Consider the following 72,089-nt stretch of genomic DNA (forward strand, 5'->3'; position numbering starts at 1 on the left):
ATAATAGAGACTGTGGTAGCAGGAAATAATTAGAATGTGTAGTAATGGACAACTAATTAATAGTGAATGGTAGTAAGTGGTGAGATGGAAGGAGATGGGAAAGTGAAAACTGAAAATGATGCCTAGATTTTTCTGACAGTGTTATATTATCAAAATTCTCTTATAAAACAGTTTTATATTCAATGTCACTACAGAAGAAAAAGAAAATGGTTGCTGACCACGCAACTGTTCTCAGACAGCAAGAATGTGCAAGTTGATTAAATTTGCAAGAAGGCAGAATAGCCCAAAGTTCAGGATTAGAGCATGAAACCACCAGACCAGAAACTGAGATCCTGAACCCCTTAGGCAAAATAGCACGAGTTATACTTTCCTGCACCCCAAACAATGGGCTGATTTTCAAAGCATAATCAGGGAAATGTAGTAAAGAAATCCTATTCTACAAGGCTTCAAATATAAACAATGCCTTAGACAAATTGTATAAGTACAATGTCAACTATAAGTTTCCCCTTTCTAGTGATTAGGCCTACAAAAGCTAGTGTAATCCATTACATTGTTGAATACCAAAATGATCACAGCCTGGATATTACTGGTATATAGAAATGCTACTGATTTTTGTATATTGATTTTGTATACTGAAACTTTACTGAAGTCATTAATCAGTTCTATGAGCCTTTGGCAGAGTCTTTTGGGTTTTCATATCATCAGTGAAGAGAGATTGTTTGATTTTTTATTTTCTCATTTGGATGTCTTTTATTTCTTTCTCTTGCCTGATTGCTCTGGCTAGGACTTCCACTACTATGTTGAAAAAGAGTGGTGAGAGTGGGCATTCATATGTTTTTCCAGTTCTTACGGAAAATGCTTCCAGCTTTTGCTTGTTCAGTATGATGTTGGCTGTGGGTTTGTCACAGATGGCTCTTATTATTTTGAGGTATGTTCCTTCAATGCCTGGTTTGTTGAGGGTTTTTAACATGAAGAAATACTGAATTTTATCAAAAGCTTTTTCTGTCTATTGAGATAATAATATGGGTTTTGTTTTTAATTCTGTTTATGTGGTGAATTACATTTATTGATTTGCATATGTTGAAATAACCTTGCAACCAGGAATAAAGCCTACTTGATTGTGGTGAATTAACTTTTTGATGTGCTGCTGGATACAGTTTGCTACTATTTTGTTGAGGATTTTTGCATCTACATACATAAGAGATATTGGCCTGAAGCTTTCTTTTGTGTGTGTGTGTGTGTGTGTGTGTGTGTGTGTGTGTGTCTGTCAGATTTTGACATCAAGCTGATGCTGGCTTCATAGAATGAGTTAGGAAGGAGCCATTTCTCCTCGATTTTTTTTGAAATATTTTCAGTAGGATTGGTACCAGTTCTTCTTTGTACGACTGGTAGAATTCAGCTGTGAATCCATCTGGTCCAGGGCTTTTTTATGGTTGATAAGTTCTTTATTACTGATTCAATTTCAGAACTCAATATTGGTCTATTCAGTGTTTCAATCTTTTCCTGATTCAAAGGATACACCCTACAAAAGACTAATATCCAGAATCTATAAGGAACTTAAACAAATCAACAAACAAAAAACAAATAGCCACATTGAAAAATGGGCAAAGGACATAAGCAGACACTTCTCAAAAGATGACATACATGCAGCCAACAAACATATGAAAGAATGCTCAGCATCACTAATTCTCAAATAAATGCAAAGCAAAACCAAAATGACATACCATCTCACATCAGTCAGAATGGCTATTACTAAAAAGTCAAAAAATAACAATGACTGGCAAGACTGTGGAGAAAAGGGACTGCTTATACACTGCTGGTGGACATGTAGCCCAGCCACTATAGAAAGCAGTTCGAAGATTTCTTAAAGAACTTAAAACAGAGCTACCATTTGACCCAACAATACCATTACTGGATATATATTCAAAGAAAAATAAATCATTGTACCCAAAAGACACATGCACTCACATGTTCATTGCCATACTATTCCCAATAGCAAAGATGTGGAATCAACTTAGGTGCCTGTGAACAATGGATTGCATAAAGAAAATGTGTTACATATATACCATGGGATACTATGCAGCCATAAAACAGAACAAAATCACTTCCTTTGCAGCAACATGGATGCAGCTGGAGGACATAATCCTAAGCAATTTAATACAGAAACAGAAAATCAAATACTGCATGTTCTCATTATAAGTGGGAGCTAAAATACTGAATACACATGGACATAAACATGGGAATAATAGGTACTATGAACTCCTAGAGAGGAGAAGGAAGAAGGTATGGGTTGAAAAACTACCTACTGGGTACTATGCTCACTACTTTGGTGACAGGATTCTTACCCCAAACCTTAGCATTACACAATATACCCATGTAACACACTTGCACTATACCCTCTGAATGTAAAATAAAAATTGAAATTTAAAAAATTATATTTCAAATTTGGTCATAAATGTATGTAATTGTCAACATTCAGATCTCAGTGTTGACCTTATAACTCCAAAGGTCTATGAAAATAATGCATAAAAAATGTGGAAATATGAGGTTATTCAAAACAAGCAAGTTCACACCAAAGAGGCAAAGACTTCAGAGATAAAGAGAAAGACAGTAAGAAGGAAATACAACTCATTTCCTCCAAACTGAGTGTGGATAGAGACAACTATTTATTTTAGTTATAATCCTCATGAACCAAATCACCTCATCCTAGGAGTAAAATAAAATAATCACAAAGAAACACAGTGTTTCCAAACATACCCTTCTGAATACTCCTGCCTTATCACCACCACCACCACCAGCATTAATATGCCTCCCAAATAGATCTTGGAATTCCCACAGGATAGCTCTTCTATGTTTCTATGTTGGACTAGTCTTAACAAGCCCAAGGCATTTTATGTTTTTCTCCCATTCTGCTCTGACACACTGTGGTGATGTCCTTGTCACATTCAAAACCATATGAATCTTTATTTCTATTGCTTGGTGGCACCTCTACTTCGCTGTAAATGCCCCATATCTAGCGAACTGATCGTTCTAAATCTAGTCACATCCAAAGTAGTGCTTATCACTTAGGAAAACATTACAGCAGTCTTATATAGCTGCATAGTCCTGAAACACCAATGCTTTCTTTAGCCTAGGGTCACCTTTATAATATCCCAAATCCTTAGGGAATGAACTGAAGTACAAGCTAAGTGACAGATTCTATACTTAACTTGGAATCACCCTGGCCTTCATTTATAGCCTTTAATATATAAATTAATACTTAATAACTTTTGCATTTTTACTAGGCACTTAATAACTTTTGGAATTTTTCAAAATTATTATACTTTAAGTTCTAGGGTAAATGTGCACAATGTGCAGGTTTGCTACATAGGTATACATGTGCCATGTTGGTTTGCTGCACCCATCAACTCGTCATCTACATTAGGTATTTCTCCTAATCCTACCCCTCACCCAGCCCCCTATCCCCCGACAGGTCCTGGTGTGTGATGTTCCCCACCCTGTGTCCATGTGTTCTCATTGTTCAGTTCCCACCTATGAGTGAGAACATGCAGTGTTTGGTTTTCTGTCCTTGTGATAGTTTGCTGAGAATGATGGTTTCCAGCTTCATCCATGTCCCTGCAAAGGACATGAACTCATCCTTTTTTATGGCTGCATAGTATTCCATGGTTTATTTGTGCCACATTTTCTTAATCCAGTCTATCATTGATGGACATTTGGGTTGGTTCCAAGTCTTTGCTATTGTGAATAGTGCCACAATAAACATACATGTGCATGTGTCTTTATAGTAGCATGATTTACAATCCTTTGGGTATATACCCAGTAATGGGATTTTAGTTCTAGATCCTTGAGGAATCACCACACTGTCTTCCACGATGGTTGAACTAATTTACACTCCCACCAACAGTGTAAAAGCATTCCTATTTCTCCACATCCTCTCCAGCATCTGTTGTTTCCTGACTTTTTAATGATCAGCATTCTAACTGGCATCAGATAGTATCTCACTGTGGTTTTGTTTTGCATTTCTCTGATGACCAGTGATGATGAGCATTTTTTCACGTGTCTGTTGGCTGCATAAACTTTTGGATTTTTTACACAGGCACTGTTGTAACAGACTTTCAATAGATTATTTTATTTAGTCTTCCTGACAATATTATGAGCTCGATATTATTATCCCCATCTTAGAAATAGATAAACTGAGGTCTTTAGACTTGATATTTCTTGCCCAAGTTAATACAGGTGTTAACCAATGGCTTTATCTAAACTACCAAACTACTTCTCATTCTTTAGGATAAACTGATCTGTCCCTGAAATGTGATGGCTCTTTGGGCAAAGGACACACCAGCCTAGAACAGGTCCTACTTGACTCCATGGGAGCATATGTAGAAAAGTGTGCCTCTGCTGATCACTTGCATGATTGTAGGAAAACAGCCTGCTGCATGGCATGAGTGATTCCATCTTGATGCAAAACCACCATGTTTACTGATGTTTGACCTCCACATACCAAGGTGTTCAGCAGAAAAGTCTATAAACAATGTCTGTAGCATAGATAACCCATGTAAAAACACTTACCTAACCTCCCCCGTGATCACGAACATTAGCAAGAAGGTCTGAAGACATGGTCAGCTGCCTATGTTTTACCCTAAAAACTTGCTATACACAGAACACTTTCTGGAAGGTGAGTGTGGGGATCTACCATGTCACAACTGCCTGAGTTATTATTGCTTCTGTTTTTCTCTAGTAAATGTTTCATTCCCAGAAGCTGGATGTGTTAGCCTCTTTCTTTGGACTCTCAGCTCCTGCAGTCTTTGGGGTTAGATTTGTATATGCCTGCTCACTGTGGAACAGTGGTCTTTGGAAAACTTTTCCTGAGAGTATCTAGTTTCCAAAAGTATGACCAAAATGGCAGGCTCCTCTCTCCCTTGGATGGTAAGAAATCAGATTTGCCTTGTTTTCTTTGCCTTGCAAAGAATTAATGCATCCCAGCATGTTCCTGAGATGGGAGACAAATTTCTGTGATCTCTCCTTTGACCCTTTTACTTCCCACTGGACAAATAGTGTGTCTGATCATAGCATTTCTACAATTCCAGCAATCCTTTGACAGAATGTCTTTCCTTCAGTCATATGGGCTAGTCTCTGGGTACAATGTAGAAAGTGAAGTGTCAGTGAGCCTGGGATATGTTAGGCTTCTAGCTTCTAGAGAAGCTCTCTCCCTGTTAGTTGAACTACTGAATATGCAATGAAAGGTGATGTCAAATTTCTCAAAATAGATGTACCACTTTGCCTTATAGAAACTGAGTTGTTATGTGTGCCTGAACAGGAGTAGTCTGAAAGAAAAAGACCAAAGTAAATGTAAGGGAAAAAAAATCATTGAAAAGTAGAGAATACAGAGGAAGAAGAAGAAGGAGGAGGAGGACGAGGAGGAGGAAGGGAGAGAGGAGGGGGGAGGAGGAGGAGGAGGAAGGGAAGGGGGAGGAAAGAATAATCAAACCAAACCTAATATTCTCAGAAGATAATAGAAATCCATTTATTTAAAGAAAGAACTAGATGTCCTGATTAAGAAGCAAAGTGTAAGAAAAAACTTCTATTAAAGAAATATATACAAGCACTCGTGTGTATATTTGTGATTTTTAATCAAAATAATAGATTAAGAATCACATTAATATTTCCAAAATAGTAGAGCAAAAAACAAAGTGAAGGAGAAGTAGAAGAGAAAAAAATAGAAAATTGAAGAATCAATAGTGATTCAACATCTAATAAGCAGAGCAAAGAAAGGGAAAATGGAGAAAAAATTAAGAGGATAAATTATTGAAATGATAACTTATAAATTTCCCCAAATCTGAAGGAGTAGAGCCTCCTAATTGAAAAGATTCACATAATTTTCTACAGAGAGAAAAATAATAATAATCAAGGACAAAATGCATCATCCTAACATCTCCGAACGTGATAGATTTTAAAAATTCCAAAAATGCTTTAAAAATTAAAATAGGTGACCAAAAGAATTTACAAATCAGTTTTTAAATAGATTTAATAACAACACAGCAAAGACATTATAGCAGTGCTTTCAAAATTCTAGGGGAAAATAATTTTTAGTCCTGAAGTCCAAATGCATCTAAATGCACCAAGGGTAAAACAACAAATTTCTTTCACATTGTTTTTTCTTAGAAACCCACTAGGAAATATGCCTCTCAGGAAGGAGAGATACTAACATAGAAAAAAGATGAAAAGAATTCCCATAATATGGGAAACGGAGTCCCAAAATGGCATTTGTGCATTGGGTCTGGAAATTTACCCATCCAGATAGGAGCAGGACTGAGTTCTCTGGGTTGATGGCCACCATGGAAACAGCAAACTGATAATTACTTTATATGTTGACATTTTGGGAAACACTTTTAACATGCTTATATGGCTTCAGTGAAGCATAGGGAAAAATATAAATACATAGAAAATTAGGCAAATAGACATTATCCTAAGTGAATTAACACAGGAACAGAAAACCAAATACTGCATGTTCTCACTTATAAGGGAGCTAAACATTCGGTACACATGGACATAAAAATGGCAACAATAGAATTTGAGTACTACTAGAGGCAGGAGGAGGGGGACAAGGGTTGAAAAAACTATTGAGTACTATGCTCACTACCTGGATGATGGGATTAATCATACTCCAAATCTCAGTATAACACAGCATACCCATATAACAAACCTGTAGATGTACCCCCAAATCTAAAATAAAAGTTGAAATTATTTTTTACAAAGAAAAGAAAAAAACCCCACAAACTAAATAATATTGAGTCTAAGAGAAAAGATGTAAGACTGTTCTAATAACTAAAAGTGATAAAGAGTTATGGAATTCAACTGTGGTATCATGAAAAGAACTCATTTTCAAGTGGGGGAATAGTTGAATATAATGCAAATAATGGGGAAAATTGGAGAAATAAAAATAACAAAAAAATTGGCACATACAAAAATTATTAATTCTAAGAAATCAAAAGTTGCACTTCTTGACCCTGCAGTGAAAATACTTACTTAGTCCTTAAATATAAACAGTAATGAATGGCATAACCTAAACTGTAAGGTAACCTTATTAAAAAGGAGGGAAAGGAAATAAATGTGTCAAGAAAGATGACGCAACAGAGTCTCTCCTCAACTATACAACTGGAGATCTTTGATAAACATGTGAAATTAAGAGTGGTATGAGAATATTTAGAGGAACCAAACAGGTAAATACCAAAGAAAATTTAAAAAAAACATGGGAAAGTGTTGTAAGCAGCTCTCTCTGAGCAGCAGGACCAAGGGTTGGTGCAGGAGACAGTTTTTCCCTATAAACCTCTGAGAACTGCTTGATGAGACTATGTTTCTACTTTACTATAGAAAAAAATGTAAATTCTAAATTGCTATGAAGTTTAATAATTTTACTGTTTATATCAGACAAGTCCAGTTGTTTTTACTCACTTAAAAAATAGAAGTTTTTAAAGGTACTTATGAGTGTTATAATATTGTTTTAGCTTTTTTTTTTTACTTCTAACATTATTTTTGATTCTCCAGAAATTTAAAATAGTTAATAAATGTACCAAAACTGATAATAAGAGTATCAGGAAAAAGAAAGCATCAATCAAAAGATGAGTAACTGGGGCAGGGAGAGTAGGAGGCTGGAAAATGAGTACAACTACATGATATTCCAATGTAGGCACTACCATAATGTATTTTTCTTACTATCACTGGTGTTACTATTTTTAATATTTATTGAGTACTTGCCATCTACCAGACATCATACTAATTATTTTTATACATTCTTTCCATAATATCTCTAGATCAATACTATTAAAACTCTCACACTAATGACTTTCTACCACATTGCCTTCTTTTATTTCCTCCTTAGCAACTATAACTCTCTGAATTGATGCTGTCTTTTTGTCGGAGTTTTTTTTATGTGTTTATTGTTTGTCTACAATGTTAAGTTTCATGAGAGTAGAGACCTAGTCTGTGTTATTTACTACCTGGAGCACAGTAGGCACTCAGTAAATTTTGCACAAACAATGGATGAAGTTGACAAAATCAAGCTGGAAAGAGGTTCAATTTGTTACTCAAGATGAGTACTTAAAACAAATATATGCTCAGATGCTTAAAGAAGTTTAAAATATATAAAAATAATTATTGTTAAATTATGTATAATATTGTCCAATGTGTATGTATGTGTGAATGTGTATTTGTATATGAAATACGAAAGTTTGAAAATATGTAAGATAATAAAATTGAATATCACAGAATAAAGGGTCAAATTTTTTCTCTTCTCTTTTATTCTAATTACCTACAATTAACATAACTTGTATAATAAACATAATAAAATTTTGTAGAATATTTTTGAAAAAACCACATGCTACAAAGTTTCCTAGTCCACTTGAGGACCAAATGTAACACCATGGCCTCATTATCATAGCATGATTAATTAAGCAGCTGAAATAACCAATACTCAACCAAGTCAAAGGATCGAGCTCTCTTTAAAAATCTTCTTAAAACATACTCAGGATCCAGTGCCGAAGTTGACTCTTTTACATAATCAAAATCACCTACTGAAGTTATGTATACATAAGTACAATTATGTATTGCTTTGGCTTAGGGGTCCATCAACGATTGACAGATATTCCTCACTATCAGTTCTTGAAGAAACCGAAGGTATCCTGTGTTGCATTTTCTCATTCAAGTCAAAATCCATTTGCTCTAAGTTTATTTTTTGCTTTCATTCTTAGTTTTGCCTTTTTTTTTTTTAATATAGTTTAGTTTCTTTTCCTTGCTGCCCTTTGTTCTTTCTGCATCGTTTCTCATGAAACTGCCATCTTTCAAGACCTAAATGAACTGGTTAGTGTGGTCATGAAAATTCCCTTATAACCTTTCTTTATGAATCAATCTGTTCTTCTCTAAAGCTAGTGTTGACGGCCCAGATTCAGTTCACCATGCACTAATACAGAGATTGTTTACTTAATGGACTGAAACATAATAAAAATTTTTCTCCTCACCTCATTTGACCTACAAGTAAGCTTTCATTTTCAGCTTTCACTTTTTTTATTGCCTTTTTTGTCTCGCTTGTAATAATATAAATCTGATTAGACTAGCTGGTGTGTCAATTCCTGTTAATAAAATAAACCATTTCTTCTCATAACATATGTTTTCAGATAATTAAACCAGTAGGGAACATTTTCCCAATGTTATTTATTATTGCTCAGTTTATAAAATTAAATGTTTGAATGATTATATATATATATATATATAATATACACATACACAAACACCAGGGTAGGCGTGGGGAATACTACTATAAACTATGTTCAATTAAGAACTAACCATCATGTAAAAATGTAAGGAGATATTTTCACAATTCGCTGAAGCACATTTTTTATAGATACACACAACAGCATATAAAATGTGTAATAATCCTGCAAAGGCTGAATGAGATGGTAGAGAATGGAGCAGGCTCTTTTGTTACCCATGTAGAACAGCTGTGTGATCAACTCCCCAGCTGCCTTTTGGGAATGAAGCCAACTCTGAGACCAGGCACACCAGGTGATAATCTAACAGATGCAGCGGGAGCTCCACCTACTCGCTGCACTGAAACACAGACATTACCACCTAAAAACAAACAAAATAGCAGCCTGTGTGAGGAGAATAGTATTAAACAAGCAAAACAGAAATGGACATCAGGTCCCTTTTAGGAAGCCAGGATTTTGATGGCCTATCAAGTAAAGAGAAATAGCAAATAATTTCTTCATTTTGAAAGAATCTGCCTTGTCTCTTTTATTATACTATTCATAATCAAATAATATAGATTAGATAGCCTATAAAATGATTCCACATGCAGATGAAGTTGCTTTCCTATGTTAAATATTATTTGGAAGGAAATTAAGTGATTTGAGCAGAGGAGAATTAAGTGAATACAGATAACTTGTGTAATGGAGGAAATAAATCACATTAGATCCCCTAAGTAGAAAAAATAAGTGACTTTATTTTATTCTTAGGAGCCAGAATGCCAAAGTTATATTTTTTCCTGTTCAGACGTCGATTTTCAGAATTGCCTACAGCATGTAATAACCTTTCTACTTTAGTGTCCTTATGCAGAAAACTGGGATTACGTGTTTTATTAGTTTGAGTTTATAACTAGACTGGTGAAGGGATGAATTATTTTATTTATCCGTATTGATACATTTTGTAAAAGTCATTTTGAAATTCTGCCAAGAATCAGCCATCCCATCTTTGATAATCAGTTGTTCTTTTTTAAATGGTTGTTGAAGTGTATTATAATTTATTTTATTTTTTCCATTGGTAAACAAAACTTGTGAAGGAAAACCTTGAATGCAACCTAATTAAATCAATGTTAATTTTTGCAAGCAACATATTTACTTAAATGTTTATTTTTATTTTTATTACAATATCACACAAATTTTAGCAAGACAAATCAAACATTCTGGAAATTAGGTCTGATAGATTCAGCCTTTACAGGTTTGATGTGTTGTCAGCATTTTTCTTGCAGAGAGCTAATTTTTTCCCCAGTATCTCACACAGCTAAAGCTAAAATGAACGTGCAACTTTCTGAGGCTTTCCCAATGGAACAATGTGTATCACATAGCAACAGCTGCCGAGGAGAAAACTACACAGCGAGCTTAAGTTTTTCCCTCTTGTAAAGATGATTACATCCAATTGCAGGAAATGTATGCAACATCAATACTGCCTTAAATATGTTCTACTTGTATGTCTATGTTACTGCATTTAATAACTATTATCACGTTACATTTTGCATTTCCAAAGAATTTTTACATCTGTGAAATAGCCCTATGAGAGCAGGTATGATTACTCCTGTTTTACATCTGGGAAAGCTGATATTCATAGGATGTGGGTGTCTCGATAAAGATCAGAAGGCTGGACTTACACAGAACCAGAACTAGAGTTATTACTCAGTTCTCTTTTTACCATACTTTGCTATGTAGTTCACATGTATACTGACCTACATGGTTTATTGATGGTTTATTTTCTTAACAGGATTTGACACACCAGCTAGTCTAACCAGATTTATATTATTACAGGCAAGACAAAAAAGGCAATAAAAAGAAGTGAAAGCTGAAAATGAAAGCTTATTTGTAGGCCGCTATGTATATAGTTCATGTGTATGTTAACAAAAAATAAAAAATAATAGGAGTACAACGTTACATACTAACATGCTATTTTATAATCCACTGGGTCATATGTATTATGGAGAGAAACACTATGTCTATTGATTGTCCTAATTTCTATGTAATCATAGTGCAGTTTGGTTTTTGTCTTGTAAATGATGGTGGTTTCAAACTGCTGCTAATTGCTAATGCTCCTGGATACATTTGACAGTAGTCTCAGGCAAGCAAACCCACAACAAGCAAATTAAATCGTTAACAGTAGTTTTCTCTAAGAGCTTACAAGATGAATGACAAAGGGATAGTGGACGCCAAGCAATTTAAATAAAAATATAAGTGATTATAGTTTATGTAAAGAAACATAAACAGCTTAGAGCTTATACTACAATGGACAACAATAAAGACACTCAACCTCGGCCGGGCGCGGTGGCGTGAGGAGGCCGAGGCGGGCGGATCACGAGGTCAGGAGATCCAGACCACGGTGAAACCCCGTCTCTACTAAAATTACAAAAAAAAAAAAATTAGCCGGGTGTAGTGGCGGGCGCCTGTAGTCCCAGCTACTCGGAGGGGCTGAGGCAGGAGAATGGAGTGAACCCGGGAGGCGGAGCTTGCAGTGAGCCGAGATCACGCCACTGCACTCCAGCCTGGGTGACAGACCGAGACTCCATCTCAAAAAAAAAAAAAAAAGAAAAAAGAAACTCAACCTCTTGCTACAGTTGAAATATCATGAGCTTTGAGGCAAAAAAAAAAAAAAAAAAAAAAAAAAAAAAAAAAAAAAAAAAAATCCCTGAATTTGAAAGACTTGCTATTTGATATGAAGGCAAACACTTCATAATCAGGCCAGGAGGGCATTCCAGGCATAGTGTGTGAGATAATCATAGGCAGATTGGGATGAATGGATCAAGGAATTTAGTTTACTCAAAAGCAGCACCCATCTCATTTAGAATAACATAAATAATGACCAGGAAAATGGGAGATACCAGAACTTTCTCATCTACAGCTCTGGAGCAGTTTGCTACTTTGTATTTCACTTCCCCCTTACTCATTTTGTTTTATGCCATACTTATTCTCTACATGGTGTCAACTTTACTTACATATTTGGCAATTTTTGCCTCATAAGCTATTGGTGATGAGCCACAAACAAGGTAGACAGCTGAAGAAATGGTACAAAAGAAGTACATAACCACACAAACACACACACACACACACACACATACGCACACACCAGACTCCTGTTTGTTCAGTTCACAGACACCTTTCAATGTCATCAAGTGCCAATGCCTCTATCTTATCACATTCACCACACCACATCCCACCCCATACCTGTATCCACTTTTGCCTGCTTAAACATTGTTCAAGTAAGTCTTCCCTAACCCTCACAGACTAGACAACAAAACCCTGCTAAATGCTTTGATTATTTCATGATTGTCTTCCACAGCTGATAGTCATTATATAATTTTGCAGTTGGAAATAGTAATTGTATACCAATGTAATTTAAAAAAAAAATCTTCCAATCGTTCAATAAAATTCCTGAGTTTTTTTTAGACTGTAAGCTTTATGAGAAACAATGAAAGGTGTGTTTTGATTGACACTACTTCAGCATCTTGCAGAGTGGATGAATACATACTTGTTGAATAACTGAGCTTGTTCCAAGGATAATTCTCAAGTTGAGAGAGAAGTGGAGGTATGGAAGAGAGATAAGAGCAAATAAGATAAAGAATAAAACCAGATTCACTGACTCGTTTGTATTTGTATAATTGTCAGTTCAATGGCTAATATATGGTAAAAATAGTAAAGGGGTTTACTATTAAACTTTACTATTAAACCCCTTTATGATTTTTACCATATATCAGAGTCCCTTTTTAAATGAGCTTTATTTTACAGGGCTTAGAGCATAATTTTCTTATTTGCATGATTACAGAAATTTACAGTTGCATATATTATTGAGTTTACAGGTTATAAGTGTTTTTTTGCCCTTGGTCAAGAAGGAAACCCACAATTATGACACTGCTTCTCTAAAAAAATTATCTGTGATCTACATAACTGTAATCTGTATGAAAACATGGTCCCCCATATATTCTCTGGGAAGAATAGAAAGAACTTGCCTATGGGTAAGAATGCAGATTGTCAAACATAAATTAGTGCAAAGCCCTTCAAAGCCTAAACAAAGGTATTGAGGCAGTAAAATAGGGTCTGGAGGCAGGGAACATAAGGCTGGTTCACACTTAAGCTATGACAGGAAATATTCTCTCCATACGGCGTAGGCCAAGTAAATGACTGTAACTTCACTTCATCCTCTTCATTTACATAGGCTGTACCCCAAGTAGAGGTTATTTAAACTCCCAAAAATTCTGTAACAGGGCCCTTGAGCCCCTATGCTCGGGCCAGCTCCCACACTGTGAAGTGTACTTTCATTTTCAATAAATCCCTTCATTCCTTCCTTGCTTTGTTTGTGCTTTTTGTCCAATTCTTTGTTCAAGATGCCAAGAACCTGGACACCCTCCACCAGTGACAGTATGACTAGGGAAAGGAAGAGTAGAGAACATGATTTTGGAAATTCAGAAACAGATATGAAACTTGGGAAACATAGCTTGAAAATGTGGGTTGAGAAAGCAGTACAAATGAGTTCTATCTTGCAAATTTTAGAATAATAAAGATACAAGTAAGAGTTAGCCCAAAACAAAGTATTATTTTATATGCATGCTCAACTGGAATCTTCTTAACCTAAAATGTCATTGAAAATTTAATACATGTAGGGTTTTCCTCCCATCTTTAGCTTTTTGCCTAGAGAAATGGGCACCTTGTAAGTTGCCATCAAGTAGGAGATTATTTAAATTGCAAACAATGCTGCTTGAAAAGCACTAGGAAGAAGAATGTGTCATTCAATGCATCATTTATTTATTGAAAACGTATTTATTAGGCATCTATTATATGCCTAATGCAGAGATGTAAATGTTTGACTCAGATAGACACAGTTATTGTCTTCATAGATCTTATAGCAAAGAGTGGCAGACATGAAACAAAGAATTACTCAATTAGTCATTTCATAACTATAGTGTTAATGCTGGCTGAGTGGTGCATGCCTGTAATCCCAACACTTTGGGAGGCTGAGGCAGGAGAATCACTTAAGAATCACTTTGAGACCAGCCTGGGCAACATAACGAGGCCCCATCTCAATTAAAAAATAAAATAAAATAGGGCTGGGTGCTATGGCTCATGCCTGCAATCCCAGCACTTTGGGAGGCCGAGGTGGGCGGATCACAAAATCAGGAGTTTGAGACCACACTGACCAACATGGTGGAACCCCGTCTCTACTAAAAATACAAAAATTAACCAGGCATGGTGGCAGGCACCTGTAATCCCAGGTACTTGGGAGGCTGAGGCAGGAGAATCACTTGAACCTGGGAGGCAGAGGTTGCGGCGAGCTGAGATCGCGGCGAGCTGAGATCGAACCACTGCACTCCAGCCTGGGCAACAGAGCAAGACTCTGTCTCAAAAAAATAAAAAAGAAAAAAATAACAAGGCGTGCGTGCACACCTGTAGTCCTGGCTACTCAGGAGGGTGAGGCTCTTGAGATCAGGAGTTTGAAGTTACAGTGAGCTATGATAGTAACACTGCACCCCAGCCTGGGCAACAGAGCAAAACTCTTGTCTCTGAAACAATCTTTTTTCAAAATAGCGTTAATCCTATGGAAGATAAGTAGAGAGCATTGTGAAAGTCTATTACAAAGACACCGGACCTGGACTCAGAGGAGGTGATTCATCCAGGCATCTTGAGAGAGTTGTATTCAGTTGAGGTCTGAGGAATTAGTAAAAATTAATTAGTAATGTTATCTGGCCAGACAGCATCTAAACCTCTGTTATTTATTTGATAAATTTGCCACTTAATGAGTTTTGAAGGTGGCCAACCCCACCACAGCCAACAGAAACTAAAAATGTCAGATACTCATTTTCCCAACATTTTTTATGGTTAAAGCATGGCTACATTTATACAGCCTCTGCCATCAAGACATAACCATAAAAGACTGAATGGGGAGCAAGTGCCACAAAATGAATAGGGACTAGAGGGAATGTTGTGTGGATATCAGCTAATTCAGCAATAGCGAATTCCTTGGGCAACAGGCTTGGCAGGGTAAATAGCGCATAGGGGGCTCGGTGTTGAGGACAACGTTGTCTACTCTGCAGAGAGTCTAGAGTGATTGGAAATGTGGTTCCTTGCTGCATGGCCACAAGCTTTATCCTCTAAAGATCTCTCAATAATTCTTTGAGCCTCCTAACATCTTTTAATAATTTTTTTCTTCTTAATTTAGAGTTGGATTTTATTATTTACAATTAGGCAAAGAAGTGGGAGAGAGTGAACAAGAGATTCCCGGTAGAGGCCAGAGTGAATGTGTGCTGCAGCCCAAGCATCCTGGGTAGTGTGAGGGAGAGTGTGACAGATGACGCCAGTGCAATGGGCAGGGACCAGGGAAGGCAGAGCCTTGAGGCCATGAAAAGGATTAACAATGAGAAGTCACTAAAGAATTTTAAGCATGCGCAAAGCATGATAACATTTACATTTTAAAAAGTGATTCAAAGATGGGAAACTGTATGTTTGAAATTACTATGGCTAGACAAAGGAAATGACTGTGGAAGTGCAGATCGATAGCTAGATTTCAAACATGCTGTGAAATAAAATAGTCTTTGGCAAGAGGTCAGATGTGTAAGAGTAGAGCATTTTACTTACACAACAACTTGCTACTTGTTCAACAAAAGTGGATGACAGATGGAGTAATTTCAATATAAATGTATTCGTGGCTGATTTGATTTGCATATATTCTACTCAGCCAAATGTAGTCAGGGGAAGCACATAGTATACAAGCTGATATTTCTACTGTCCTCTTAGCCCAAAATTAATAGATTAAATTTCTCCTTGTTTTATGCTGTCATTCTTTGGTACATTATAACATCGTGTCATCTCTTCAACATCAATTTAATCCTTTTAATCTTGCAATGGGGAAAGAGCTGAAGGCATTAATTGGTTCTAGAAAGGTACCAAAAGACATTCACAGGTTATATAAATAAAAGGGTTGAGAATCAGCTTGGTTGACACTTACTGTGTCTCAGCAATGAAATCCAATTATCAGTAATAGAAGAAGAATAGGAATTACTTATTCCTACTATTAAGTAAAAATAAGTAAAATGTTCTAACAGTTGAAAGTTCTTCCATTGTCTTCTATTTATAATGCCGAAGAACTCAACATCTACAGGTTCATTGCATATTTACAACCATCAGTGGAGTCCAATGTCTAATCATACTTTCTCACTGAGACCTATTTTATCTAACTGTATGCCCTTATCTGTAGTCCTACATCACCATAAGGACATCTCTCACACACACGGGCATAGGGCATGACGGTGTTGGTTTATCTAAGTCTTCTTTGAGTGCAGAAACCATAGATCCTGTAAGATGAGATGCAGCATCTCTGGCACACATGAGTTCAATAGCCTTTATCGTTGACCTGAATGGCTCATACTTACATACTCTGGCCCCACATTTTTAGTTCTCCAGTTTCCATCCTTTTGTAAAATTGATACTCTGCCTTTGTATTCTGACTTCTGATCTACCACCTCTAAGTCTGACATATGGGCTACGTATGTTCTTGCTTAATATCATGTATCTGGCTCCTTACCTTTTCTAGCACCAGTCTTGATCTGTTACATAATTCTCTGGTACTTGTTTGTGAAGTTTCCATTCATTATGGTAAGAAGCCTTAGGAAAAATAATTATGATCTTAATTAGATTATGTATGCCCATCCTGCACTGTTACAATAGGCCAAAAAGATGTATGATAAAAAACAACTTTCCATTTGGGGGCAAGGAGGTAGATAGGAACAGGTAGAACACAGGGAATATTTAGAGTAGTATAACTATTCTGTATGATACTGTAATAGGAGATCGTGTCATTATACATTTATTAAAACCCATAGAATGCACTACCAAGAGTGGGCCATAATGTACATAATGGACTACAATTAATAATAATTTATCTATATTGGCTCATCAGTTGTAACAAATGTACCACAGTAATGCAAGATGTTAATAATAGGGGAAGCTGCTGGGTGCAGTGAATGGCATATGGGAATCTTGTATACTTTCCAAACAATTTTTCTGTAAACTGAAACTACTTTAAAAAATAAAGTTTATTCTCCTTGAAGTCTGGGTATTTTTTTAATTAAAAAATTTTAAAATAAAGTTTATTAATTTTTAAAATACTAAAACTTTCTCTCCCATTTTGTGTTCCAGCCGCCTAGTTTGTTTCCCTATAAGCAATGTGTTCACAGAATGCTTTATATTCTATCAATACATTAAAATTCATAATGACAATTAGCCAGCAACTGTAAGTGCCACTTTTAAAACTGAAAGCATGGTTTACTACAAGAAAACAAAAATGCTCCTTGCCACTGTTCTTCCTTTAGTTCTATCATAGCTCCAAGTTCCTTTCCACCCCAGAGGCTTTGCTTAAGTTTTGCTTCTACTTGAATAAGTTTCTCCAGGCTAGATGAGAATCCATTATTCACTTTCACTTTTCACAATGATTTTCTTGGTAGTACATATCATAATTAATTACATCTTAATTCACATAATTATTTTCTGTAATGTCTGTCCATCCTCTTGGACAAATCTGGCAAACTGGTCTTCTATGGAAACATTTGCTTAAATTCAACATTTTAAAAGTCATAAATTAGGCAGATGTAAATGTTGTTTTTAAATAATAATACAAACAGCTTAATATACCTATTGCACAACAACAAATCTGCTTTCTCATATATATTACTGTCAGGTGGTTTCTGCTAGACATTATATCTGTGACCCCCAGATTCTAATGTGAGTTCTATGCAGACCTGGGATGACATCTGTAGAATTCTAGGTTGTTTCTTTCCTTAGTTCTTTATACATTAACATCATTAGGCAGGGTGATTGCATGGTATAACCTCAGGGGGTTCCATTTACATAGTAACCTAGAGCACCGCTCACACTAACTTACAAAGCAGTCCTAAGAATAGGCCTTCAGTAAATATCTATTAAATGAAATTAAAACAACATAATCATTATACAAAAGGGCAGAAATTATTAAATTGGCCTTTTTCTAAATGGAATAATGTAAAGTTTATTTGATTTAGTGTGTGTTCGAGTCAACATTATTTCTATTAAATGTGGTATATCGGGTCATTGTTCCCAATTCTTCAGTATTTCCCCGTAATGGTAATACCCTGCAATAGAACATCCATACTGTGTGGTTTTTCAGTACCTTCCTCTGATGCGGTGCATATGTTTCCACCCCGCTAAAGTTTGGCTCAGCTAATTGACCTGCCAGGGCAGGTAGGACAGAAGTGGAGAAACGTACATTGAATGCTATGAAAAACTGAAAAGGTGATTATGTCATTTGCCTTAGCCTTCTGGAATTTTTACCCTCTGCCATGAGAAAAATATGCCCATGTGTCTATTTTCTGTTCAGCCTGAATGCGGAAGTGCAGCATGTGAGGAAGACCTAAATCCAACCAAAGCTGGGAATCCAGCCTAGGGACATCCAAGCACAGAGGAGCTCAGCCAAGATAAACCCAGCAGCAGTTGATCTGGAGACTCATGAGTGAGAAAAATTAATGTTTATTGTTAGAAGCCATTAAAATTATTGGGTTGCTTATTACCAGCATTATCTCAGTTAAGAAAAAAATGAGAAATGACAAAGTGTACTTCAAAAGTACTAAAAATAGTACTAAAAATAGGCAGGGCTCCCTGCTGATGCACTCAGCAATGTTAAATAGTTCAGTACTAATTTTTAATTTTGGTGAGAGAATTTTTTTTGGAATTTGTACACTCATTTTTAAAAGCAGGTATTTCTTTATAGCCCTTTATTTATTCTGCCTTTAATAAAATAAAATTCACTTACATCTATCCAATCATTCCAAACTAAGCCATTCTGAAGGATAAAAAAATATATTTTGCATTATTATAGAATGCTTATGTTTAAAACTACTTGGTTTTATAAGCACCGGTGAGTAAACAAACATCACATGATAAAAACAGCAAAGTCACATTAAAGGTGTTTGTTCAATAGATACAAAACAAAAGAATAAAATCAAAATACAGAAATTGTTTATCATTTAAATCAATTGTCAAGCCTGTTGTAGGTATAGGATTGAAGCCAAAGTAACAGTGATTTCCATTTACTGTGACAAGCAGCATCATAAGGCATTTGTGTACATGATTTCTAGTGTTCTCAATAGCTCTGCAGAGGAGACATTATTATTTCCACTTTAGAGCTGAAGATACTGAAGCTTGAGGAGGTGTGAAGTGATCTGCATGAGAACACGTATCCACTAAACCAGGGCTTCAGTTAAAACGATTTGTCTGACATCACGACCACAGCACAACTCAAACACTGCCCTAAGATCATTTCTCTTTTAATACTTCCAAATACCCACATATTCATAAAAATGTTTGCTAAGTCAAATCGAAAGTGGACAGGTACACAATTCACCAGGAGATAAGTTAGCAAAAGCAGCCACTTTCCTCTTTAACTATGTTTCTCCTACAGTAAGAATAAAATTGTACCCTCAAAGTCCATCAAGGCGATCAATATTGTTTTTATTTAGTGTAGACTTTCTCTGTTTGCTTTTTATGAAAAACAGGACATTTACCAGGTCCTCAGCATCCATACCTTGATACCTCTTGCACCAGCCAACTTCTTAATCCAAACGTTCTGCCTAATATAAACAGTTCTGCGGTCTAGCATGGAATAATGATTTTTCAGGAGCAATTCCTTTAGACAATTAGAAGCTTCTTCATGATTTTTTTCTCATATTATATGCTGCCATATGGTAACAAGAATCTACCCAGCATAGCATATGGAAAACTTGCCATGCATGGGAAAACATTAAAGAAAAAATATAGAAACAAGTGATGTTGCCATTGCTCATACCACTGCATAAGAAAATTGCTTGCCACTGGTGCCAAAGCATAAGTAGTTTAACATATCTCTTATGTGTGATTTCTATTTTATGTTTAAGTCTGGGTTACTAAGTAATACTCTGCCAGTATTGATCCCTATTTGGAAGCTAGTTGAACAAAAATGTTTTTATACCTAATTAGTGGCCTAGCATGGCCAATCCAGAATGCTTTCTCTTTCCTCCTTGGGAAGCCTCTTCTATTCTTAATTTTCATTTACATCACCAATGAATTAGTTTCTCAGAGTTAGTATTTTCAAACCATTCTCATTTCAAATTATTCTCAATTACTTCTTCTCCTTCACCTCACATGTCCAACCAGACAAAAAAAAATCCCATCAGTTTTATTTAAGAAATACCTTTGAATGTAGCTTCTGTTTTCTATTCTATTGCCCTTACATTATAGCACTTATTCTTACCTCAAAAACTGTAATTACTGTTTTCTCCTACCTAGACCTAGTCTTTCCTCTCATCAATCCAAAGTCAAGCAGCAGCTAGAGTTATATTCCAGAGAACAATTCAGATCAAGTCACTTGCGTCTTTCAGAATTTCTGTTTGACAGATAGTAAGGACTTAGACCTAAACTTTTTAGCATAACAGCTCAGGGCTTCATCATCCAATACAAATGAATCACATTTTCATGAGCACTACACTCCCAGAAAACCATTTTTCTCACCTTTTCCTCAGACACATCAGATGATCTTATATCTGTGTATCTCCTGTAAACTAATCCTCCTGTGCCCTAGAAGGTCCTTGATCCACCATCTTACCTTGCAAATTCCAGCTCATATGTGAAGTGTCTTCCCTAAGGATGATTAATTCCTTCTTCCATGCCTTCATAGCTCATACAGGGTACTGTCAGTTATCTGTTTATAAGTCTGAGTAAACCTTTCTGAGAAGTCCAGGGCAGAGATAAACCTTATGTCTGACAGCTTAAAAGGCACTTAGTGGATAATTGCTGAATAAATAAAAGAGCAAATCAAACAATTAGTGCTTAACTATATCTGTTTTATAGAGTTCTAATTTCAGCACATACTGAGTTATTTAAAGTTGACTTTGAAAACTGTAAGATAAATTAGTTTGGGAGACCTGGGGATTGATCCAACCTGCCCATCATCACCAACACCTACACATGTTATCTGGGAACCGGAGGACAGGCCTATCCTGCCCACAGCTGCCACCACTGGAGCCTGAGGACCAGCTGAGGAAAGCCTCCACCATTGGTGTCTCTATCTTCACCAAAGCCTCACCACAGCCTCCAATAAAAACTGCAGTTACAGAGATGACTGACATTAATGACTGCTGAAGAAATCATAATGAGACTATACTACACTGCCAACCCAGAATCAAAGTTAAAGTACTCCCACCCAACCAACACTATAGATACGTCTAAAAAAAAGTCCCTATGGAAGTCAGTTCATAAAATTAGAAGATGCATAGATATCAGTGTAGGGAAACAAGAATTATGAAAATGCAAGAAAACATGACACTTTCAAAGGAATACAATAATTGTCCCAAATAAAAGAAAATCTGTGAAATGTCTAAAAAAAATTTAAAATAATATTTTTTTAACTCAGATACAAGAGAACATAGTAAAACAATATAAAGAAATCAGGAAAACAATTTATGGTTCAAATGAGAAATTTAATGAAGACATAAATAACATTTTAAAAAACAAAAATTCTAAAACTGAAGAATTCAATGAGTGAAATAAGAAATACAATTGAGAGGTTTGACAATAGACTAGATCAAGCCAGAAGAAAGAATTTCTGAGCTCAGAGATAGTTTTTTTTTCTTTTTTTTTTTTTTAAATAAACCAGTCAGAAGAAGAAATAGGAAAAAAGAACAAAAATGAAGAAAGCCTATGTTACATATTGGACACAATAAAATGACCAAATTTTTAAAATTCTGAATGTTTCAGAAGGACAAGAAATAAGTAAAGACAAAAAAAAAAAACCCTATTTAAAAAAAATAGTAGCTGAAAATTTCCCGTCTTTTGAGAGACATAGACATCCAGATACACAAAGCTCAAAGATCCCTAAATATATTGAACCTAAAAAGGTTTCCTCCAAGGCAAATTATATTCAAAATGTCAAAAGAAAAAAAAGAGAATTCTAAAAACAACAAGAGAAAAGTGTCAAGTCACATGTAAGAAAATTGTCATCAGACTAACAGATTTTTGAGCAGAAACCTCACAAGACAGGAAAGAATGGAATTATTTATTCAAAGTGCTGAAAGAAAAAACTGCAAGCCAAGAATATGCAACCCAAAAAAGCCTTTCTTCAAAAATGAAGGTGAAGTCTTTTCCAGACAAAGAAAAACTGAGGGAATTCATAACCATTAGATCATCCCTATAAGAAATAATTAAGGACATTTAAGGATACTTATTTCCTACATTTGGAAATAAATGGACAATAACTACATCACAAAAACACACCAAAATATAAAACTCACTGGTAGACCAGATACACAAATTAGAAAGACAAAAAGCCAAACACTACCACTATAGAAAACTACCAAACTACAATGATAAGAGAAGAAGAAAGAAAAAATGTACAAAACAACCTGAAAACAATTAACACAATGAGTGGAATAAGTTTTCACTTATCAATAATAACCTTAAATGGAAATGGATCAAATTCCCCACTTAAAAGATATTCACTGGCTGAACAAATGAAAAAACAAAACCCAACTATATGCTGCCTACTAGAAACTCACTTCACACATAAAAAAGTGAAGGGATGGAATAAGATATACCACATGAATGGAAACCAGAACTAAGCCTAACATATGGAGTAGCTATACTTATATCAGATAAAACAAACTTTAAGTCAAAAACTGTAAAATGAGGCAAAAAAGTCATCATATTATAATAAAGGGATCAATCCAAGAGGATATAATAATTCTAAATATATATGTGTGATCAACACTAAAGAACTCAGAAATATAAAGCAAATATTAGACTTAAAGGGAGAGCTACACTCCAAGTAATAGTTGAAGACTTTAACACCTCACTCTAAGAATTGGGCAGGCCATCTCTTCAGAAATAAAAAAGAAATGTTGGATTTATGCTGTCCTTTAGACCAAATGGGTCTAAGAGACATTTATAGAACATTTCATCAAACAGCTGCAGAATTCACTTTCTTCTCATCAGCACATGGAACATTCTCCAGGATAGAACATATACTAGGCCACAAAAAAGTTCTTAACAAATTTTTTAAAATTTAAATTATATCAAGTATCTTCTTAGGCAACAATGGAATAAAATTATAAATCAATACCAAGAAGAATTTTGGAGATTGTACAAATACATAAGAATTAAACAACATGCTTCTTCATGACCAGTGAGTCAATAAAGGGATTAAGAAGGAAACTTAAAATTCTTTGAAACAAATAAAAATTCAAACACAACACACCAAAGCCTATGGATAAATCAAAAGCAGTGCTAAGAGAGAAGTTTATTACAATAAATGCTATATCAAAGACGTAGAAAGATTTCAGATAAACAACCTATAATGCACACCAAGGAACTAGAAAAGCAAAAACAAACCAAATCCAAAATTAGTAAAAGAAAATAAATATTACAGATCAGAATAGAACTAAATAGAGATTAAAAAATACAAAGGACCAACAAAACAAAAAGTTAGTTTCTGAAAAGATAAGCAAAATTGATAAACTGCTAGCTAGAATAACCAAAAAGAGAAAAGCAAAGGCCTAAATAAATAAAATAATAAAAGACACTCTACCACAGAAATTCTAAGAATTATTAGAGGCTATTATAAGTAACTGTACATTAAGAAATTGGAAAACCTAGAGGAAATGGATAAACCACCACACATATACAAGCTAGCAAGATTAAACCAAGAAGAAATAGAAAACCTCAACAGACCAATAATGAGTAATGAGATCGAATTAGTAATAAAAAGTTTCCCAACAAAGAAAAGCTCAGCACTGGATGACTTTACAGCCTAATTCTACTAAACTTATAAATAAGGACTAACCCAAATTCTTCTCAAAGTAGTCCAATAATATTGATGAGGTAAAACATCTAGTCATTCTACCACGCCAGTATTACCTGATAACAATACTAGACAAGAACACAGCAACAAAAAATAGGCTACTATCCCTGATAAACATAGATGCAAAAATCCTCAACAAAATGCCATCAAAGCAAATCCAACAACACATCAAAAAGATAACACAGCATGATCAAGTGAGATTTAATCCAGGAATGCAAAAATGATTCAACACATGCAAACTAACAAATGTGATAATGCACATCAGCAAAGCGAAGGACAGAAACATATGATGATCTAATTTGACATAGAAAAAGCAACTGGTAAAATTCAACATCCTTTTATCATAAAAATTCTTAACAAATTAGGAATGGAAGAAACACACCTCAACATAATAATGACCAAATATTACAAACCCACAGCTAACATCATATTGAATGTAGAAAAGCTAAAAGCTTTTTTTCTAAGAAGTGGAACAAGACAAGATGCCAACTGTCATGTTTTACTTAAGATAGTACTGAAAGTCTTAGAATAATTAGGTAAGAGAAAGATATAAAAGTCATGCAAATTGGAAAAGAGAAAGTCCAATTATCTCTCTTTGCAGAAGGCATTATTTTATATACAAAAAACCTACAGATTTCACCAAGAAATTATTACAAATTACAAACAAATCTATTAAAACTCAAGATACAAAATCAACATACAAAAATGATTAACAATTTAGTATACCAATAACAAACTAGCTGAAAGAAATCAAGAAAGCATTCCCATGTACAATAGCTACTGTGATAGTTAATATTAAGTGTCAACTTGATTGAACTGAGGAATGTAAAGTATTGTTTCTGGTTGTGTCTGTGAGGGTGTTGCCAGAGGAGATTAACATTTGAGTCAGTAGACTGGGAGAGGCAGACCCACCCTCAATCTGGATGGGCACCATCCAATGGGCTACCAGCACAGCTAGAAAAAGTAGGGGGAAAAAGGTGGATTAAGCAGACTTGCTGTGTCTTCCGGCCTTAATCTTTCTCCAATACTGGATGCTTCCTGCCCTTGAGCATCAGACTCCAAGTTCTTTGGCTTTTGGACTCTTGGACTTACACCAGTGGTTTGCCAGGGGCTCCTGGGCCTTTGTATACATACTGAAGTCTACACTTTTGGCTTCCCTACTTTTGAGGCTTTGGGACTCGGAGGGATTCAGTACTGGCTTCCTTGTTCCTCAGCTTGCAGACGGCCTACTGTGGGACAACACCTTGTGATCTTGTGAGTTAATTCTCCTTAGTAAACTCCCTTTTATATATACATCTATCCTATTAGTTCTGTCCCTCTAGAGAATCCTGACTAATACAGATTTTGATAAGAGGAGTGGTCCTTGAGGAACAAAATTTTAAGGATGGATTTCTTTAGTTCATTTTGGGGTTTCTGTGGTTGGCTGCTTAATCTAAGAAGACCCAAAAATGGTAAAGACTGTACTTCAAGTTGTATGCAGAACACCGATAGTCCTTGGCATGAACTGTTTAGAGAGCTATGCAAAATAAATGCATTCGATGTTCCCAATTCACCACTCCTGAGAGGTGATATGGTTTGGCTGTGTTCCCACCCAAATCTCATCTTGAATTGTAGTTCCTGTAATTCCCACCTGTTGTGGGAGGAACCCAGCTGCAGATAATTGAATCATGGGGGCAGTTTCCCCCATACTGTTCTCGCGGTAGTGAGTAAGTCTCATGAGATCAGATGGTTTTATAAAGGTTTCCACTCTCCCTTGGCTCTCAAGCTTTCTTGTCTGCTGCCATGTAAGACATGCCTTCCACCATGATTGTGCCTCCCCAGCCATGTGGAACTGAGTCCATTAAACGTCTTTTTCTCTATAAATTACCCAGTCTCAGGTGTGTCTTTATCAGCAGCATGAGAGCTGACTAATACAAGAGGCAAGGAATTTAGTGACTCCATACATAATACTTTTGAACATATGTGGAGAACCAAGGAATATAATGAAGTTGGTTGACTGTTCCTAAATTCACTGGACAAAGTGATGAAAGAAAAGACCAACCTCAAAAATTCTAACTCTCAGCTCCAGAAGCAAATACTAAGCTTCAAATCTTCTAAGATTGTCCTGAGTGAGAGTCTTATCTCCTGTAGACAAAGGGCTGAAATTGTGGAAAATTAGACACAAGCTCTTGTCATGTGAATGGCTGACCTGCAATGAAAAGTGCATGCACAGCCTCACCAGGTGTCTACTGCTAAAGTAGACAGTGAAGTGTCTAAAATGAAGGCAGTTATCGGAAAAGAATGGGACCCTGCAACTTGGAATGGGATGTGTGGGAAGACCCTGATGAAGCTTGGAGCACTGAGCTTATAAACTCTGATAAGACTTTTTTTTGCCAGAGGAAACAGTCTCCCCAACTTCAGTGGTGGCAACCTCCCCTTCCTCACCCGAGCTGCTATCAGCCTTTCCGTCTTTATCTGAGGAGACTGGCCCTGCACTGTCTGAGACAACAGTGATGGCCTCAACTGAGAAGTTGCCAGACAAGAAAATGCTGATTCTCCTCAGGGCACACCCCCTCCACCCTTTTTGCTTCTAGACCTATAACTAGACTCAAGTCCTAGCAGGCCCTTAGAAGTGATGTTGAAAGTATGACCCATGAGGAGGTGCACTACACTCCAAAAGAACTGCTCGAGTTTTCTAATTTATATAAACAGAAACCTAAAGAACAGGCATGGAATGGATATTAAGGGTGTGGGATAATGATGGAAGGAACATAAAGTTGAACACTAAGAAGAGATTTTGCATTTAATGTTGCAGCTCAGGGAGTTTTTAAAAAGTTCCTAATAGTTTATTTCCTTGGTTAGCTGAAACGTGGATCAAAAGATGGATCACTATGAGTGAACTGGAAATGCCTGATCTCCCTTGGTTTAATATAGAGAAAGGGACCCAAAGGCTTAGGGAGATTGGAATGTTACAGTGGATTAGTCACTTTAGACCTACTCATTCCAGCTGGGAGGGTCCAGAAGACATACCTTTCACAAATACCTTGTAAAATAGATTTTTCAGAGGAGCACCTTCATCCTTGAAGTGCTCTGTGATTTTTCACCTCTGTATGCCAGATCTTACAGTAGGAACCACAGTCACTCAATTGGAAAACTTCAATGCAATGGGAATAATTGGATTCTGAGCTGACAGGCGCCAAGTGGTGGCACCAAAGGCAAGGTCAACGTAGTTACCATAATGGACAGCAAAGGCAAAGCAGCAATTAGAATAGTCAGACTTGTGTAGAGACTTGGCATTGGCTAATTAGTCATGGTGTTCCTGGAAGTGAAATTGGTAGAAAGACCACTACATTCTTACCTAATTTGGATAAGCAGAAAACTTTCAGGTCTAGTAGACAAAAGACTAAATTTGAATTATAAAAACAGAAAATCACAACCCTAAATGAATTTCCAGGCTTTACCCATATACAGACCCAGAACCCCTAGAATGAAGGGGAGGCCAGGTCCCCTTGAGGAAGGACTCCACTACACTAATGAAAATTTATACTGTTAATCTTTCTTCCATCCTTCCCCAAGGAGACCCATGGCCTTTTACTGGGGTAACTGTGCATTGGGGAAAGGGGAATGATCATACCTTTTGGGATCTACTGGACACTGGCTCCGAGCTGACATTGATTCTAGGACACCCAAAACATCATCGTGGTCCTCCAGTTAGAGTAGGGGCTTATGGAGGTCAAATAGTTAACGGAATTTTAGCTCAGTTCCAACTTACAGTGGGTCTAGTGGGTCTCTGAACTCATCCTGTGGTCATTTTTCCCAGTGCCTAAGGCATAATTGAAATAGACATACTTAGCAGCTGGCAGAATCCCCACACTGGCTCCCTGACCAGTAGGATTAGGACTATTATGTTGGGAAAGGCCAAATGGAAGCCATTAGAGCTGCCTCTACCTAGAAAATAGTAAATCAAAAACAATATTGCATCCCTGCAGGGATTGCAGAGATTAATGCCACCATCAAAAACTTGAAAGACATAGGGGTGGTAAAATACAAAAGACCATTGAAGGCTATTATGAACTAATTCATGCACATAAATTAGGAACCTAGAGGAGATGAAAAAATTTCTAGAAATATACAACCCTCCTATATTAAACTAGGAAAAAATAGAAACTCTGAGCAGACTAATAACAAGAAGCAAGATTGAAATGGTAATTAAAAAGTTATCAACAAAAAAAATTCCAGGACCAGATGGATTCACAGCTGAATTCTGTCAGACATTCAAAGAATTAGTATCATTCCTATTGACACTATCCCAGAAGACAGAGAAAGAGGGAATCCTCCCTAAATCATTTTATGAAGCCAGTATCACCCTAATACCAAAACCAGGAAAAAAACATAACAAAAAAAGAAAACTACAGACCAGTATCTCTGATGAACACAGATGCAAAAATCCTCAACAAAATACTAGCCAACCAAATCCAACAGCATATCAAAAAGATAATCCACCATAATCAAGAGAGTTTTATACAAGGGATGCAGGGATGGTTTAACATACATAAGTCAATAAATGTGACACACCACATAAACAGATTTTAAAACAAAAATCACATCATCATCTCAATAGACACAGAAAAAGCATTTGACAAAATCTAGCATCATTTTATGATTAAAACCCTCAGTAAAATCAGAATAAAGGAACAGAGCTTAAGGTGATAAAAGCCATCTTTGACAAACCCACAGCCAACATTATACTGAACGAGAAAAAGTTGAAAGCATTCCCCCTGAGAACTGGAACAAGACAAGGATGCCCATTTTCACCACTTCTATTCAACATACTACTGGAAGTCATAGCCAGAGCAACAGGATAAGAGAAAGAAATAAAGGGCAATCAAATTGATAATGAGGAAGTCAGACTGTCATTGCTTGCTGATAACATGATCATATGCCCAGAAAATCCTAATGACTCATCCAAAAAGCACCTAGAACTGGTAAATGAATTCAGCAAAGCTTCAAGATACAAAATTAATGTACACAAATCAGTAGCTCTGCTATACCTCAACAGCAACCACACTGAGAATCAAATCAAGACAATTCCTGTTACAATAGCTGCAAAAATAAAATATTTAGGAATATACTTACCCAAGGAGGTGAAAGTCCACTACAAGAAAAACTACAAAGCACTGCTGAAAGAAATTATAGATGACACAAACAAGTGGAAACACATCCCATGCTCATGGAAGGGTAGAATCAATGTTGTGAAAATGACCATACTGACAAAAAGCAATCTACAAATTTAATGCAATTCTTATCAAAATTATTCTTCACAGAACTAGAAGAAACAATACTAAAATTTATATGGAACCAAAAAGAGCCTGCATAGCCAAAGCAAGACTAAGCAAAAAGAACAAATCTGGAGGCATCACATTACCCAACTTCAAACTATACCATAAGGCCATAGTTACCAAAACAGCATGGTACTGGTATAAAAATAGGCATATAGACCAATGGAACAGAACAGAGAACCCAGAAATAAAGCCAAATACTTACAGTCAACTGATATTTGAAAAAGCAAACAAAAATATGAAGCAGAGAAAGGACACCCTATTTAACAAATGTTGCTGTAGAATAATAATAATAAAAGAATAATAATGTAGAAGAATAAAAATGGTTCCTCATCTCTCACCCTAAACAAAAGTCAACTCTAGTCGGATCAAAGACTTTAATCTAAGATCTGAAACCCCTAAAAATTCTAGAAGATAACATTGTAAAAACTTTTCTAGATATTGGCTTTGACAAAGACATCACAACCAAGAACCCAAGAGCAAATGCAACAAAAAGAAAGATAACTAGATAAGACTTAATTAAACTAAAAAGCTTCTGCACGGCAAAAGAAATAATCAGCAGAGTTAACAGACAACCCACAGAGTGGGATAAAATCTTCTAAATCTATACATCTGACAAAGAACTTTTATCCAAAATCTACAAGGAACTCAAACAAATCAGCAAGAAAAAAAAATAACCCCATCAAAAAGTGAGCTAAGGACATAAATAGACAGTTCTCAAAAGAAGATATACAAATTGCCAACAAACATATGAAAAAGATGCTCAACTTCACTAATGATCAGGGAAATACAGAGCAAAACCACAATGTGATACCACCTCACACCTGCAAGAATGGCCATAATAAAAAATAAAAAATAATAGATGTTGGCATGGATGTGGTGAAAAGGGAACACTTTTACACTGTTAGTGGGAATGTAAAGTAGCACAATCACTATGGAAAACAGTGTGGAAATTCCTTAATGAACTAAAAGTAGTACTATCATTTGATCCAGCAATCCCACTCCTGGGTATCTAACCAAAGGAAAAGAAGTCATTATACAAAAAAAGTACCCGCACACACGTTTATAGAAGCACAATTTACAATTGCAAAAATATGGAACCAGCCCAAATGCCCACCATGGAATACTATGCAGCCATAAAACAATGGGATCATGTATTTTGCATGAACATGGATGCAGCTGGAGGCTATTATCCTCAGCAAACTAACGCAGGAACAGAAAACCAAATACTGCAGATTCTCCCTTATAAGTGGGAGCTAAATTATGAGAACTTACGAACACAAAGAAGGAAACGACAGACACTGGGGTCAACTTTAGGGTGGAGGATGGGAGGAAAAAGAAAAGCAGAAAAAATAACTATCAGGTACCGGGCTTAATTCCTGGGTGAATAATAATATGTATAACAAACCCTCATGACATGAGTTTACCTATATAACAAACCTTCACATATACCCCTGAACTTAAAATAAAAGATAAAATAAAGAAGAAACAATCCACCATTTCATATGGCACCATAAAAAAATTCCAAATAGCCAAAGCAATGCAGGGAAAAAAAAAAAGCTGGAAGCATCACACTACATGACTTTGAAATATACTGCTAAACTATGATAGCCAAAACAACGTGGTATTGGTATAAAACAGACATATAGACCAAGTGAACAGAATAGAGAACCCAGAAATAAATCTTCATATTTACAGCCAACTGGATTTTGACAAAGATCCCATGAACATACGTTGAGGAAAGGACACCTTCTTTAATAAGTAGTGCTGGAAAAAATGGATATTCATATGCTGAAGAATGAAACTGGACCCCTGCCCATCACCATACACAAAAACTGAACCAAAATGGATTAAATATTTAAATGTAAGACTTGAAGGTATAAAATTACTAGAATAAAACATTGGGGAATTTTTTTAGGACATTAGTTTGGGCAAAGATTTCTTGAGTAAGACCTTGAAAGCACAGGTAACTAAAATGAAAACTGATAAATGGGATTACATCAAGCCAGAAAGCTTTTGCACAGCAAAGTAAACAATCAACAAAATGAAGAAATGGAGGAAACTATTTGTAAACTTTAATCCAACAAGGGATTAATATCAATAATATACAAATAATTAAACTCAATAACAAAAAATCCCATTAAAAAGCAGGCAAGGATATGATCAGCCATTTCTCAAAAAAGACATACAACAGGCTGATAAGTATATGAAAAAATGCTCAATATCACTAATCATTAGGTAAATGCAAATAAAGCCCACAATGAGACATTATCTCATCTCAGAATGGCTATTATCAAAAAGAGAAAAAATAGGCCGGGCACAGTGGCTCACACCTGTAATCCCAGCACTTTGGGAGGCCGAGGTGGGCAGATCACCTAAGGTCAGGAGTTTGAGACCAGCCTGGCCAACATGGCGAAACCCTGTCTCTACTAAAAATTTTTAAAATTAGCCGGGTGCGGTGGCACATGCCTGTGTTCCCAGCTACTTGGGAGGCTGAGTCAGTAGAATCGCTTGAATCTGGGAGGCAGAGGTTGCTGGCAGCCAAGATTACATCACTGCACCCCAGCCTGGGCGACAGAGCAAGATTCTGTCTCAAAAAAGGGAAAAAATAAGAAATGTTGGCAAGGTTGCACAGAAAGGGAGCACAAATGCTGTTGGTGCAAATATAAATTAGTACAGATATGAAAAACAGTATGGGGATTTGTCAAAAAACTAAAAATAGAACTACCTTTTGATCCAATAAGCTGCTACTGAGTATTTATCCAAAAGAAAATAAATTAGTGTATCAAAGGAAGACTTTCACTCCTATGTTTGTTGTAACGTTATTCATAATAGCCAAGATATGGAATCAACCTGATTGTCCAACAACAAATGAGTGAATAAAGAAAATGTGCATATATACCCAATGGAATGCTGTTTAGTCATAAAAAGAATAAATGTCCTTTTATTTGCAGCAACAGGGATGGAACTAGAGATTAATATGTTAAGCAAAATAAGCCAGGCATGGAAAGACAAAGATTGCATGTCCTCACTCATATGTAGGAGCTAAAAAGTTTATCTCAAGGATGTAGAGAGTAGAATGATGATTACCAGAGGCTGGGAAGAGTGGAGAAGGGGAGGATGAAGAGAGGCTGGTAAATGGGTACAAACATATATTTAGACAGAAGGAATAAGTTCTAGTGTTTGATAGCATAATAATGTAACTATAGTTAACAACAGTTTATTGTATATTTCAAAATCTCTAGAAGAGTTGAAATGTTCCCAACAAATGTTTTAGGTGATGGATATCCTAAATACCCTGATTTGATCATGACACGTTGTATGCATGCATCAAAATATCACATGTACCCCATAAATATGTACAATTATTATGGATCAATAAAAATGCAGTCTTTATTACCAAGTAATACTTTTTAAAGGAAAAAACAATAGAAAAAATATTTATGTGTGCAATATCACAACTTTTCACAAATGAACTCAATTTATTAAAAGGATACCACAAATACAGTTTAATATCAACATTATCATAATATCTAGGTCTTCTAGGTAGTCATAACTGGAAGCTAGAATGTCTATTCCCCACACTGTTTTTTTTTGTCCTTTTATTTAATACAACAGTAGTCCTTGCAAGTTAGCTGCTACAAATTGCTAGAATCCCTCTAAATTTCAGATTCAGTTACAAATATTATTTGCTAAATACACTGTACTTGCAATATTTACTTACACCTTTACCTTTAAGAGGCTAATTTTTCAATACTGGTCCCTATTAATAATTTTTGTTGTTGTTGTTTTTCTTTTTCTTTTTTTCCACCCTTCCAGCTCTTTTGATTGCTACTCTTGCTGCTGCTGCTGTGTTGCTATTGCAACACTGCCTTGTTTTCCGGATTGCACACTCATGTGTGACATGACCTTATGTTGGCTATAGGTTCTCTCAAGCTCCCATGTCCCTGTTTTGTTTCCACAAACGTCTTCAAGGCTAAATCCTTTCCCTCTGAGCCGCCTGCCCTTTAACATTAGCCTTAATCCTCTTGGTCCTCTAGAACACCATGCTTAGCCATATCCCCACATGGTTCATGATGATATTGGTCATTTCATTCTTTCTGGTCTTGCTAATAAGTCTGGCTACTCTAGCTCAAATATTAATTTGCCATCCACTAATAGACCACCTGACACTATCCCTAATCCTGTCCCTCACTGTATTCCTACAGTATCTCCATCTCAAACATCAAAGGCTTACTTAAATTACAGATAAGCCTCAAAGCCCTGTTTAAGTACTTTAACTTCCTCCTAATTAATACTAATCTTCCTCAATACCCCCAATACAAAAATTGTAATGTGTATCTACCAAGTTCCTAATTTTCTTAGTCCATTATCAAATAATCAACATTGATTATAAGCTTTCAATAATTGATGAAATAATTGTTCTAAAGGAAGAAATTATAAACACATTCTCTATATATTATACATTTTTTATAGTTTTGTGTGAGCCTCAAGTAAAAGAAACATATTGAGTTACACATAAAGGAAATTTTAAGTGCTACATCAAGCTTGAAGCTGCTAAAACAATTATCACAACAAATAAATGTCATTGTTTTCTTTGACTATTGAATACAAGTCTCTTGCGGGGCTAAAAAAGATCCTCATGGTTTATATTTAGATATTTCATTGTTGTTCAAGGTTCAGTTTTTATTGTAAGCAAAATAGCATACAAGTAACTTTACCAAAGCAAAATGTTTCTTGAAAAATATATGCAGCCCACCATTTATGTCTTTTCTAAAAGTTTGTTTGTACCATGATTATTGAGAACTTCATTTTTTTCAAAATTTTAAAATTTATTTTTAGTTTTTAAGAATAGATAATATCTGTGAATATTTATGAGGTACATGTAATATTTTGACACATGCATTCAATGTGAAATCAAATCTGGCTAATTGGAATACCCATCACCTTAAAAATTTATTATTTCTTTGTGTCAGGAATATTCTAAATTTTCTCCTCTAGCTATTTTGAAATAAACAATAAATTATTGTTAACTATAGTCACCATATTGTGCTTTTGAACATTAGATGCTATTCTATCTACAAACCTCTCTTCATCCTATCCCACTACCCTTCCCAGCCTCTAGTAACTATCATTCTACTACCTCCATGAGAACGCATTTTTCAGCCCCAAGATGTGAGTGAGAACATGAAATGTTTCTCTTTTTGTGACTGGCTTAATGTGGAAGACATGATGTCTTCCACATCCACCTATGCTGTTGCAAATGACAGGATTATATTCTCTTTTAAGGCTGGATAATGCTCCATTATGTATATATACCACATTTTTTATCCATCTATTTGTTGATGTTCACTTAGGTTAACTGTATATTTTTACTATTGTGAATAGTGTTCCAATGAACATGGGAATGCAGTCTATTCAATATACTGATTTCCTTTCTTTTGGATAGATACCCAGTAGTGGAATTGCTGAATCACATGGTAGCTCTATTTTTAGGGTTTTGAGAAATCTCCATACTACTTTCCATAGTGGCTCTACTAATTACATTCTCACCAACAGTATATGAGTGTTCCCTTTTCTCTGCAAACTTGCCAGAATATCTTATTTGTTTTTTCCTTTTTGGTAACAGCCATTGTAAGATGAGATATATCTCATTGTGCATTTGATTTGCATTTTCCTAATGATTAGTGATGTTGAGTATTTTTTTCATATACAAGTTGACCCTTTGTATATCTTCTTTTGAGAGATGTCTATTCAGATCTTTTGCCCATTTTAAAATCAGATTATGTTTTGGTATTCAGTTGTTTGTGCTCCTTAAACATTCTGGTTCTCAATCCCTTGTCAGATAAATAGTGTGCTAATATTTTCACCCATTCTCTAGGTTTTCTCTTCCTTTTGCTCTGCAAAAGCTTTTTAGCTGAATGTAATCCCATTGATCAATTTTTGCTTTAGTTACCTGTGCTTTTGAGGCCTTACTCAAGAAATCTTTGCCTAGTCCAATGTCCTGGAGTATTTTCCCAATGTTTTCTTCCAGTAATTTTATAGTTTCGGTATTACATTTAAGTTTTTAATCCATTTGCTTTGTTTTTTTTTTTTAATATGGTGAGAGACAACAGTCTAGTTTCATTCTTCTGCACATGGATATCCAGTTTTCCCAGCACCATTCATTGAAGAAGGTATCCTTTCCATAGTGTATGTTCTTGGCACCTTCATCAAAAATGAGTTGGCTGCAAATGCATGGTTGTATTAGTCAGAGTTCTCTAGAGGGACAGATCTAATAAGATACGTGTATATATGAAGCGGAGTTTATTAAGAATATTGACTCACACGATCACAAAGTGAAGTCCCAAAATAGACTGTCCTCAAGCTGAGGAGCAAGGAAGCCAGTCCAAGTCCCAAAACCTCAAAAGTAGGGAAGCCAACACTGCAGCCTTCAGTCTGTGGCCAAAGACCTGAGAACCCCTGGCAAATCACTGGTCTAAGTCCAAGAGTCCAAAAGCTGAAGAACTTGCAGTCTGACATTCAAGGGCAGAAAGCATCCAGCATGGAAGAAAGATGGAGACTGAAAGACTCAGCAAGTCTGCTCTTTTCACCTCCTTCTGCCTGCTTTATTCTAGCCACACCTGGAGCTAATTAGATGGTACCAATGCAGATAGAGGGTGGGTCTGCCTCTCCCCGTCCACTGACTCAAATGTTAACCTCCTTTGGCAACACCCTACCAGACACACCCAGGAACAATACCTTGCATTCTTCAATCCAGTCAAGTTGACACTCAATATAAACCATCACAAGCCCACTCCTTGTCAACATGAACACAAACACATGTCCTGAAATCATGTATCATCTTCAAATAAAGACAATGATAAGATCATAATTACACTGAACATAATACAGCTATTCTTCATACGACCAGAAGCGCATTAACCTTTAACCTAAATGCTATTCATAAAGTTAACAACACTTAAATGCTGATATGAAATCAATAAATCTTATATAATAAAGGAAAAAGAAAGGGAAAGGAAATAAATGAAGATATTTTCTTAGTACTAGTGTATACATGCACAGAAATATTCTTAACAAAATAAAGAAGAAATATTTATGACAACTACACTCCTCCTTTCTGCAACTGGTCATGTGCTCATAGCTGGTATTGCTGACTACCTTCTTCTACTACCTATTTCATATTCCCTTTACCTTCTGCAAGCACCTCAGTGGGTTGTAGTATTTTACCTGGTGGCGTGACCCAAGCCTTCATTCCTGAAGGGTCTGGGCCACTTGTAGTCCTGCCTGGACTGGGTTGTTGTAGTTTCCCATTGACTTTAATCACAGGGCATGGTAATACTAAGAGATGCCCTGTGGGATCTCCTGTATTCCATATATACTCTTCCTTACCTCCATTGTGGAGTAGTAGACTAAAATCATGTGGATAGTCCAGGTCAATCACCCCAGCAAACACTGTAACTTCCTTCTTATCCTGTTGCCTTAGAAGTAGGAGGAGTCCAAAGTGGCCAGGTGAGAATCTAAACTCCCAGTTTAATGGAATCATTGTTGTGTTTCCTGGTGGCAGCATTTCTCCATCTGGAACTAAGACCTCTAGGCCAGCAGAATGTAATGTTGTGGGAACATGAAGCAAAAATTTTCCTACTGGGTCATCAAGGGTGATGGTGAGAGGTACCACTTCCACTTCCACCCCTTGATTCCTTGACCCATGAATCCTGGCTATGGGAGAGACAGTACCATATATAATAAACCTGCCACCAAGTAGCAGGGTGATCACCCCAAGGAATGGTGCCATATCAAGGGCTCAGTTGGTCTCTGCTGTAGCAAATTGCACATTCATGGTCACTGTAGCCAGGTCATCCTTGGTGAGTGGAAGTCCATGTGGCTGAGCCCATGCATAACCTCCATGCCTGCCACCATGGCCACTTTGTTCATGGGCCTAATGTGTGATGACAAGGGTGGCTGGAGAAAGAGGTTCAGTAATGAACGAGACATCCTATCTACTTGATTATTGGAGCCCTTCTCTGCTGAGGTCACCCTTTGGTGAGCATTTACATGAAATACAAATACCTTCAGTTTTTGACTACTCAGAGAGGTCCATCTACATATCTCTTCCCCCAATTTTTTTGTCACAAATTTTCCAATCATGCTTCTTCCAAGATCCTGAACATGCAGCCAAACCATTGGGTTCAGCCCACAAATCAGTATATAATTGCAGATCTGACCATTTCTCCTTACAAGCAAAGTGCACAACCAGGTACACTGCTTGAAGTTCTGCCCACTGGGAAGGTTTTCCTTTGAGACTGTCCTTAGGGGATGTTCTAGAAGGGGATTGTAGTGCTGCAGCTGTCCACTTTTGGGTGGTGCCTGCATATCATGCAGAACCATCTGTAAACCAGGCCCTAGTCTTCTCTTCCTCTGTCAGCTGATCATAGGGAACTCCCCAGGAGGCCATTGTTGCAGGCCAGGAGAGAGAAGGCAGGGGGACAGGAGTGGAGACCATGGGCATTTGAGCCACTTTTTCATATAATTTACTTGTGCCTTCAGGGCCTGCTTGAGCCTAATCATGTATCTACCACTTCCATTTAATGATGAAATGCTGCTGTGCATGCTCTTCTTTATGGGTAGATGGCTTAGAAAGCACTGAGTTCATGATAGGCAGTTCAGTGTGATATCTTGTGGAAGGGAAAAGTGATAAATATCTTTGCAAACAAGATTATGACACAAAACCAGAGAGTCGATATACCCCTGAGGTAGAACAGTGAAGGTATATTGCTGGCCTTGCCAACTGATGGCAAATTGCTTCTGGTGGGGCTTACGGATAGGAATGGAGAAAAGCTATTTGCCAAATCAATGCTGCATACCAGGTACCAGGAGATATGTTAATTTGTTCAAGCAATGAAACCACATCTGGTACAGCAGCTGCAATTGGAGTCACCACTTAGTGAAGTTTACAACATTCCATTGTCATTCTCCAAGATCGATCTGTCTTCTGCACAGAGCAAATAAGAGAGTTGAATGGGGATGTGATGGGAATCACCACCCCTATATCTTTCAAGCTTTTGGTGATGGTACTAATCTCTGCAATCCCTGCAGGGATGCAGTATTGGTTTTGATTTATGATTTTCTAGTTAGAGGCTGCTCTTATGGCTTCCATTTGGCCTTTCCCAACATAATAGTCCTAACCCTACTGGTAAGGGACCCAATGTGGGTATTCTGCCAGCTGCTAACTATGTCTATTTCAATTATGCATTCTGGCACTGGGGAAATGACCACAGGATGAGTCCAGGAGCCCACTAGACCCACTGTAAGTTGGATCTGAGCTAAATCTTCATTAATTACCTGAGCTAAATCTTCATTAATTACCTGACTTCATTAATTACCTGAAGCCCCTACTCTAATTGGAGGACCACAGTGACATTTTTGGTGCCCTAGAATGAATGTCAGCTCAGAGCCAGTGTCCAGTAGTCCCCAAAGGTATGGTCATTCCCCCTTTCCCAATGCACAGTTTCCCTGGTAAATGGCCACGGGATGGGAGAAAGATCAACAGTATAATTGTCAGTAGTGTAGTGGGGTCCTTTCTCAAGGGAACACAGTCTTCCCTTCATTCAAGGGGTTCTGGGTATGTAAACAGGTTCAAGTCTGGGAATTGATTGAGAGCCCATGACTCTCTATTTTTGTAATTCAAATTAGTCTTTTGTCCACTTCACCTGGAAGTTTTCTGCTTATACAAATAAAGTAAGAATGCAGTAGGCTTTCTATCAATTTTACCTCTAGGAACACCATGATTAGTTAGCCAATGTCAGAGCTCTACATGAGTCAGACTCCTCTGATTGCTGCTTTGCCTTTGCCATTCATCATGATAATTATGCCCATCTTGCCTTTGATGGTTGAGTGCCACCACTTGGCCCCTGCCACCCCAGGATCCAATGATTCCCACTGGGTTTAAGTTTTCCAGTTGACTGACTGTGGTTCCCACTGTAAGATCTGGCATACAGAGAAGAGCAATCCAGAGATCTACAAGGATGAAGGTGATGCCCTTACAAATCTATTTCACAAGGTATTGGTGAAGGATATGTCTCTTGACCCTCCCAGTTGGATGAGTAGGTCTAAAGTGACTAATCCACTCTGGCATTCCAATCTCCCTAAGCCTTTGGATCCTTTGCTCTACATTAAACCAAGGGAGATCAGGCATTTACAATTCACTCACAGCGGGCAATCTTTTGATCCATGTTTTAGCTAACCAAGCAAATAAATTATTAGAAGCTTTTAAACTCCCTGAGCTGCAACATTACATACAGAATCCCCAGTTAGTGTGCCCAAATCAATAAATTCAGCCTAATCCAACTTTGTGTTCCTTCCACTATTACCCATTCTCATACCATACCTTTTGTCCAGATTTCTGCTTATATACATTAGAAAACTCAAGCCGTTCTTTTGGAGTATAGCATAGATCCTCATGGGTCACAGTATGATCCTCACCTCTAGGGGCCTGCTGGGACTTGAATCTAGTTATAGGTCTAGAAGCAAACAGGGGTGTTCAGGGTGTGTCCTAAGGAGAATCAGCATTTTTTTGCCTGGCAACTCCCTCAGGGGGAGCCATCACTGTTACCTCAGACAGTGCATGATTGATCTTCTCACACAAAGGTGGAAAGGCTGATAGCAGCTTGGGTGGGGAAGGGGATGTTGCTACCACTGGGGTTGGGGAGACTGTTTCCTCTGGCAAAAAAGGCTCATCAGAGTTTACAAGCTCAGTGCCCCCAGCCTCATCAGGGTCCTTCCACACATCCCCATTCCAAGTTGCAGGGTCACATTCTTTTCCAATCAATGCCCTCACCTCAACAGTAGACACCTGGTGAGGCTGGGCGCGCACCTTTCATTGCAGGTCAGCCACTTGCATGATAAGAGCTTGTGTCTGATTGTCAGCAATTTCAGGCTTTTGTCTACAGGAGATAAGACACTCACTCAGGGCAATCTTAGAAGATTTGAGGCTCAGTATTTGCTTCTGCAGCCAGGAGTTAGAATCTCTGAGCTCATTTTTTTCTTTCATCACTTTGTCCAGTGAACTTAGGAGCCACCAACCAACTTCATTATATTCCTTGGTTCTCCACATACGGTTGAAGGTGTTATGTATATATAGAGTCACTAAACTCCTTGCCACTCAAGGGCAGTGAATCAGGAGTATGAAATGCATTTATTTTGCATAGCTCTCTAAATAGTTCATGCCAAAGACTATCAGTGTCCTCCATACTATTAGGAGTAGAGTCCTTAGCATTTTGGGGTCTAATCAGATTAAGTGTTCAACTCCAGAAACCCCAAAACCGACTAAAGAAATTCTTCCTTAAAATTTTGTTCCTCTAGAACCACTCTTGGTACCAAAATCTGTATTAGTCACTGTTCTCTAGAGGGATAAAACTAATAGGATAGATGTATATAAGAAGGAGAGTTTATTAAAGAGTATTGACTCACATGATCACAAGGTGAAGTCCTACAATAGGCCATCTGCAGGCTGAGGAGCAAGGAACCCAGTCCAAGTCCCACGACTTCAAAAGTAGGGAAGCCAACAGTGCAGCCTTCAGTCTGTGGACAAAGGCCCAAGAGCCCCTGGCAAACCACAGTAAGTCCAAGAGTCCAAAGGCCAAAGAACTTGGAGTCTGATGTTCAAGGACAGGAAGCATCCAGTATGGAAGAAAGACGAAGGTCAGAAGACACAGCAAGTGCAAGTCTGCTTATTCCACCTTTTCCCCCGTGCTTTTTCTAGCACTGCTGGCAGCTGATTGGTTGGTGCCCACCCATATTGAGGATGGGTCTGCCTACCTCTGTCCACTGACTCAAATGTTAATCTCCTTTGGCAACACCCTCACAGATACACCCAGGAACAATACTTTGCATCCTTCAATCCAATCGAGTTGACACTCAGTATTAACCATCACAATGGTTTTCTTTTTCAGTTCTCTGTTATGATTCATTGGTCTGTCTGTTTTTCTACCAGAATTCATGCTGTTTTGGTTACTATAACTTAGTAGTAAATATTGAAGTCAGATAATATGATGTCTCTAGCTTTGTTCTTTTTGCTCAGGATTGTTTGGACTATTTGGGATCTTTTGTGGTTTCATAAAAATTTTAGGATTGTTTTTCCATTTCTGTAAAGAATGTCATTGGCATTTCGATAGGAATTGCATTAAATCCATAGATATCTTTGGGTCATATGGACATTTTAACAATATTAATTCTTCCAATTCATGAACATGAGATGTCTTTCCATTTGCTTGTATCTTTAATTTTTTCATCAGTGTTCTACAGTTTTCACTGTAGAGATCCTTCATTTCTTTGGTTAAGTTTATTCCTAGGTATTTCATTTTTTGTAACTATTGTGATAGTGCCAGGAGGCAGACAAATGCCTAGGCAGATAGAGGTGTGTCCCAGGTGAAACCCTACCTTCAAGCCAAAACAGCCTGAAGCCTGAAAGACCAGACTGCTGGTTCCAAATGAAAGATGTGACCTGGAGTGAGAATATCTATTGCTATTTGCCTGCCCTTTCTTGATTGGTTCTTTCTGAATAGTGCTTTTTACCCAATCAAATGTTGCCTTTTCCAACAGTACCTATGGCCTGCCCCTCCCCCATCATGTGCCTATAAAAACCCAACTTAGTCACACTTGGGGAGACAATCCAACTTTGGGTGAGAGACCACCTTCCCATCCCCTCTCTGCTGAGAGCTGTTTAGTTGATCAATAAAATTCTCTGCCTTTTTCACCCTTCAATTGTCAGCACAACCTCATTCTTTTTGAACACAGGACAAAAACTTGGGATCCACTGAACACAGATACTCAGAAGGCTGTAAACACTGTGACCCTCCGCCTCACATGATGGGAAGCAGCGGTGGGGTTGAGCTAGTCCCAGAGCTGCGGGAGGGCTGGAGCAAAGCAAGGGGCTGACAGAGCTGTTAACACATTACCGTCCATTGGGGTGCAGACAGCAGAACTAAAAGTGCTAATTATCACATTGTAACACCCCTTCTGGGGCTTGAGGATCATGGGCACCCCTGCCAGTGCATCATCACCTTCCCCCCAGCACGACACACCTGGTCCAGCCACAAGCCCTGCACAAAGTCCACTTCCATGCTGGTGTTTAGAACAGTCGGCCAGGCCCCACACTCACTTGCCCACACATCCCCTCATACCAGGGGCTGAGCACGCAGCCACAGCAGCTATGGGCTGAGCCCATGCACAAGCCAGGTGTGGCCTATGTGGGCTAAGTAAGTGGGCCACCTCAGGCAGGTAGTGTGGCTGAGTGAGGTCCAGGTAGGGGTGTCACTGGCCAGAGGTCCCTGGCTGGCAAAGTGACTGAGAAAAATGCCTCATTTCTGGGGGCTTGTCTGAAATTGTCTGAGGGTAAGTGAATGCAGATTTATGACTCTTCACTTTTTTTCAAGGCATCTTGCCCTCAGATTTTTCTGAAAGCAGAGGAAGCACTGAATATCTGATTAGCCAGTCAAGAGTGGATGGTGCAGCTACAGAGCACACGACACTAGAGAAGACCCTGCCATTCCTTCCCATGTTTCTCTCGGGGGTTGGGAATGTTGGTTCTGTTCCAATCCAGTCTTCCTTGGTATTTTCCTTCTTTCTTTTGGGGATGAAGAGTGGGCCTGTAATGGCACCTATCTCTTGAGGCTGTCATGGCACCTATCTCCTCTTTTATAACGTTAACGGTGTTGTTGCAAACTACAGAGATATTACTGGATGGAATGGTCACTTGGACCAGTCATCAAAAATGTGATTCAGAACAATGCAGTTTCCATCTATTCTTAGAAGCAGGGAGGAGGCAATGATTAAGAAGTGTTTTATTTATTTTTATTTTTATTTTTCCTGTTGAAGGAACTCATTTGCATATGAGCAAGAGGCTTTTTCCCACAGACACCTTCCCCTCCCTGCACTTAAGCTGTTTATTTTCTTTCTTTCTTTTTTTCGCTATGTCAGGAGTTAACACAGTCCTGTGAATACAGGGAGCTTCTCTGAGAGAGGATTTTTCCTTTTGGGAGGCATCTTACTAGGCCAAGTCCCCAGTTCTCAGGATACTCTTCTCTCCCTTGTTTGAGGAGGACCTGGTTCCACAGATTCACCCTAGCACTGTGCTTATTATAAAGAAGTAATGGAGGAACAGCCCCAACTGGCCCAATGGTCACTGACTGCAGTTTGGTGGGGGCCACCTGGGACTTAATTTAATGAGTCTATGCACCATTCTGAGGCACATTTTTATCCCAAACTTGATTCCAAGCTTTAGGTTGAAGCCCTAGAAAGGAAAACTGGATCTGAGGGATCCAGAGGCAGATGACAATGGAAGTCAAGGGGTACAGTACAGGTGAGCATGGCTAATTACTGCCCATTAGCACCCCTCTCCCCATTTCATGAATGGAGGTCATGCCCCTACCCATGGCATAGATGAGGTCTAGGGAACTCTAAGGTTACCTACAGCAGGGAGGGTACACCAGTGCATAGGTGAGTGCAGATATTCCTACACTCTAGGCCTCCCTGTTACATGGGTGAAAGCTGCATTGGCATCCATAAGAAGCATCTGCTAAGGTCACTGTGACTCAGGGATATAAGGACAGAAGAAAAAATAGGATGCCTTTTTTTCTGTTCCTCACATACTCTGGGTATTTGCTGGGAAGAGAAAGGAATTAAGGAAAACTTTTACCCCTATTTCCAGTTGGGTAACCAACAATCTTCAGTCTGTACTTCTCTTGAATGCATCCTGAATCACTGGGACTCCTTTGGGAAAAAACAAAAAGCTTTCTTTTTCCTGTTACCTCCTCTCTGTCCTCCCTTTGCAGATGGGTAATCATATCTCTGTACCACAGGACACTCCCCTTGGATGCATCACCCAAACTGGGAAAAGTTTAATTCCCCCAACCTTAAACTGCTTGGCTTAAAATTAAACTGGGAAGAAATTACAAATCTAATTGAGCAAATCACTTGAGGAGAAACAACTTTTACAGTATACATATAACCTCTTCGTCTGCTCTCCCTTCACAGAACTCCAGGGTTAATAGAGCTCAATAGCTTGGGGGAAAACCAAGAAGCTAGCATGGGTAAAAATTTTTAACAACCAGGCTTCTGTCCTCTCTCTCTGTGTGTAAACCGTTTGAATGAATGGTAAAAACTACTGTTTATATCCTCTGTAAAGTTTTGATTAATGGAAAAAATAATTTGAGAGGCTAGTCTTAAGATGTAGTGAATCTGGGGTGCTTTGTGGGTCTTTCTCTATGGTTCTGTCTATAAGGGGGAATACCTTAAAATAGAACATAGGCCTAGGACCCCATAAGCCCACTGTTTGAGCCAGCCCAGCAAACTGGTCAGTTACAAACTTTGCTACAGGTCTCTGAAGAAAAAAAAACTGGATGAGGTCTCCATCTTGTTTTATGTCCTTGGGAGGCTGACCTTGTAACCATATGGCAGTACTTTCTTTTAGTCTCTGCCATTTTATAGTGGTGGCCTGGGTTCAGTCCTGGCTTGGGGAATGAGTACTTCCTGGTTAATATATGTGTAAATTTTATGATTTATTGATTCTTTTCCCTTCCATAAAGAACTTCTAGCTTCCTTTCTTAAATATTCCTTTCTCTGAGCTACCTTTAAAGATTCTAGATTTTGTAACAACTGCTTACCATTGCTTTGAAAATATCTTGTACATTCATGGTTAAGTCATAACCTTAGTTGAGGCTTGTTGGTTTCACCTGCGAGGTTACTTTTGGTAAAGTTTAAAAGCCAGAAATATTGGCCACTTGACAAGGCTAAAGTTGGGTAATAATGGATTTAAAAGGATTTTTTTAAAGAGCATTCTGATTAAAAGTCAGCTTAATTAAATTTGGATATCCAAGTTATAGGTATATTTAAAAAGCCTTTATGTCATTTCTCTTCTTGGATATTGTTTTACTGGAAAAAAATGTTTTTTCTTCTCAGTCAACTAAAGTATTTTTCTCCATTTAATGTATGCATGAGAGGCCCTAAGATAACTTCTGATAGCCTGGGACTGCTTGGGCAAAACAGAGAAGGTGCCATGGACCCCATTTTGGAACCCCAAGAATTAAGATAGATCCCTCTCAAAATCTTTTTTTGTCTTCCAGCTATACCTGCTTGGTAGGCTCTAGCCCTGTTTCTTGAAGGGCTCCACCCTGAGGGAAGTAATCCAATTAGGAGACTGGCAAATGAAAAATCTTACAAATTACTGAATCTTCTTCTGTTTGTTATATTTGTGTTATGTATGTAATTTTATATTAAAAAAGAGCTCCAGTTGATTGGCTTGAAGAAAAAATAAGCCCTTAGACCAAATATTTTTAAAGAAAAAAATAAAAGCTGTAATGACTTTTATTTCATGTCACTCTAATCTTTGAGAAATAAAAAGTTTTAAAGATTATTGGTAAAATACAAATGTCTTCAAAATGTAAATATGTGATCTAAGTTATGCAGGTCAGATTGTAAGTTTGCTAAATGGTTCAAGGTCATAAACTGATTCTTTAGCTTTTGAAAATCATTTGACTTGCCTGCTTTACAGTTTTGTAAGGCATGGGGACATATGGAATTAGCCACACACCTAAGTATGTTGGAAAGAGTCAGACCTTACCTGTGCCTAGTATATAATAAAAATAACTTACCAGGTTTTACATTAACATTAAAAATTGCTAAGAGTCACCATCATAACATGTAATTGAGCCTACTCAAAATAGATTTATATGCAAAGTGCTTAAAGAAAGTAAAATGTGTTTTTAGTAAACATTATAAGAAGGCATGGGAATGTAAGTTCTGGCCTAGTTTAAAGGGTTAGAGGAACATTTTTAATTAGATAAAATAAAACTAAAGGTTTAAACAAGTTGTGGAATGTTTACAAAACTTAATCTTGTAAAAGAAATTCTGTGCATAAACATATTGGCTAAATTCACAAGGATATTATTTGGTTTTTCCATTAATTGAATATTGAAATAAAAGCATGACGAGGTTTTCTTAAGGCTCTGATCTGCTCTTTAACAAAAATTTGTAAGGGGACTATGAGAATCCCACCTTATAGTCAAACTGATTAAGATTGGATGGATTTGTCTATAAGGTTTCATTAAAAAATAAAATATTGGCATTGATATTAGTAGTGGACTAATACAAGGGTGAAATTTGCTCTCTCTCAACAAAATTTTCATGTAATATTAGAGGATAATGAAAGACTTTTATTTGCCCTGCAAATAAACTACCAAAAAAAGAAGGGAAAGACAAGAGACAGATTGTTTTGAAACCTATACCTTCCCTCTTAATGAGTAAAGGATTTTGCTTTTTAAAAAAAAATTTTAGTCATCATTTTGGCTAAATAAATGACTTATGATAACCTGGAATTCTATTTCATAGTATCCAGTGTTTTAAATCTTTAGCTTCCTGAAATCGAACTTCAGCTTCAAGGTTGTTTTTCTGATCCCTAAATTTTGGATGCTACAGAGGGGCCCTGGGCATCCAAAAGAGAGGTAAACAGGATTATTTGACATGTTTAGTTACATGGGATTGCCAAAACAAAAATAATGTTTAACTTTCTTTGGGTTATATTTTAGTGAACAATACTAATATGTGTTCCAAAATTGTATGAGATTTCTAAAATTCTAATGTCTGAGTATGTTAAGTTATTGTAAACCACAGAAATAACCAAATTTCTCTGTCAATCATGTTTTTGACTGTGACTATGTGAAGATGTTTTGTAATTCACAGACAATGGTTGTCTTGTTTTGATTCTTTTCAAAAGCTGGCTTATAATCAGCTATAGGACTTTGACAGGTGCTCTTAAATGCTGATTGTTGTTTTTCAGTCAGGAAAACATTTTATTTTGAGCTATTTACAGCTTTTAACAATTGAGGAAGGTATACTCCTGTGAACAAAATTTGGAGCATATTTGTTTCTCTCTTCTTGGTTTCTCCAGAATTTGGAAACTATTTGTGAGTTTTCTTAACTTATGGCAATATAGTTATTTGCATAAGTGCAATAAGAATCCATTTTCTTTTGCAACAGTTTGCAATTGGAGAAACCACTTGTTTTACCAAGACTTTGACTAGAAGGAAGTGCTTCCCTTTAAGGAGTTAAGCTTGACTTGCAGAGCCAATAAAAACCCCTTGGGAAAACTGGCCTCATATCTTGTCTACATAGTCTCCTACAGGGTTCCTAACCTGTGCTGAGTAAAGAATGTCACATTCTAACAGGGCCAGGAGCCTAAGTTATCTTGCGTCCTCAGGAAGAGAGAAATTTGTCCAACTCATAGGTATTTGAAGGTACAAACCCGTGGCTGGGCTCAGTTTCAAAAATTTTTATCTGAGTTTCTTTATGGAACAGTGTTCCATCAAAGCCAATTTAAAAAAGCCCATGTGAAAATAATTATTCTTGCTGTACTTTATGCAAATAATCAGACAAAGTATAAGACTAAAGTTTATTTTGCAAACAACTCAGTCCTACCATGATTTAGTTTTAACAAAAATGAGGACTGGAGAGAGAAAAAATATGTCTCAAAACTTATCACACACTTGTCATTAAACTCTAGTCTCATTAGTTGTTTTTAAGTTTTTGCCTATATTTTAGATTAACCCTACTTATTCCAGTGATCTTCAGCTGCAGTTCATAAGAAACAAAAAGGATAGGTAATGTGAAAATCTGGACCAATATTCTAGTTCTGGACAATCCTGCAAATCCTGCCAGGTGCTAGGAGTAAATAGGGTGCCCATAACCTGATGGTTTCTTTTTTGACCAAAAAAATAAGACCAAAGAAGACGACCAAAGCCAAACTTCATGCACCAAAATCTTAGCAGGCATAACTATATCCACCAGTTATCTGGCCATGTCAGCAGTCTCAGGATTTTTAAGCTGTTCTTACCTCCTTGTTTCATTTTGATTCATGTCATCTAATAACCCAATTTACCTCTTCTTACCTTCAGGCTATCAAACTCCAAACGGTCATGCAACTGGAGCCTTGAACATTGGCTCCCTTTTACTGTGGACCCTTATACAGGCCTCTGAGAGAGATCTGACTGCCATCTTCCCAAAACAGTGCCCCCTGTTAGCAGGAAGCAGTTAAGATTGGTCATCATTCCTATCCTAATGGCAGTTAGATGTACCTCTTCAGAGGAAGAAACTGATAGCAGCAAGAAGCAGACAAATGCCTAGGCAGATAGGGGAGGGTCCCTGGTGAAACCCCACCTTCAAGCCAAAACAGGCAGAAGCCTGAAAGGCCGGACTGCTGGTTCTGGATGAAACCTGCAATCTGGAGTTAGAACTTCTATTCTTGTTTGCCTGTTCTTTCTCGATTGGTTCTTTCTGAATAATGCTTTGTAACCAATTGTAGGTTTTCCTTTTCCAATACTATGAACCTTTTCATAGTATCCAAATGAACCTTTTCCAATACTACCTACAGCCCACCCCTCGCCCGTCCTGTGCCTATAAAAACCCCAGATTCAGTCACACTGTGGGAGATAACCCAACTTCAGGTGAGAGGCCACCTTCCCATCCCCTCTCCACTGACAGCTGTGTTGTTACTCAATAAGATTCTCCACCCTCATCACCCTTCAATTGTCAGCATAACCTCATTCTTCTTGGATGCGGGGTAAGAACTCGGAACCCACCGAATGTGGGTACTGAGAAGGCTATAAACACTGTGGCCCTCTGTCCCACATGATGGGAAGCAGCAGCAAGACTGAGCCAGCCTTAGAACAATGAGCCAGAGTGGGGCAAGGGACTGACAGAGCTGTTAACACATCACCATCCATCAGACTGTGGATGGTGGAACTAAAAGAGCTACTTGGCACATTGTAACACCCCTTCTGGGGTTTTGGGGTCATGGACATCGCTGCCTGGGCACCACTGCATTCCCCTAGGGGCGACATGTCTGGTCCAGCTGTAAGCCTTGCATGGAGCCTGGCTTTATGCTGGCACTTGGAACAGTCATCCGGACCCCACACTCACTTGCCCACACAACCCCTCCCACCAGGGTCTGAGCATGCATCCATGGCAGTCGTGTCCTGAGCCAGTGTGCCAGCCAGACGCAACCTGGGTGGGCCGAGTTGGCAGGCCACTGCCTGTGGCAGGTAGCATGGCCAAGCAATGCCCAGGAAGGGGTGTCGCCAGCCAGAGGTCCTTGGCTGGCAAAGTGACCAAGAAGTATCTGCATCAATTTTAAATGGTGTTGCTTTCTTGATTTATTTTTCAGATTGTTCACTGTTGACATATAGAAATACTACTGATTAGTGTATGTTCATTTTGTATCCTGAAACTTTACTAAATTTGATTTTCTATTCTAACAGTTTTTTGGTGGTGTCTTTAGTATTTTCTAAATATAAAATCATATCATCTACCATCAAGGACAATTTGACTACTTTTTTCCTATTTGGATGTCCTTTCTTTTTTCCTTTTTCAAGATAATAATGCTGTATGTTTGCTTCTACCTGACAAAAGAGAATTTCACTGCAGTGTGACTAAAGCAATACTAATATCATTGTTTCATCTTCATGAAGCCTCCATTTATGTACTTTTTTCATAACAGCATACATTTCAGGTTAATATTTAGGTGATAGAAATATATTTCCCCCTGCTAAAATACTGGTGGTAGTTAAGGTCAGGGAAGGCAAGGTGGCAATCAGGTGATCCTTGATTCCACAATGTAACACTTCTCCATATATGCAGAACAGAACTAATCCTATAGATGAAGCATTTCCCAGGAGTTAGAAATTATGACTCTGACAAAGATAGATCATAAATCCCTTTTTCATTTTGTCAATTTTTTTTTAATATTCAAAAAATCAGGTTGAAGTTTCAATTCTAGGCAGTCCAACTTTGGAAATGAGAGATAGATAGATAGATAGATAGATAGATAGATAGATAGATGGATAGATAGATGAGAAAAGTCAAGTAACTATCATTTCCTCTATCTGTATGCTTCTAGGTCCTACTTGATGTTAAAAGCCCAACTCAACTGCTAACTTCAATCAAATTATAAGAGAAAGAATTGTATCTGTCTTCTGTGGAATATAGTAGGTAAATATTCAATTAATTAATTAGTCTCCTTCATAAAAATCTCTGGTAGCTATCTAAAATGAGTTCATCTTTCTCTACATTTTCATTGCATTTTGCCTATATCCTCTTCTGATTTAATGCTTTCTATGTGGTATGTTAGTTATTTATGTGCATGGCATAGGGCCCTCATATATAATTTCTTTGAGGAGAGGATTTATGTATGATTTGTTTTCTCATACACCAATCAATCAATAAATATTTGTTAAAAGAATAAACATCTGAAAGATATAAGCAAGTCAAGTTTTGTTTTGTCTTTAAATTCATATAGATACTTGAAACATGATAATTTTCTACCCATGTAAGCACTCTTTTCATAGTACAGACTAGACCATTATTACAAAAAAGTTTTTAAAATTACATTCTACTTCCTGAAGACAAATATATTCTAAAGGAGCAATTTGACTCCCCAGAGATGTTTTGGTAAACAGGTTATCAAGCTTTATCTAAGAACTATAGCATTTATGTGTCTTCTTTTACTTTGCAGTTATAGAAATGACACCTCTAAGAATGAAAATAAATCTCTTATAGTTTTAAAGAGAAGTAGAAAGAAACAAGAATTTTTCTCAGTCAGTATATACATGACATGGAGCTTATTGCCTGTTTGCTATATGTTGCATTAAATATAAAATCAGAAAATTACAGAAGGAAATAATTCATTGTTAGGGGACCACTCACAGAGAAACCAGACTCTGAATATTGGAACCATAACAGAACATGATACATGAAATCAGCAACAAAATGTAATATAAAAATGACAATTCTATTTGTTCTTTCTTAATATAAAAACATCAAGGATGTTTTATCCAGGTAAAACTTTAAGAGCAAAGAAATGCTATGAATGTTAGGGCATACAAAAGTCATACTCTGTCATGTCATATTATGTACTAATCCCCATTAAGAGTTTCTAATTCCCTTTTTTAGCTCTTCTGTCTCGAATTCCCAAAGTTAGCTCTTTGCCTCCTCACTGAGGCAAACAATTATCTCTACCGGCAAACTGATAGGAACAAAACACGTAATACAAAGAACAATGTTTATGATAAGAAAATACGTTATTAAAATAAATTACCATGTGATGCACATTTTTTTAGTGTAGAAAATTTATTCATCTTGTTCTCACTCTAGGCGGTTCAGAAGTTCATTGTCCAATTTGTGAATAATCCAGAAAATTCCTCCCTCATTATTATTATGTGGGGGACCATTTATCAGAAAGAAAAAAAAAGAGAAATCGCGACAGTGAGATAAGAAAATAATTCCATTTTTTGTTTGCAGCCAATTTGTTAAATATTGTCGGGAGGGGAAATTGAACTTGTAATTAAATTAGTAATCTTCAGTGCTGTTTCTTTTTTCTTTTTTTTAACTTTTATTTTAGGTTCAGGTGTACATGTACAACTTCACCAGCATCTGTCATTTTTTGACTTTTTAATAATAGCCATTCTGACTGGTGTAAGATGATATCTCAAAGGAAGACTTATATCCTGCTTGTGAGAATGGAAATTAGCTCAGCCATTGTGGAAAGTAGTTTGGTAATTTCTCAGAGAACTTCAGAATTACCATTTGACCCAGTAAATCCCAAAGGAATATAAATCATTCTACCATAAAGACACATGCATGTGTATGTTCATCACAGCACTATTCACAATAGCAAATACATGAAATCAATATACATGCCCATCAGCGGTAGACTGGATAAATATTTCATTTTATTTGTCATTAAGAAAAATGTTCCAAATCAGACATAGCAATTTGAAGGAGTAAGAACTGAGGAAATTGAAAGCCAGACAATCTATCCCCAATCCTCTATTCTTACCTCTTGTCTAGCCCCACCACATTTACCCTCAGGAGGCTGCACAAAGCACAAACTGAGAAGTAGAGCATGACAAATATCATCTATGCACTTTAGAATTGTGGGTTACCATAGTAGTGAAGCACTTCAGGTACATTGCTGTAGTGTGTTTGGAACTGAAATATTAACTGAAAGAAACTAAGACTGTTTCTCTCAGATTAAAAAAATAAAGCTTACCAATAAATATATTGCCGCAGGGCTTAGCTTTAAGTGAAAGTTTTTAGATTGCCTTCCATGAAAACAACAACGGACAGGAAAAGCTGTAAACTTACAAACAATCCTACAAAGAGATCTACAAGCATTGTTAGTAGAAGAAAATCTAAAACTGCGAAGAAAGCAACTTTATGGCCATAATCCCTGACTGGCTGAGAAATCCTGCAATGTTTTCATCAAAGATATCACATTTTCTCATATGTTCTGTGAGCCATCTTGCTCTGGTAATTATCTGCTGCTGAGTCTTTTGCATTTTATTCAAGGATATACCCATAAAACCCAACCAAGATGACTAAAATAGATGATCTTCTCATCAGTATGCTCTGAAAGCAATACATAACAAATTCCATTTACCCTCTAATATTTGTCCTATGGAGAGGATACCTAAATCTAGAAATGACTAGGGCATCTGTGAAGTCAAATGTTTGTAGAATAGACAGCCAATTTTTCCAACTAATATGCATTAGAATTTGATTTATCTGGTTTATTGTTAAAAAGAGTCTCTCTAGTTAGGTGGCATTATCCTGGACAATAAATATAGTGATAGTATGACTCACTTCAAGACTTTCAGGGTTTTCTTTTTAATCACAAAAAAATAAATTATTTAAAGAGCTTATTTTATTTTATTCTAGGACATTAAAATTAGGAAGGATCATAAGGACTATAACCTAACCAGAAAAACTGATGAGCCAAATATTTTATTCTCAACTATCCAAGGTAACAATTTACTGAACTTCATTATAATCACCTCTCTAGATGAGTCACTGTTGAGTTTATTAATAGCTAAATTAAAAACTATTATGATTCAACTCTATTCAAAACGTTTATTAAGTGCATCTTATATGTATGCTGTAATATATGAGGCAGATAACTTTTATGTACTGGACATGGTACATACTCTACTACCTGATAATGTGAAGTTTTGCTGGGGATATATTATTACCTTCCTCCTACCTTTTTTCTTTTTTTCTTTCCTCTTTCCCTCTAACCACTGCCATCCTCTTTCTTTCTTCTGGCTTTCACCCACACATTCAAGTTAAAAAATGTGGTTAAAAATGTATTGGTTGGCCCTGATAAAGGTTAAGCATGCAAAACAAAGAATGAAATTTGCTCTTAATTTAGGGGTGCCCATGCCCTAACCCTTTCAACTTGTAAATATATTACCTTACATGAAAAAGGATAGTTGGCAAAGGTGATGAGATACTTGAATAGGCTACTATTTTTCAAAGAAGTGATAGAAAAGCATCAAGCTTGGAAGGACTAATATATGCAAAGGCACAGAGTCTTTAAAAGTACTCCTATGTCTTTGATATAATATTTAGAACAATATAAATTTCAAAGTCAAACTTACTTTATTCTCTACTATTTGATTTCATACCAAGATGTAACCAAAATTCTTTTTTTTTGCTATTTTATGGTCTTTATTAATATAGTCTTAAAGATTCCATTTAATTAATTGTATTAACTGTTCTTAATAGGTTTTCTTGGCCACAATAATTATACCGACTTCTATATTTAACAGCTTTTAATGCTTACTGTCAATTCGGTTTTTTTTGTTGTTTTTTAAATTACTTTTTATTTTCAGTCCATTTTTTTCTGTTTTAATTGTACTTTAAGTTTTAGGGTACATGTGCACAATGTACAGGTTTGTTACATATGTATCCATGTGCCACGTTGGTGTGCTGCACCCAGTAACTCGTCATTTAGCATTAGGTATGTCTCCTAATGCTATCCCTGCCCCCTACCCCCACCCCACAAAAGGCCCCAGTGTGTGATGTTCCCCTTCCTGTGTCCATGTGTTCTTATTGTTCAATTCCCACCTATGAGTGAGAACATGCAGTGTTTAGTTTTTTGTCCTTGCAATAGTTTACTGAGAATGATGATTTCCAGTTTCATCCATGTCCCTACAAAGGACATGAACTCATCATTTTTTATGGCTGCATAGTATTCCATGGTGTATATGTGCCACATTTTCTTAATCCAGTCTATCGTTGTTGGACATTTGGGTTGGTTCCAAGTCTTTGCTATTGTGAATAGTGCCGCCATAAACATATGTGTGCATGTGTCTTTATAGCAGTATGATTTATAATCCTTTGGGTATATACCCAGTAATGGGATGGCTGGGTCAAATGGTATTTCTAGTTCTAGATCCCTGAGGAATCCCCACACTGACTTCCACAATGGTTGAACTAGTTTATAGTCCCACCAACAGTGTAAAAGTGTTCCTATTTCTCCACATCCTGTCCAGCACCTATTGTTTCCTGACTTTTTAATGATGGCCATTCTAACTGGTGTGAGATGGTATCTCATTGTGGTTTTGATTTGCATTTCTCTGATGGCCAGTGATGATGACCATTTTTTCATGTGTCTGTTGGCTGCATAAATGTCTTCTTTTGAGAAGTGTCTGTTCATGTCCTTTGCCCACTTTTTCATGGGATTGCTTTTTTCTTGTAAATTTGTTTGAGTTCATTGTAGATTCTGGATATTAGCCCTTTGTCAGATGAGTAGATTGCAAAAATTTTCTCCCATTTTGTAGGTTGCCTGTTCACTCTGATGGTAGTTTCTTTTGCTGTGCAGAAGCTCTTTAGTTTAATTAGATCCCATTCGTCATTTTGGCTTTTGTTACATTGCTTTTGGTGTTTTAGATGTGAAGTCCTTGCCCATGCCTATGTCCTGAATGGTATTGCCTAGGTTTTCTTCTAGGGTTTTTATGGTTTTAGGTCTAACATGTAAGTCTTTAACCCATCTTGAATTAATTTTTGAGATGGAGTTTCGCTCTTGTTGCCTAGGCTGGAATGCAATGGCACAATCTTGGCTTACTGCAACCTCTGCCTCCCGAGTTCAAGCAGTTCTCCTGCCTCGGCCTTCTGAGTAGCTGGGATTACAGGCATGTGCCACCACGCCTGGCTAATTTTGTATTTTTAGTAGAGATGGGGTTAGTCCATGTTGGTCAGGCTGGTCTCGAACCACCATCCTCAGATGATCCGCCTGCCTCGGCCTCCAAAAATATTGGGATTACAGGCATGAGCCACTGCTCCTAGCCAACAAGTTCTTATGTATTATTCTGTTTGATTTCAATTCACACACAAGCGTACATTTATTTACAAAGATGGGATTATACTATGCTCATTGTTGGGCTACTTTATTTTCATCTTAAAATTATGTATTAGATATATTTCATATAATCGTATATCTTTATAACTATATAATATTCCATTTTCTGGATACACCATAATTTATTCAATGCCATATTTATGGGTATGTTTTGCTTTTACAACTAAGGCTGCAATATTTCTTTTCTTTTCTTTTTTTTTTTTTTTTTGAGATGGAGTCTCACTCTGTCACCCATGCTGGAGTGCAATGATGCGATCTCAGCTCACTGCAACCTCTGCCTCCCTGGTTCAAGCGATTCTCCTGCCTCAGCCTCCTGAGTAACTGGGATTACAGGTGCCTGCCACCATGCCCAGCTAATTTTTGTAGTTTTAGTAGAGACAGGGTTTCACCAGGTTAGCCAGGGTGGTCTCAAACCCCTGACCTCAGGTGATCCACCCACTTTGGCCTCCCAAAGTACTGGGATTACAGGCATGAGCCACTGCACCTGACCAGGCTGCAATATTTCTTATACACATATCTTTGTTTATGAAACTGGCTTATTGAATGCACTGAACTCATTGAATAAAAACAGGGATATTGTTTTATTATTATCTTCCTACTACCTTTAACAGTCGTTCTCAAAGTATGGCCCCTGGACTATCAACATCAACATCAATATCACCTGGAAACTTAGAACTGCAAATTCTCAGACCTGACAGGCCATCCTCCCAGACCTCCTGAACCAGAAACTCAGAGAGTGGGACCAGGAGTCTGTGTTTTAACAAGCCCTCCAAGTGATTCTGATGCATATTAAAGTTTGATCATCACTGGCCAACGCTCCTCCCATTCCTACTCCTCAAGGACATTTCAGGCAAATCTCTTAGCTTTGTCATCTCATTCAATTTCACTACTTGCTTTCAGGCATTAAAATATGTCATAGATAAATTGAATAGAAATTTCAATTTCACAATCAATTCAAGACTTGAACCATGACTTACAAGTAGGGAAGGGGGAGACTATCTATTTTTTTGCTTTTCTTTCTTATCCTCATCTTACTCTGCTACTGTTGGATTTCTCTTTCTTCTCTCAATTACTAAGACCTAAAATAAGAGTTGGAAAAAAACAGAAACCACTTGTTAGGTGATTTCTGCTGTTGTAATCTAGCAATCAGATTCTTTAATGAGGCAGCCACTAAATGTGGATAGTTTGAAAGACCTTCACAGGTATCGCTAATTTGCACAGTTCCAAGACAGGAGTAGTGTACTCACATGACCTCTTACAACTCTTTGCCCCATCATTCTCCATCTTCTGGCTCTATAGCCACAGCTCTTGGCAGTAGTGCACTGCACAGCCTCTTATTGTTAGAATCCTCTTACCCCCAAAACAGATTGTTTTAATTGATATTAGGTTGAAATGACTCAAATTGAATAACCTTCCACAGCAATCAGTTAATTGACAGCAAACGCATACATCTATGACATGCTAATTGTTGGGAGTACAGACTATTCCTCTGCTATCTTTTCTCTTTGCCAGTCTGTAGGGTTTAAAAAGTCCTGATAAAAATTAATTCTTTCCCTATCTGAAATCAAAGCAAACTGACATACATATAGAAGTAAAAAAGATGAAGATGGAGATTAAGTATTAGTATTATTATGAATGAAAGCTTGTTTGAAGGAAATAGCTTAGAGCTGTGCCAGTAGTACTTGCCAATGCCTCAAGCCCAAATTAAACCAAACTCTTACCTAGTCATAGGCATTGCTGGCAAACTGCAGTACTCACCCCCACGGAGCAGGCTTCTTAGTCCTTGGCAGAAGAGCAAATGCTAAGGCATGCATCTTATGGGCAGGCTGGTTCCCAAAGAATGGAGAAAGAGTAGTTAGTGTAGTCAGAAACTTTATGTAGCCTCATCGTATAAATTCTCCTCTTTCCAAATAAAGAAATGAGAGAAAAGAAGAGAGAAACAAAACATTATCTAGTTCAGCTTTGTCTTACTGTACATACAATATGAACAACAAGTGCTAGTCACATATACAATTTTAAATTGTCTAGTAACCACATTAACAAGGAAAAATAAACAAGTAAAATTAACTTTAGTAATCTATTTTTGTTTAACCCAGTATCCCAAAATATTACTATTTCATAGAATAATCAACATACAAATATTAATGATGTCTAATACTCTTGTTTTGTACTAAGTCTTCAAAAGTTGATGTGCATTTGACATGTTCAGCACATTTCATCAGGACTAGCCACATTTTAAAACACTCATGAGAGGTATAAGTCACTGGCTACCATATTGGACCGTGAAGATCTAGTTTAATGCTTCCTACCTTGAAACATAAGGAGAAAGGATTGTATTTTTTCATTACAATCAGCCAGATTCCATAATTCAGAATTCCCCTAGCATAAATGAAACAATTGTTTCTATTATGACATCTTTCATGCTGAGCTCCAAACATCACAATTCAAGAGATTCTAATTCTCTAATTTATTTTTGTAGGCCTATCTTAAAGATAAGCCTACAAATTTTTGCAACTCACCAAGCATCCTGCTATGAAGTATGATCTTGTTCTCCTATAATTTTTACTGTCACTCTTATTACAACAAGTAGATCTTTTTGGCCCTCTTTCTTGGATGAGAGAGAAAACCCATCTATAGCAAGAGCCAGAAGAACAATTTATGTTTTCAAGCTCTGTTGATGAGTGTGTGTGTTGGGGCAAAAATGATGCATCTTGAAGTAATTATTATCAATTTTCTTCAAATGTTCAGCTTTATGCAATTCCAAACAACCAGAAAAACATCCATTGAACATTTTGTACTATATCCTTGAAAATATATCTGAAGAACACATTTGTGAATGTGAAATTGCTGAATCAAAGGAAATGTACTTCTTAAAATAGTTTTTATAATTTTATAGATGCTGTTAAGTGGTCATTGTAAACCCATCCTCAACCTACTTCTCTGTTGTCACCTCCCACTAGAGCAACAGGAAATCAAATTCTTGCTTTCCCATTCTCCTTTAAATCTAGGAATGGCTATAGGACTTTATCTGGCCCTTGAAACATGAGCAAAAGTCTTTTGAGGGGAAATGTCCAGAGATCTCCTTGTTTTTCTAAAAGCTGGCATAGCCCTTCTCCCATTCTCCTTTTCTTTGTTTGGCAACAGAGAAAAATGCATGAATCAAAAAAATGTGTGAATCAGCTGTTTGGAGCCCATGGGGTGACATGCATGAGGGGCAGGGTAATGAAATCACAGAAGAGGTGGTGCTAGTTATCATCAACCTGCTGAACCAGCAATTAACTTCATATTGTTTGAAGTATTTTTTAAAAACCTTTATTTGTTCAAGCTACATTGTCAAATTTTCTGTTACTTGCAGCCAAAGTGTTCCTAAGTGATTAGTCTGTTGACAAAAGCATCACCAATAAATTGTACCAATCCAATCGTTTTCAAACAAACAGTATATAAGAGTGAATTTTCACCCACTATATCCCTGCCAATACAGAGTATCATTAAGAGTTTTAGTTTCTGCAATCTAATAGGTGAAAAATGGTATCTCACATTATTTCAATCTCCAAGAACAGAAATTTATATTTTTGTTAGGGCCACTTCACCTGAGGAAAAATATTTCTGTCTACGTATTGTATTTTAAAAGTGATAGTCGGCTCCCAAAATATATCGTTAGTTTAAAAACAACAACAACAAAAAAACTTGAAAGACTTTAAATTATAATGATATGTATTTAGAAGCTGTAATAATATCTATAGCCTAATAATAAACATTCTTCCTATTATATATCTTATACAATAGATATAATATGTATATATACCAAAGAAACCCATTTTAACACAAATATTATGTATACTGCTTGCCTCAGACAATGGGAAAACATGTGACATACAGTCAATGAATAAACTTTGCCTATGAAATCATCTAAAATTTCCAAAGAATTTAGAACCTTACATCCCTTGAGGATGTCCCTTCTCTTGATCTTGCTCAAATAGTATTATTTTGTGCACCACAACTATTATTGCCAAAATTTTAAGCTCTTACAGGCTAAAGGTGGAACATTTTCTTGTTGCAAAGCAAATTCATTTTATATAATTAAATTTTAAGGAAAAAATTGGTTTTTTTATTCCGAGAATCCTTTATCTCACTTTTTTCCACTTGTTCTATTATATATATAAGCTGAAATATATTCAAAGAGATTAAAATTGATTTGTATTCTATAAGGTTAGAAATGAAATTTTTATACAATTAGTTATCATACATATTCAATTTACTGAAAACTTCATATATAAAGAGTGAGCATTTCTGGAAAATCTGGTTTTTAGCATATGCAATAAATATACATGATTATCTATTAAGGGTGTTTACTATTTTCTTGGAATTTTACATTATTTTACATTAACAAAATATTGAGACACTTGAGATGCCTGGAATATGATTATTTTGCATGCATAATAAAGTTTTCTTAGTATTATCAAACTTATCACAATCAGAGCCTTATCCTAGCTGATTATGACGAGCATGCAATCAGTAACGAAAATGTAGAAGTTTCCTGCTATACCAACTAATATTGAACATAGATAATAAGTAGTAGTTTCACTGGAATGTTTCTAGAGGAAGCCACCTATTTGAGCCCCTCCTGAATGGGCCTTTGTTATTTCAGAGCTTTCCTTGACTCTTGTCCTCCAGGTTATTTCTACCTTGAAAAAAGAGGGTCCTGATAGGTACCTCAGATTACTGAATAATGCATGTTCTCTTTTCTTCTTTCTCTAAGTCCTATTGCTTAGGGACTGGCCTGTCCCCATTTTCCCCTTCTAGCTTTGAAACCATCTATTCTGGGTTGGGGATCTTTCCAATATTATGCTTCTAAAACCATCATGGTGTAGAAACTTGATCCCCAAAGTTCTACACCATTTTGACACTTCTCTGGAATGTTTATATTTGCCAGAAAATGGTCTAAAATTGACACATACCTATTTAAATCAAATAACTGATGATTAGCTCCTTCACTGGGATTACTGCTTCTGCCCTATTTGGTTCTACATTCTGTTAATTCTCCATTCTTTCTTTTTTAGCCATTCTTTACCTGAATTAAATGTAAAAAGCAGTATAGTATACTAGTCAAGAGTTCCTGAGCTTAAATTCTGACATGAGCATTTACTATCTGTGCCTATGGGGAAATTTCTTAAACAAGTGGTAACTGTTTCCTTATCTGTAAAATGAGGATGATGACAGCATCTACTTTATAGTGTTATTTGAAGAAGTCAATGAGTTAATAACTGTAAAACTGATAGAAAATAATCTGGAATGTAGACAGTGCTCAATAATATTATATATTAATAATTTAATATAACATGAAGCCACTTATGACAAACCTAGGATATGAAAGTCATAAAAATTATTTTTACTACAGGATACCCTGTGACTGCCTATACTTAGGAAAATAAGGAAGGAAAAAAGAGATTCCCAATGTATTTAACAGTGGCAAGAAAGGTAAGAAATGAGACAAGAAGCAATAAGTTGAAATTCACCTATTGAAATTGTTGTTTTGCAGCTTAAATACTGAAAATTTCTCATAGAATAGTCGAGCCAAAATTAAGCCAAAAGGCTGGCTGAAAAATTACTGGATAAGAATAAATGTCACATTTATGCCCAGGCCATTCTAAAACTAGATAGAGATTAAGCAGCAAACACCTGAGTGAGAAGGATTATGCTAAGACAGTATAAGGAGAAAGAATTGTTGGCCGGGTGCAGTGGCTCATGCCTATAATCCCAGCACTTTGGGAGGTTGAGGCGGGTGGATTACGAGGCCAGGAGATCGAAACCATCCTGCTAACACAGTGAAACCCCGTCTCTACTAAAAATACAAAAAATTAGCTGGGCGTGGTAACACATGCCTGTATTCCCAGCTACTCGAGAGGCTGAGGCAGGAGAATTGCTTGAACCTGGAGGTGGAGGTTGCAGTGAGCTGAGATCGCACCACTGCACACTAGCCTGGGCACAGAGCAAGACTCTGTCTCAAAAAAAAAAAAAAAAAAAAGAATTGTCAAATGCCTTAAGTCCAATAAAACAAATAGAAAAAGAAGGGAGGATGGTCAGCTGAATTCAGGTCTGAGTACCACATTGTGGGTAAACATATGTAAGTTCTTTATCAGACTGCAAAATCATTGTATGAGATTACGATTACTTTACTGATAAGGCGCTGGCAATGCAATGCTGTAATAAACTAAAATATGATGCATAGTAAGCTTTCAGACAAAAAGCTTATTCTTACTAAACTTCTCATTAATTAAAAGTATTGGAAGAGTTTGAAAGAACATTATAATTATTGTCATTATTTTCATGTTCAAACTAGAACCTTATTGTGTTAATAGAATAGTACAGGCATAGGTAAACTCAATCTTAGCTCAATTTCCTGCACCTCAAATTGTGAGAGAAGTAGCTCTTCCCTAGTCTGTCTGTTACATAGACTCAAAACCCCTTACCCTCACCTTCAGTTTCATATTTTACCTCCTGCCTCCGTCCCTTATTTCATTTCCCTATTATTTACCACCATTAGTTAGAGAGACCACATCATTTATTATCTGAACTGAAGCAGCTCCAACAGTAAATATAGGTCTCTAAAATAATTAAACTAATATAAATATTTGAAATATTTATGTGCTAAAAGTGTGGCTTTATTATACTGGTGGACCTATATATTTTCATTTAAAACTAGTTTTAAAATAAAATTCTACTTAGAAAGTAAAAATAACATATATAAATGTACAAAAAGGGGGAAATCTAGTTTATCTTGGCTATCAGAACATTAAAAAATAACATAAGCAGTGTAAACCTTATTGGTACATTTGCATGTACTTTTAATCAGTTTCTTAGTTGTATCTATCCCAAAACCATGTCACTGGCATTTTTCCAAATACTGTATTTCAATGGTCATATATTTATTTTTTCATAAAGTTTTCCGCAATCTTCTTCAAAACCAAATATAATGTGAATAAATTTGAAATTGTTGCTATCTTCAATAGAATATTTTCTGTAATCACAATGGTTTTTATTAAGAAAATATTCTTTTTATAGGGCTGGAACAACTGATAAACCCAAAGTGAATTCTACCAAATGAAGGACATTCTTAGTTCAATATTTTGTATTTAAATGAGTAATCACAAATATTTTGCAAGCACATCTTTTTTTACCTGCAGTCAGAGAGTTTGTCTGAAAAATATTTTACATAAAAAAACTGATCAAGTAAGTCATTGCTATTTATAATTGTTTTAGATGTTTTGCCAAATTTAGATCTTGCAAAATTATAGGCCTTCTCAAGCTTCATTCTATTCTTGTACAGAATCTAAATTAGTCCACGAAAATGGGAGTTCCATCAAAATCAGCTTATTCCGAAAGCAATTCTAGAACTTCAAACTAAATCTTACTTGCTGTTTGAACTCCTACTATTTAAATTGTTCACTTATTCCTTTGCTTTTATATTGAGAAATTTCCAAATAATCCTGCTTTTAAGCTTTATTTTCAATAATTCTGTTTATAAGATTTATTTTCAATTATTCTCCAAAAGATGGAGACTTTTGGCATTCCATTTGTTGAATATTTAATTCAAGATTTCTCACTAATTTTCAGGTAAATGTAACCAAGATTTAGGGAAGTCATTATTTAAAAGTTTGCTACCAGCTGGGCTCAGTGGCTCACACCTGTAATCCCAGTATTTTGGGAGGCCAAGGTGGGTGGATCACCTGAGGTCAGGAGTTCGAGACCAGCCTGACCAATATGATGAAACCCTGTCTCTACTAAAAATACAAAAATTAGCTGGGCATGTTGGCATGTGCCTGCAATCCCAGCTACTCGGGAGGCTGAGACAGGAGAATCACTTGAACCCAGGAGGCAGAGGTTGCAGTGAGCCAAGGTCATGCCATTGCATTCCAGCCTGGGCAACAAGAGCGAAACTCCATCTCAAAAAAAAAAAAAAAAGTTTGCTACCACAGTAAGATACTTAGGTTGAATGACAAGGCAGTTCTTCAAAGACTCAAGCATTTCTAAAGTCTGAACAATGCTGGACAGCAAAGAGAGAAAGAAACTTATTGGCATGCTGAAGTGTTTAGTTGTACTCAACAACAATTTTGTCACAGACATCTTGTAGTTGTTACTCTGTGTATACATTTAAAATATTCATCAAATTTTGACAAATTAATGTGTATCATAAAAATACCAAGTAAATTTTCACTTTGTAGTTTTCTTAATTTAGTTATAGCAGTCTTTTAATGACAATACTGTTCTCTACACAAAAAAATTTAGCTATAGTATCACTGCAATAACCATTTTAAATAGTTTCAAACTTATAAACTAAATTTACAATAGCAATATAATAATGTTAAACATATCAACTATGAGAGAATTGGCTTCCAAAACATTTACTTTGATTCCATGAAATTAAGTTTTTTAAAAGGGAATCATTATGGAAATTAACTGATTTCCTATTTTAAGCATCTAATGATGTTTATGTGAAAACTAGCATCATTTAACTGCCTGCAAAATTCCGCTAATTGATCTGATACATTAATACCTAACATTTCACTTTTTGTACATGAAAAAAAGCTTGGGGTTAAAATTGAGCAAAATTAATTTAAAAGAATAATTTTTAATTTAGATTTGCCTTCTGGAGCTTCAAGTATCTAATAAAGTTTGGAACAGATGATGATTTATGTTTTTCAGGATACTTGGATTTTCAGGTTTCCACATGGTCAGAGATACATTATGGCCTCTGTGATGGATGATAAATATTGGCAAATATTTATATGGCTTGCATATTCTTTATCAACTTTATTGAGAAAGAGACAGACCATAAGATTTCATTATACATGCGCTTTCTTTTTTTTTAGTTTATTGCTACTGGTACTGTTTATTCCAAAATAAAAATATCTCACCAAACAAAAAAATAGAGATATATACCATATGCTTAATGGCAGAGGGTTATTGAGATAAATCTGTAAGCAAAGTACATGAGGACACTCCTAGCGCTTTCAGTATAACTCCTTGGGTGTACCAGAGAACTTCAAGTGGAACTTTGTAAAATTTTACATTATATTACTCACAAGATCAAAGACAGATTGGCCTTTGTACTCAGTCAATGCTTGGTTAGAGGGAGGGAGAATATTACAGACATTTTTTAGTGTGTCTCTGATGCCTATCTTATCTGTCACCAGTTTAATAATGGTAAACTGTAAGAGTAAGACATGGTCAAGAACACAAGTCTCCCAGTCCCTTTGAACAACTCCAAATAGGTTTCATATTGAGTTTCTAATGAGTTTTTAATATGTCCAGATCAGTGATGATTCTCAGGATAAAATGAAGCTGTTTCTACCAAAGAACTATGGCTCAGACAGTAGCAAAAGTTTAACTAATTTTATGTACCGAGCACAGGGAATTCCAACTTATCTCTCCAGTGATAAAAATATTCATTTCCCTGGGACTGTCATTATAGAACTTTAAAGTCTTTGCCACATAAACAACTTAATGGTTCAGATCACTCTCAATCCTCAGGAAAGTAGAAAGAGACAATGTCATGCTTAAATTCAAATGAGTAAAATTGTCTATCACTATTTGGCTTGTTGCCTAATAATGTCCTCATAATCATGAGATCCTTTACCTCTGAGATCCATAAAATATCATCAAAATTATTACATGTCACCATAGGAGGTTAAATATTTCTCTTCTGATTTTGGACTCTAAATTACTTCCATCAGACATCAAGGCATAGCAAAGTTCTTTGAAGAACTCATGCAATATACTTAATCTTCTCACCAACATATACAAATTGCTCTTCCTTCACAACCTCCTAAACAAATTCTACATGATAAAACTCAGAGACTTTATCTTCTGAAAAAGGATAAAAAACATCTTGGAACTACATTGGGAACAATGGTGTCAGGTACTTCTAACCACTAACAGCAGTTTAACTCCATAGTGTAAATACTTGGATTCATGTGCCCTTGCTAAAAATCACACAAAGTTTCAAATTTCCTTTGTACTATACTGCCATTCCATTGAGAGATTTAACATAAGGATTCTTAAGAATGTTTCAGAAGCAGATAGTCAGCAGAAGACATATTCAAACCAAGAGCTTCAGATCAAGAAGACAACAGCATGATGTAGAAAACATCCACCCCAAACCTACAGAACTAGGTCTAGCTCACTGGGGCTGCAGATTGCCATGCATGCCTTTGTTTTTTGTTTTCCTAGTTGATTTCTTTCCTTTTTGCTGAGTTAAGGTTTTATATTTTAAATAAACACTTGTTATTTTTAATGTAATACTTACAAAATTTTATACATAATATTTCGTTATGCATTCTTAATTACTCTTTGGTATGGATCCAGTCCCTGGCTGCATACTTTTCGTGATTTGGACAAGTGTACAATCAAATTGACTGATTTGTACATATCTCTAAATGCTAATCAGTTCTCTTAAGTATTAATACCTAAAACACATTTGTTTTCACTAATGATTAGACTCAACCATAACCTGAGTTTTATCTAGCAAATAGCATAATAGTTCAGGTAACCAAAAATGTAAAACCATCTGTCATACAATACCTACAAGATGAGGTTTCTGTTTTCATGAAAATAACAGCCAAGATCCATTTGTAATAAATAGACTTGATAATCAAACTTTTATAGGGATAAGGCTCAGGTGAAAAACAGGAAATACATGTCTTATATTTTACCTCTTACATTTACAGACCTTACAAAGAAGGCTTCCTATGTAAGTCAAAAATCTGATTTCCTATCAGATTGAATCATTAATCTATTTAATAATGTCATCACTTTATGGTCTTCTGCCTAGTACCTAACTACTTATGAATAGAAATAAAACCATATAACGAAATTGAGATACTCCATTAAGCTATTTTAGTCAAGATCACATCATTTAGTAGAAATCAACGACTATTATTGAATTTGTGTGCCCACACACACACACATAAAGGTTATTGGCTACTACCAGAAAACTTGACAAGATCTTATCTCAGGAAACTTATATCTGTCTGCAGGATAGTCTCTAAAATAATGCAGTTTCCATTTTGACCCTCTAGTTCTTCTTCTTTGAAAAATAGCTTGCTTTAAGAAAAGAAAAACTGGCCTCAATTAGAGATTCAAATCCTAACTTATTCGGTGAAAAATTCTAGACAACTTTTTTCTGTCCTCAAGACTTTTTATATTATTCTTTAAAAGAGATATAGAATATAAGGAAATTCTTATCTGTCATGCTTCAGTAATTGAAAGAGAAGCTAAACAATCTCAGTAAGCACATAGATTTGCTCTCATAAGAAGTTTATGAGATTGGAACATGTTGATTTAAAATAGAACAGTCCTAGACAGATATTGACATGGTAGTACATGTCCTACTTCAGAGGAATAATTGAGGTGGCACATGTGCTATTTCAGAGGAATAATTGTTGTAGCATCCCTACAGATTTTTATGAGACCTTTAATACTACTAAGAAGATGACAAATAAATGAGGAAATCATGAAATTAATTAACTAATAGCCTCATATTTGTTCTGCAGGCTCTTCATATTGGGGATGGAATCTGTTATCTTGGTTTAATTTAGGCACTGTTGGATTTCAGTTTAGCAGTCAGCTACAAATCTTGATTATAATTATTCTCCTAGTATTTGTCTAAGTGGCATGGTTTAAATGCTGTTGTTCAGCCACTCCTCCATCAAGTAATCCAAAAAACTGACCTGCCAAAAAGAACAAGAAAACCTGACATATACAGCAGTTGAAATGACTACCAGCAAAAACTTGTTGTGTAATTATGACTTTCCAAAGAATTGATATAGCCCTGAACTGATCATTTCTCCAGATGATAATGACCTATCCTTTAGCCTGGGCTGGAAAATGATGACATGTATAGGTGAAGAATTGAAACAACGTGTGTCACTATGACTTAGTTGAGATTGTATATTACCTGTGTCAACATGAGTTAGTTGTTTGTTCTAGGAAATTTTGCCAAGAAAAAAATAAAGATGTAAACCAATAAATCATTGTTTGCTTATGTAAATTTCCAAAGATCAATTTATTACAGGCAATAGACTGTTCACCTGAGAGAATAACTTGCTTGTCACCCATAGGGGTTTATTTATCAAGACTTGCTTCATCACCCTTGTTTCTCTGTGTCTACCAAATCTAAACTATTATATCATTAATTTTGTCTAAACCTAATTATTTTCCTATCTTTCCAGACTCATCTTTGACAACTTCATCTTATATAACAATGACTTATAAATATTCCACTTCTGACCTCTCCTTCCCAAAACAATACCAAGACTATATTAAGGTGGTGTGCTACCGAATGAAGAAAGTTCTAGTAAATTTTGTTTCCTTTATTAAGAGATTGTTTGGTGATATTTAGTAGAATTCAACATAAACTACTTCATTTGGTTGGCCATCAAGCTCTCATTTTTCAGTATCATTGTTCATTGTTTGCCTCTCTTCTAACTTCCAATACCTCCTCTTTTCTTCTCTTTTGCTGAGAATGACCAACTCATTTTACTTTTTTAATTTCTTTTCATTTTTGTGAGTACATGGTCAGTGTATATATTTATGGGGCACATAAGATATTTTTATACAGGTATGTAATGCATAATCATCACATCATGGAAAATGGGGTATCCATCTCCTCAAGTATTTATACTTTGTGTTACAATCAAATTATATTCTGTTAGTTATTTTAAAATGTTACAATTAAATTATTACTGACCCTAGCGCCTGTTTTGCTATCAAACACTAGGCCTTATTCATTCATTCTATTTTTGTATCCATTAACCATCTCCACTTCTGTCTCACCACACCCCACAACTACCTTTCCAAGCCCTCTTGTTACCATCTTTCTATTCTCTATCTCCATGGGTTCCATTGTTTTGATATTTAGATCCCACAAATAAGTGAAAACACGTGACATTTGTCTTTCTGTGCCTGGCTTATTTCTCTTAACATAATGAACTCCAGTTCCATCCATGTTGTTGCAAATGACTGAATCTTATTTTTTTACGGCTGAATTTACTCCATTGTGTCTAAGTACCACATTTTCTTTATCCATTCTTCTGTCAATGAAGACACATTGCTTCCAAATCTTGGTTGTTGTGAACAAAGCTGCAACAAACTTGGGAGTGCAGATATCTCTTTGATATACTTGTTTTCTTTCTTTTGGGTATGTACCAGCAGTATAATTGCTGAATTGTTTGGTAGCTCTATTTTTAGTTTTATGAGGACCCTCCAAACTGTTTTTCAGGGTGGTTGTACTAATTTGCACTCCTACCAACAGTGTACAAGTGTTCCTTTTTCTCCACATTCTCATCAGCATATGTTATTGTCTGTCTTTTGGATAGGAGCCATTTTAACTGGAGTGAGATGTTGTCTCATTGTAGTTTTAATTTGCATTTCTCTGATTAAGTCCAATGTTTCTTTGTTGATTTTCTGTCTGAAAGATATGTTTAAAGCTGAAAGTGGGGCACTGATGACTCCAGCTATAATTGTATTAGAATCTGTCTCTCTCTTTACCTCTAATAAAATTTGCTTTTATATCTGGGTGCTCCAGTATTGGATACCATATATATTTTAAATTGTTATATCTTTTTAATTAATTGACTAATTTATCATTATATGGTGATCTTCTTTGTCTTTTCTTATAGTTTTTGTCTTGAAATCTATTATGGCTGATATAAGTATAGCTACTCCTGGTCTTTTTTGGTTTCTATTGGCATGGAATATTTTCTTCCATCTCTTTATTTTCAATGTAGGTGCATCTTTATAGGTGAAGTGTATTTCTAGTAGGCAACAAATCAATAGATCTTGGTTTTCATCCATTCAGCCACCTATGTCTTTTGATTGGAGAGTTTAGTCCATTACATTGAATATTATTATTGATAAGTAAGGACTTACTCCCGCCATTTTATTATTTGTTTTCTGGTTGCTTTGTGGCATTCTCTTCTTTGTTTATTTCCTTCCTGTCTTCCTTTTAGTGAAAGTTGTTTTCTATGGCAGTATGATTTCGTTTCTTGCTTCATATTTTTTGTATATCGATTGTATGTTTTTTGGTTTGAGGTTACCATGAGGCTTGCAAATACTATCTTATACCAATTATTTTAAGCTGATCACAACCTAAAGCCAAGCAGGGTGACTCATGCCTGTAATCCCAGCACATTGGGAGGCCAACACAGGTGGATCACAAGGGCAGGAGAGTGAGACCATCCTGGCCCAAACAGTGAAAAGCTGTCTGTACTAAAAATACAAAAATTAGCCAGGAGTGGTGGTGCATGCCTGTAATCCCAGCTACTTGGCAGGCTGTGGCAGAAGAATCGCTTGAACCTGGGAGGCGAAGGTTGCAGTGAGCCGATTGTGCCACTGTACTCCAGCCTGGTGACAGAGTGAGACTCCATCTCAAAAAAAAAAAAAAAAAAAAAAAAAGATATTGATTCTAAATATGTGTGGAGACAAGTTTCTAATGCACCTTGCGAGCTTGTCACCAAAGATCTTGATTTCCTTTTCTAACACCCCTCCACCAGCACCATTTGCTTTTCTCCTGATTACATTTTAGAACTCAGCTTATAAATTGTGCCCTCTGGGAAATCATCCATCATGCATTGAGGTTGAATACTATATCACTAATCACAGTGTTTTAATGGCTCTTTTGATTGTCTTTTTTCCCCTTTTAGCCATAAACTTTTTTTTTTTTTTTTGACAGAGTCTTGCTCTGTCACCAGGCTAGAGTGCAGTGGTGGGATCTTGGCTCACTGCAACCTCCGCCTCCCAGATTCAAGCAATTCTGCCTCAGCCTCCTGAGTAGCTGGAACTATAGGCACATGCCACCATACCCAGCTAATTTTTGTATTTTTAGTAGAGACGGGGTTTCACCACATTGGCCAGGACGGTCTCCATCTCTTAACCTCATGATCTGCCTGCCTTGGCCTCCCAAAGTACTGGGATTACAGGCATGAGTCACTGCGCCTGGCCCATAAGCTTCTTGAGAGCAGGAACTGATTTATTCATTAATGTACTCCTGGATATTTAACACGGAGTTTGACCTATTGTTCATTATCTCTAAATATTAGATCTTGAGGGTTTTGAATATTTAAGATATTTTCATAAATTTTATATTTTTGAATGCTTTGTTAGTGTGAGGCATTGTGCAGAATAATTCCTGACACGTATCTTCATGAAGAGGTGACATTTTGGTTAATTCAGAAAGGAAGTTAAAGTTTCCAATTGAAAAAAATTAAAGAAATATGATAAAAATGTTGTAACCAAAATTAATTCTTCAGATTAGCTTAGCCAAACACCTTTTAATAATCTGTCATGATCTTCCACTAGGTATCTAGGAGTCCTAGATAAGCAAATGTAAAGACTTGAGAAGACTGTGCCTTTCAACACTAGAAAAATGTGATTATTATAAAATTAAAGGATAATCTGTTCAGGAACCAGCAACAAAGGACAGTGTTACAATTTTTAGGAAATACAAGGTAAAAGCATATTTTGTGTCCCACTGCTTTGATATATTTTTAGTCGAGTCGGGGCAAATATTCTCTCTTTTTTTCTGTTTGTGTGTCTGCAAACAGAAATCTCATTAAAATGTCTACCAGAAATACTATGGAATTAGATGCTAGATTAAAGACAAGAACATTGGATTCCTAAGTGCTGTGGAAGATAAAGTTTTAATAATAAAAGTAAACTCAAACCTATGACACATCTTATTTTCTTTATTTTTGAAAACTTAAGTTACCATGACAACAAAGTAACCCGATGAATCCAATAGTTCATTAATTCAATTAAGTTTTTTTTTTTTTCCTCCAAGAAAACAGAAGATTTTGTTCTCCTTCAAGAATTTATAAACTGCAGGGCAAAATCTGCCATAAAATCATTTAAAATGAAAATCTCCAATTAAAGCAATGCATCTTTTAGAAATAATATCTGCCAGAAATTTCAAAATCCAACTAAGTCTTGAAATTATTAGTTCCTCTACTTAATCCCCAGGCATCTTGAATTTCAATACTTTTAAATAATTCCTCTGACAATACCAAATAGAACTAAGTGTAAAATGACAACAATTAGCTATGAATTAGCATTTCGAATGACAATGTAAAAGCTCAGTATTATTTGAGATGCAGCCAAAATATTACAGGATAGAGAAGTGACATTCTTCCCTTATTAATTAGGTGGTTCTAATATTGCACACTACTTTAGGAATTTGAATAATTATTTTTCTTTAAAATGTTAATGCAGCTCCTAGTTTCTAAAGTTTTTCCATCAATACTGCTTCAATAGCAAGATTATTCTTCAATCTAACCATGTTAAGTATTACATATAACTTAAAATGT

At 36.4% G+C, this 72,089-nt stretch overlaps 1 long non-coding RNA gene across 1 annotated transcript; it reads right to left on the bottom strand.

The window, feature by feature from the left end:
- Positions 1-16,827: 16,827 nt before the first annotated feature.
- LOC134732198 (uncharacterized) lies at positions 16,828-58,106 on the bottom strand. Its single transcript, XR_010115133.1, has 3 exons — positions 58,038-58,106; positions 57,487-57,554; positions 16,828-16,907 (listed from the first exon to the last, which is right to left on the bottom strand). It is a non-coding gene; the product is annotated as an uncharacterized lncRNA (long non-coding RNA).
- Between the last annotated feature and the right edge of the window lie 13,983 nt (positions 58,107-72,089).

This window comes from Symphalangus syndactylus, chromosome 13 (genome assembly GCF_028878055.3).
Source record: "Symphalangus syndactylus isolate Jambi chromosome 13, NHGRI_mSymSyn1-v2.1_pri, whole genome shotgun sequence".
In the NCBI taxonomy this organism is placed as follows: domain Eukaryota; kingdom Metazoa; phylum Chordata; class Mammalia; order Primates; family Hylobatidae; genus Symphalangus; species Symphalangus syndactylus.